Source organism: Pogona vitticeps, chromosome 2 (assembly GCF_051106095.1).
Source record: "Pogona vitticeps strain Pit_001003342236 chromosome 2, PviZW2.1, whole genome shotgun sequence".
NCBI lineage: Eukaryota > Metazoa > Chordata > Lepidosauria > Squamata > Agamidae > Pogona > Pogona vitticeps.
The window spans coordinates 239,385,148-239,457,236 of NC_135784.1; positions in this window are offsets into that span (position 1 = coordinate 239,385,148).

The following is a 72,089-nucleotide window of genomic DNA, read 5'->3' on the forward strand; positions in this document are numbered from 1 at the left end:
AACTTGCAAGGAGGTTATCCGTAAATGAAGATTAATATTAAATAGATATGAGATTATTTTTAAAGGCATCAGTGACTTACAAAAGTTCAAATGTATAATGATGAAAAAAAAAATCCATTTCTAGACCTTAAATATAGGTGGTGGTGGCATTTTTGGGGCAGTTCTAAGTGCTGCCTTTCAAAGGATCTCTCGTGACCATGGGGTTAATGTTCTTCTGAAGAAATGTGCTGTCTTACAGTCTGGGCCAAGTAATGTGATATGTTTTGATTCTGGGGCAGCAGGACATTTCCTTGCTTAGGTAGTCAGACCTGGTCCTTCCCACTACAAAGGCACATGATGGGCTTTGAAAAAAAATGTTAGTCCCTATAACTTATGGGGTCTTATAGGAATGAAAAATACTCATTCCACAGCCATTTCCTCTGTTGCTACCTTTACCTCCTTCCATGAGCTGAGAGACTCATGTCTGCAGCAGGGAACCTTTTGTACTTGGCTATGTAGGGACATGTGATGTCAAAGCTGGATTGTTCAGGTTGGAAATAATAGGAAAGGCACCCCATGTTGGGAATTAGTCCTCCACTCTCAGTGAAGAAGAGGGGACAGGCGGGCATCCTTTCCTCTGCTCTTCTCCTTCATGTGTTCCTTGCACACAGAGGAAGGATGCTTCAACAGGACTAAGTGATTTTCACATGTTCCCTTCTCACACAATTCAAGAAGAAGAAATAGGACCACCAAGGTAGCCCTGTCCTGGTAATGCCAGTCAACTATACCCCTGGAACCTCCTAGTTAAGTGTTAGCATATAAGGAGTTTTATATATGTTGAATTGTGGGAGTTTAGATTTCCTCTGTTCCAGGGCAAAGGGCAAGCCTATGGATATTGCTGGACTGCAACTTGTTTATTTTATTTATTCATTTATTTCATTTATACCCCGCCCACCTGGCCTATACGACCACTCTAGGCGGCTTACAACATAACATAAAACATTAAAACCAAGAATACTACATAAAACATGCAATAGGAAATTGCAATACAAAATGAAGAGGAAATAAATAAAAAGAGTGAGAGAATAAAATCAAGTAGTGATAGGAGGGAAAGCTTGAATGTACATCCATGTTTTTAATTGGCTTTTAAAAGCACCCAGCATAGGGGCCACGCGGATCTCCGGAGGGAGGTTGTTCCAGAGGCGAGGAGCCACCGCTGAGAAGGCCCGATTTCATGTCTTTTCCTTCCGGGCCTCTCTCGGCGTCAGGCTCCTCAGCCTCACCTCTTGACTCGCATGGGTGATCCGGGTAGAACTTGGTGGGAGTAGGCGTTCCACCAGATATTGAGGTCCTAAACCATTTAGGGCTTTATAAGTGAGCATTAAACTCACTTATAACTCTCATCAGGCCCTGATTATGACCAACTCTTTAGCCCCCCTCCCCACATCCATCATCTATGCAGTTTCCCATCTCCCTTCCATTCAAGAGTAAACTACTTTCAAACCCTTTGCCTTATAACAAGGATGATATGCAGCCACGTACTGTTCCTGGAAAAAAAAATCTGTTTCTCTCCCAGCTTGTGAGAGAGTTGCAACTAAGCTCAGGGGAAACAAGGACGCTGGGGGCCAGGGGAGGGCGGAAGGTTGTGGGCAAATGATGTCTTGGTCCCCATTCCTCAGAAAGTCCTGGGATTTCAATCCTGCAAGCTCTGGCTACACTGTTTTGCAGAAATTTTAACCATTTAATAATGACTATTTAATAATCTAGTTTGTTCTAACATCTGACCCAAAAGCCAGTTAAAATAACTGGGTTTTAAAAATCTATATAAAAAGTAAATTATAATAGAGATAAAAAAAAGTATCTTGAGAAGTTGCTCTGGAAATATGGGGCCATTCACAGATCAGCGCCTCACCTTTTTTGAGGTGAGACATACAGACCAACTTCAATGCCATCAATTCCATTCCACCCCCTGAAATGTATTGAACTTTTAAAAGTCCTTTGCAATATGGGAAGTTTATTATGGGAAGTTTCTGCTCAAAGAAGAAGGAAACCATTCCAAACTTTCATTGGCTATCTCTTGCCTCATTTCAAAAGTTATTTGAATCTTAACCACTGACTATAATCTAGAATATAGTTACACACCCAAACCCATAGAAATCAGGGCCCTTTCTCTGCATTCTTCTGAGCCTGGGTGACTACTGAATGTTAATTTGTTGTTATGTGCCACCAAGTTACCTCTAACTAATGGTGACTCTATGAATGAGCACTCTCCAACATGTCCTGTCCTCAAGTGCCCTTCACAGCTCTTCTAGCCTGTACAGTAGCTTCTTTTGGGGAGCCAGTCCATCTTGTGCTTGGTCTTCCTCTTTTTCCTGCTGCCTTCTGCCTTTCCCCGCATTATCGTCTTTTCCAGAAAATCCTGTATTCTCACGATGTGACTGAATGTGAATAAACACTCAAATTTTCCTCTTTTCCCCATATCACTGAAAACTTTCTTCATGGATTTTCAAAACTGCGTTCACATGCTCAACACATTACACCAAGGACTGAACATGAGGGAAGAAAAATTGCATTGAACTGCCTTTTTTTTTTTCTTCAGTCCAAAAGAAACTGCATTTGATTCACTTGGACTGGAATGTGGATTTGGCCCATTTCTTTCCAGTCAAACTTCACGATCCAGTCCCAACTATATAGATATGAGACCATGTCTTATTAATTTCAGTGCAACGTAGTCCCAAGGAACTGTGGTTAGGAGTAGACTGTAGCATTAATTTTTCACAGACAGACAGAGAGACAGAATTTCTTTCCCAGTGGATTTGTGGCAAAGCACTTACTGTCCAGCATTGCACCACCTGCATAAACAATTTTCCCTCAACAGCTTGCCCTTCCAGATCTTTCCCAGGCTTCACAGGGGAGAACAATGTCATTGTTTCCTTTCCAAAACAATAGAAGCTACTGTGTAACCAGGAAATAAAATTCAAGGTGATAGCTAAAGTGAGGATGGCTACAATATCTGAGGAAGATTTTTTTCTTTCAATAAAAACAAGTCTGCATGGATGTACATGAAATATTGACCATGTGTGTGTTTAGTCGTTTAGTCGTGTCCGACTCTTCGTGACCCCATGGACCAGAGCACGCCAGGCCCTCCTGTCTTCTACTGCCTCCCGGAGTTGTGTCAGGTTCATGTTGGTTGCTTCGCAGACACTGTCCAGCCATCTCATCCTTGGTCGTCCCCTTCTCCTCTTGCCATCACACCTTCCTAACATCAAGGTTTTTTCCAAGGACTCTTTTCTTCTCATGAGATGGCCAAAGTACTGGAGCCTCAGCTTCAGGATCTGTCCTTCAAGTGAGCATTCAGGGTTGATTTCCTTTAGAACTGATAGGTTTGTTCTCCTTGCAGTCCAGGGGATTCTCAAGAGCCTCCTCCAGCACCACAATTCAAAGGCATCAATTCTTTGGCGGTCAGCTTTCTTTATGGTCCAGCTCTCACTTCCATACATCACGACAGGAAAAACCATAGCTTTGACTATTCGGACTTTTGTTGGCAAGGTGATGTCTCTGCTTTTCAAGATGCTGTCAAGATTTGTCATCGCTTTCCTCCCAAGAAGAAGGCGCCTTTTAATTTCAGGGCTGCTGTCTCCATCTGCAGTGATCATGGAGCCCAGGAAGATAAAATTTGACACTGCCTCCATATCTTCCCCTTCTATTTCCCAGGAGGTGATGGGACCAGTGGCCATGATCTTAGTTTTTTTGATGTTGAGTTTCAGACCGTTTTTTGCACTCTCCTCTTTCACTCTCATTACAAGGTTCTTTAATTCCTCCTCACTTTCTGCCATCAGAGTGGAAAACAATATTGACCATAGACTAACAGAAACATTACAACCAACATTTCTAATCATTACAAAGAGAAAGACAGTAAATAAACAATCCTTGTACAATAAGGCTGAAACAATAGCTAAAACTCCCCATCTGACTTTGGCTCATCTTTATTTTCTACTTTAAACAGAGGTGACAAAAGCTGCAGTATCCAGAGTTGTTGGGCCTTAGTTTAGTCCCCCTCCCCGCCCAATCTAAAAAAACGTTTAAACTTTTTATCTGCACTATATACCATTTTTTCTCACTCATTGCTCCACCATTAGAAGCTGCCAATTATTACACCAAAGAACAGAAAAAGAACAGAAAAAGCACAGAAACTGCAATTAATACATTTACTTCCAAGTTCTAGTGCTTTTTTTTTAAAAAAAAAATCCCCCATACCTGAAAAATCACAAAATAGCTTTAAAAAAAAAAGTCTAATCAGATTTACTTTTCAATGGAATACATTTATACATTTTAAAGTAGGATCTGGAAAAAAGTGTTGTTGTACTCCTCTGTACATTCTCCACAGAACACAAAATATGATTAATCAAAGGCAAGTATGTTGAACCTCTATTGATTGGAATGGGAGATATTAAAATTTAATTAGCAGTTCCATCTAAAACAATGGAACTCCAAGGTACGCTCTGGATCACACCTGGTGGCTTTAGTGAAATCAAGACTTATTTACAACACTTATCAAAACCTTAGAACTTCAGAGCTGGAAGGGACCCTATGGGTCATCAGGTCCAGCCCCTGTCAAGGAGGCACAGTGGGGAATTGAACTCCTAACCTGTGGCTCATACCTAAACCACTGAGCTATCCAGCAGTTTGCTTTTCATTACACGATATAAAACTGGTCATTCAGTTTACTGTGGACGAAAACAAAATCATAGTCTAAATTTTTAGTAAATTCCGATTTAGATAAGATGAAAAAGAAATCTATGGCATTCATTTTGGCTAATGAGTTTTCTCATGAGTTAATAATTAACGGAAGTGATCATTTATTTATTTACTTGTTTCATTTTCATGTCATCTTACTCCCAGCGAGAAGAGCTCACAAATTATTAAACGAAAACAAATTAAAGCACAATAAGTTATTCCATTAAGAAAAAAAACCTAAGCATGCCGTAGTATGAAAACAATTAAAGTAGTTGAAAAACCTTAACATATGTTCCAACACACACATAAAAACAATATTAATAATGTGCACCATCCCAAAAATCAAAAACTCCTTGTTGCGCATTTCAGTGGTAAAAAGCCTGTCTATAAAGGAAGGCTGTCCTCTGTCTCTTTGAAGGACAAGAAGGATGGAATGAACCAAGCGCCTGAGAGGACCACTCTATAACCTGGGAGCCATTGAGTGAGGAGACTCTTTCTCATGTTCTTACTAGCAGTACCTGAAGGCACTGGAATTGGGAGAAAGGCATTCTTTGAACACCTAGAAGAGGAGCCAGGGAGACTCATTTAGGGAGATAACGTGGCTGGACTCAAGCCATAATCAGCAATTTGAACTGGGCTTGGAAGCGGACCAACAATCCAATCATAACATTAGGAAGAACAAACACAACAAGAAAATTAATCATAAATCAATCCTATTTATTAGTAAACAATATCTGAGACTTACATTTAAAAAAACTCACATTAGTAATTAATATATATATTATGACACAACATCCTTAATAATCTAGTTGAAACCAAATTATACCTAGACAGCAGTTTTCATGAAATTATTAATCATAAACATTAATAAATCTGTCAGCCTTTTATTCTCAGTAACTCAAGGCAGTAACTGATGACATGATTTATAATGAACAGGAACCAAATAATAAATATGCCCGGAGTCTTGGACATGTGCAATAGAAATTTTACTTTTTGCTTTGCATGACACACTAATTTCCAATCACATAATTTTGTCTTGCTTTTGACTTGTGTGGTCACTTATATCGGTGCTTTAGCGACAGTGCTCGGCATGTCCAGATACATCACTGATGATGCACAGAGTGGGGCCTGGTGTGGGAGTGAACCTATGTAAGCCCTTTGACTCCCTTTAGGTCACACTGGTGAGGAGGACAACTACAGAGCAGTTCGTAATTTCCTTTTTTTAAAAAGAAAAATAGTCCTCCCACCTTAGCGCTGTAGCTCTATAGTGCTAAATGATACAGCACAAATTCAAATATGTACCATGTCAGGACAGGTCAGTTCAATGCTTGTTAAACATTAAAAAGAAAGAACCTGAATGCCTAACAAAGGGTTCAGTAAGCAGCTGGTGATCATGACAGAAAAGAGGGAGGGAGAAGTGAGGTTGGGTGAAGCATGGGCACATGAAATACATCTATCTGAGGATAATTAAACATTTCATTGTGAACAGTGCCAACAATTTAAATGCCAGGATGCAGTACACAGAGGTTTGCGTCAGCCTAGGACAACTTTCGTGTGGTCACATCCTGAGACGTATAGTATCATGGAAGTTGGAAGGGGCCTATAAGGACATCGAGTCCAACTCCCTGCTCAGTGCAGGAATATAAATCAAAGAATATCTGCCAGATGGTTATCTAAATTTCTCTTGAAATGCCTCCAGCATTGCAACACTCACCACTAGAGATGGGAATATTCATATTTGTAAATGAATATGAATATCCCCATCCCAGCTGTAACAAATGCAGGTCTGACTCTCAGAACTGGCCCATCCATGCACACACCACCACGCCACCAGTGTCCAGCTCTTCCTGCCAATTGTGGCAGTAGCCCCTGCATCTCCCTGCTCGGCTGGCCACTCCAGGCAGGCAGCAGGAGGCGGAGTCTGCCACATGACTGCTGAGTGACCAGCTGAGCAGGGAGACAGAGGAGTTATGACTGCGGGACACTCTCATTGCTGGGACACATGAGTAGATGGGTCGGTTCTGGGGGCCAGACCCACATGAAGAGCAGCAGGGATGGGGAAATTTGTATTTGTTTAAGAATATCCCCATCACTACTCACCACCTTCCATTCCCATAATGCTCTAACAGTTAGGAAGTTTTCCTGATAGTCAACCCAAATCTGGTTCCCTGTAACTTGAGCCCATTGTTGCATGCCCTGCACTCTGGGATGATTGAAAACACATCCTGCCACTCCTCTGTATGACAGCCTTTCAAGTATTTGAAAAGTGCTATCGTATCTCCTCCCCTGTCTTCTTTTCTCAAGGTTAACATGTCCAGTTATTTCAGTCTTTCCTCATAGGGCTTGGCTTCCACTCCCTAATCATCCTTGTTGCCTTCCTCTGAACTTGTTCTAATTTGCTAGCATCCTTCCTGAAGAGCAGTGTCCAGAACTGGGCGTCGTACTCAAGATGAGGCCTAACCAGTACCAAATAGAAGGGAACTGGAACCTCATGGGATTTGTAGACTATACCTCTGTTAATGCCTAAAATAGCATTTGCCTTTTTTGTAGCCACATCACATCCTTGGCTGCTGACTTTTCCATCTAGACGTTCAAACTGGAAAAAAAATGGGTTGGCTCACTTACACCCCCACAAATCAGCACTTGTTTTACTGGAACTCACACAGGTTCCTGGTCTTGGCAAACTCCCAATTCCTGCTGCAGTTCCCCACCTACCCACCCAAACACACCCTATTTCATACCCTAAGTCAGTGTTTCCCAACCTTGGGCCTCCAGATGTTGTTGGACTACACCTCCCAGAAGCCTTCACCACCACTTCTGCTGGCCAGGATTTCTGGGAATTGAAGTCCAACAACATCTGGAGGCCCAAGGTTGGGGGACACTGCCCTAAGTAATAAGACTTTGCTTCTGCCATGTGTCTTGCCTCAGCTGCAAACTCCTGTCACCCACCCCCCTCTACTTAAGCATGAGAAATGATGGACTTACTAATGGAGAAACCATGATGGAGAAAGCCTCTGACAAAGAACGTGGGTACAGCTGGCAAGGAAGCATGGCATGAAGTCACTCCATTTCCTGATCCTTTTGCACCCTGTATTAGTTTCAGGCTGCATTCAGTTGCACAACAGTACTGCTACAGGATCAGTAATAGGAATGTTGTATCAGAGTTAAGCATCCAATGTTTTTGTTTTGTTTGTTCTGTTCTTTTAAAAAGAATTGGCAAGAGGATGAGCCAGACACTAATACTGGCACAGAGCTTAGATTCCCCCGATAAGAACCAATATATCAATTGCCTCTTGCACCATTTTTTTTTAAAAAAAGGAAGAATGGGATGGGCTCCCTGGCTCCCGCATATATTGCAGAAGAAAAGTGTATCGCTTTCTCAAGCATGTAAGATGCCATGAGCAAAAGCTCCAGACAGATGATACAGTGTTGGCTCAATTCCAGTCTCAGTCTGAAGAATGGATTCTGTATCAGATTCTATTGCTAAGGTCAGGATTCTTTGATGTTTTTATAGACTTAAGATGGAGCTGAACAACGCTTGTGGGCTGAGATCTAGAATTAAATTCTGCTTGACTGGCAAATTTGAGCAGTAACCAAAAAATGCGCTAAACGCTTACCTAAACAAATATTCCTACTAGCTGTTATTCTTTAATTGTGAGCTGTATCCAAACCTGTCTTCACCACCTCCTTCATAAATCCTAGTTGAACTGCTCTTCATGTCTCCATGTCCCCTGTTCTCTTCAACTTGCACACTACAGCCTTTGCTTGCCAGTACAGGTTGAATATCTTTTCTTCACTAGCACCTCTGCTAGCTGTGTTGGACTTTAGCTAGGCAAGCATTATTTCAGCCTGAGTGACATTTGTAACACTGCTTTTATGTTTGTTTGTTTGTTTGTTTGTTTGTTTGTTTGTTACTATGATTGCAGCTTGGTCATGGTGCTATGCATACTTACTTTTGAAACCAAACACAGCATTTCTGTCTACGTGCACTTGGAATCCTGTTGCTTAGTACAGTAAGCAAAAACTAGAGTGGGTCCAATGAACAAATGGAACTTATGGTGGAGTTGACCTACCAAATTCCCACTAACTCAGTAGGCCTGCTGGAGTTGCAACTTACTAGCAACAGGAATTCATCCAATGTGGTCTACCATGCCTTCCACATCTCAGTGCTGTGACTGATTGTGCCATAACATCCACTGTTTCCAATATTTGTGCCTGACTGGTATCCTTTGGCCTGTGGTTGGTACTATTGATATTATTCCTGCCCAAGACCACCTGGTATTCAGAGGTGATTGATTTCCTCAGGATTCCACGGATTTTGTCAAATTCTTCTGTCCAAAACTCTTAACTTTTCCAAGTGTTGAGTTCATTTATTGCTCCCCAATGCTTGGCATGGATGAGGTATGTGGTGATGCTACTTGCCAAAGAAAGTCCACATACCAGCTGTTTGTAGGCAATGCTGGTAGAATTAATAATAAAATTAATATAATCAATGGGTAGTTAATCAAACCAATGTAAGACATCTGCATCTCCTAGATGAAGATGGAATATGGATGATTTCACTGATATTATATGCTAGCAGAGAAGCAGGTGGCTAAAATAAAAACACATTGTTTGTTTGTTTGTTTGTTTGTTTGTTTGTTTGTTTGTTTGTTTGTTTGTTTGATTGATTGATTGATTGATTGATTGATTGATTGATTGATTGATTTCTATCCTGCCCGTTTGGACCAAGGGTCTGCTCTGGGTGGTTTACAAATTTTAAAACAATAAAACCAAACCCATATATTTTGTTTTTATTATTACTCCAAACATACATTGGCGTAGCAAGTTATACAGTCTAGTTATGGCATAGAATGGTGATCAGAAATTCAGTCCAGACATATAGGCCAGAATCCTCTTGGATCCATGCAGTGTAAGCAGACTAGTGCACAAGCAAACCTGCCTACTCTGCTATTCTTCCATTGTGCTCTTCTGTGTCCTCAGGTGAAGGAAACAGCTGCTCACTCAGTCATCAACAGACAGGCATCTAAGGGGGGGGGGGAACACTGCATGGCTGACCTTATGTGCAAAATTCTTGTCATAAACAATTACCATCATGACACAATGCACAGCAAACAACAAAGGATATTTGTGGTCTTCCTGCATGTCTTAAATGCAGATGCACATATATAACATGGTATGCGATTTAATGTAAAAATACATACATGCATGAAAACCATGCAACGTAATACAGATGACTTTAAAAAAGAAATTGCAACAATAACTCTGATGAATACTACAAACCTTGGTGATGTGTAGATCTTTTCAAAGGGCCACACTCTGGCTCAAATGTACTGCTGTTTCTGTTTTCTCTTTGCAGACATGCCAGCGTCTCTGGGGAAGCACTTCTTTCCAGACCTTAGGCTATCTATTTAGTGGCTTGCAGCACAGAGTTTAGAAAAGTTCCTGTTTAGACTATAGTTAACAGGTTCCTGGATCCTCTAAACATAGTTACAGCACTTTCAATCCTATAAAAATAAGACTTTGTAACTCTGGGTCTATGCAGTACTTTCTGGGCTTCTATTGTCCATCATTTACTCATGGCCAAGTCATGTGGGGGATGTTCCATGGGGCTCTGAAGACTCTCTGATTCTAGTGGCTCTAAGTTGACATCACAAAATTCAGTATGACATCTTCCTCCATCCTTCCAGTCACTACCTAGATGATACCTGGCATAAACACCCTATATGGAAGCAATGAATTAGAAGAAAATAAGCTGAGCTTTCACAGGGTTTGGTCAAATAAATTTCCCAAACTTCCTCATCCCTTGTTTAGAACTATTTAGAACTATTAATAATGTGTGGAATGTTATGTTTTGAAGGATGTTTCATCATATGCCAAGGCAGCTGCTAGTGTAGTAGCAATCTGTAGCAAATTAGGTGGCAGTTAAAGTGAGATTTTCCACAATCAAGAACAAAGCAGGACCAGTTAGTATGAGGACAGCTTGTTCTTGTTGCTAATGTGCTTAAAAACTTGCTGTGCATAATTCGAAACAGCTCCTGTGCAAGGATGCTGACTTTGGTTTCTGTGGTTGAGCACTAAATCAAAACCAAATGGAAGGGGCTGAAGAAGATGATGACAAATTAGATACTGACATCTTCTGCTCTGCCTACAGAAATCCTTCTCCCCCCCCTCCTTTTTACCATTGATTTAAAAGTTAATTTCCTACAATATTAAAGTCCTTAATGGAAGACAGATGACTGAAATCTGGAATGTCCAGCCAGCTAGTTGCTGAAGGAAAACACAGAAAAGCTACACAGCACATCCAATACAAATTATTTAAAGGTGTCTCAAACCTCTATGGAAAAAGTTGCTCAATATCTCCTTAATGGCTGGTTGATCTAAGTAGCAAGCAGAGTATCCCTCCCTCCATGTCCATGAAATGGAAGAGGGGAGAATAACACTGAATATGGGAATGGCTTTGCCTTTTTGAGCTTCACACTTGCCTTAGTCAGCAAACCAAGAGAAGAAAATAAAATAACCAACTCCAGATATATAGCTTTCTACATATCCTCTCTGTTGATCCAGCATGTGTACAGGTGCGGTCCTTAAAGTTCAAAGGGTGCAAACACATGCACACACACACACACACACACACACACAGAGAGAGAGAGAGAGAGAGAGAGAGAGGCAGCCTACAGTTGCAGTGCTTTTCTCAGTTCATTTCTGTTTTCCATACAGAAGTAAAATGGTTACCTTTTAGTTATCTTTTTAAAAAAATCTGAATGCTACAAGGCAATGTTCTAAAAATATATACTGTACCTCCCATTCACCTTACCACCACCTCAGTTTCCACAAAATGAGCCAACTCTTCAATCGTACCATATTCCTCTTCCACCATTTAATGAGTTCATATTTCTGCAACTATGAGAGAAACTAAACAGTTATTTAATGCCTCACAAGGAGTGAAATTGTCCTTCGCTAAATCACGATAATTCCGTAACTTAGTCATGCCTTGAGTGTATCTACATTATGTTCACAACAGTTTGATACCACTTTGCAATGGCTCCATCTTTGGTTATAGCTTGGAATTTAGCAGCTTGATTGAGATGCAGTGAACATATTAATGCAATATTTACAAGTTAAGTTTCTTGCAAGAGTTTCAAGCTGTGTTTCACCTTTAAACCTTGAGGCCCAGATGACTAAATCCAATGTAATCCCAACTTGAGTTTTGCAATGAACAAGATTTATTAGTCACAAGTAATATAAATTTCATTCATTTCAGTGAATCTACTCCAGTCAGGGTCAACACCGCCTACACTTAGAGTGTCTAGCAAGAATCCATCAGGTCATTTCTATATATGAACTTTAAAAATATATATGATTATGCAGAAATGTGCATTATCAGAAAATCAATAGTTGAATTGTGAGTTCACCAATGCTGCCTTATTTATATGAACTCAATTTTTACAGTTCTATATTCCTCTTCAAGGACCCAAGTTTTAAAGTTAATGTGTGTGTGTGTGTGTGTGTGTGTGTGTGTGTGTGTGTGTGTGTGTGTGTGTGTGTGTGTGTGTGTGCGCGCGCACGCGCGCGCAGAAAGACATTCTAGTGAATCTGATATGCTCACAACCATGGAAAGCCTCATTAGCAGTTTGGCACTTTGTGTTCACTGGCATGTATATGCAATATTGATAAATTACAAGGGAGTTCATATGCCTGGCTACCAAATTAACCTCACTTTTGCGTCTACAATTCATTTACTGATGCTTCTGCACTTGGGGGGGGGGGGTTGGAACATTTTATTAGTTTTTCAAGTTCACCTCCTTCTGATAAATTTCACTTCTTTGGAATGCTTAACACCAGTCAAAAGAGGAACATTCATTCCAAGCATTACCAATTTGGTGCTTACGTAGTTATATTTGCCTAAGACAGAGAGCTTCTTCATGTTCAGACCAGCTGGATAACATGCTGCCTTAGGATCAGCAGGATTCAAAGCATGTGAAATAATAATATTGAATTGAATGTCTTTATAACTTTCCCAGCAATGTGGAGGTTGGGAGGGAAGCAAATGGTGATGGATTATGTGCCCCCCCTCCTGATAACTCCGCATGTTTACAATAACAGACACATGAATAGAGCATTGGTGGGATACAGTTAGGATGACCACGATCCTGTTTTACAGCAAATAGTTCTCTCTTTGATGTCATCTTCAGTTTAAGGTCTGTGCAATAGGGAGGTACCATTCAGATTTTTTGGACTCCAACTCCCAGAATCCTCAAAGATTTTTCCAGGCCGAATTATGGTATTTTGAGTCCATAGACCCACAGCTACAGATACCCACATTTCACTCATCTGAGGAAGATGCTAGTTCTGAGGCTCCATGGTCTAGCTCTGGACCTCCTTCCTGTCAGTAATGTTCAAAAACAGAAGCTGCTGTGATGCTGTGGAGTAGTCTTGCTGACCTTTAGGCTCTATAGAGGTCTTTCCTAAAGAACCAGCACTCCCAAAAAATCACCACAGCAACTCCTTTTTCAAAAAAGACATTCCTAACAGGAAAAGAGGCTGGAGCTAGGCCATGGAGCCTCATAACTAGGCTCTTCTCTCAGTGAACAAAACTTAGGTGTCTGTAGGCAGCGGTCTGGAATTCCCAGAATTCTGCCTGGGGTATTCTTGGTTAATTATGGGAGTTGGAGTCCCAAAAATTCCAAATGGCATATTCTTGCTCTGAAGACCTACAGAGAAAGGTACTTTATAGTCTGTAACAAGTACACAGGTCATCACTTCATATGCTAGACAGTTTTCTATCTAAAGTGTAACATTTATTTCTAAACGTGTATCTATATCCAAATTAGCACATGCAGATTGATGTATGTATAAAACCTCTATGCTCTTCTCTTCAGTAATGCATTATTGGCCACCCTATATACCCTATTTCCCCGAAAATAAGCCCTAACCTGAAAATAAGCCACAGTATGATTTTTCAGGATGCTCGTAATATAAGCCCTACCCCAAAAATAAGCCCTACTTAAGTGAAACCCCACCCTTCACCATTGTGCAGCAACCAGAAGAAGATGACATTATTGTACTTGAATAAATGTAGATTGTTGTACATTAAAAAAAATAAAAACATCTCCTGAAAATAAGCCCTAATGCGTTTTTTGGAGCAAAAATTAATATAAGACCCTGTCTTATTTTCAGAGAAACATAGTAGAACCAAATTTTGCATTGGTATGTGTAAAATAATCTTCTGGTATTCTTATGTTTTTTACCATAATAGCTGGGGATGATAGGAGCTGTAGCCCAATGCATTTTGAATGTATTATATTTAGAAAACTATAAGTCTTCTCAAAAAGGAAAAATGTAATGGAATAATGAAGACTAGAGATGGGTACAAACCTGAAAAATGTTGGTGTATGATGGTTCGTTGTTAGCCATGAACCACAAACCATCATGAATCAACCAGAAAACCAAATTACAAACTGCTTTGTTTTTCAGTTCATGCCTGGTGGGTGGGCGAACTTACTTCTTCTGTCGTGCCACTGTCATGGCTATCATCATACTGTTGCTCCCATGTTGATAGGCTGGCGCATGCATAAAGATAACCGGCCTGGCTTCCCTTCCAGAAGCCAGTTTGCTGTCTCTAAAGATGGTGGCAGTAGAAAAGGAAGAGGTGGCAGGATCAGGTAGAGGGCCAGGCCATCCATCTGTTTTGCTGAAATGAAGCACTGGATAGAAAAAAGTTCAGCTCTTCATTTCATTTCAACGAAACGGAATTCATGAACCGAACCACAAACCAGCTCAGTTTGTGTGTTACTTTATACAGTGGGGTTTCTACTTAAGAACGTCTCTACTTAAGAACAATCCAACTTAAGAACAGCTCCATTTGCTAAATTTTGCTTCTACTTGAGAACAGAAATCCAAGATAAGAACAGGAAAAAAAAACCTTTCCTGCTCCTTTTTTAACCTTAGGTCATGTTAGGTTAAAAAAAATTCTCCCCCTAGTGGTAGAGTACGTATTAACCAGCTTTGCATTAGTTCCTATGGGAATTAATGCTTCAATGTACGAACGCACCTCTACATAACAAAAAAACAGCCAGAACGGATTAATTGGTTTTCAGTCCATTCCTATGGGAAATTTTGCTTCAACTTAAGAACGTTTCAACTTAAGAACACCATTCCAAAACGGATTAAGTTCTTAAGTAGAGGTTCCACTGTATTCACAAAGGCTTTCACGGCCAGGATCTAATGGTTGTTGTGGGTTTTTTGGGCTCTTTGGCCGTGTTCTGAAGGTTGTTCTTCCTGATGTTTCGCCAGTCTCTGTGGCCGGCATCTTCAGAGGACAGCAACCTGTACTCTCAGAGAAGATGCCGGCCACAGAGACTGGCGAAACGTCAGGAAGAACAACCTTCAGAACACGGCCAAAGAGCCCGAAAAACCCAGAACAACCATTGTGCCTTACTGTTTGTTTGATTGTTCCATTGTTCAGTTTGTGCCCATTTCCAATGAAAATGTTCTGGGGAGCTTAAAAGGCTTCAAATAATTTGATATATTTAATATAATTTTCATATAGAATTATTATTTTAGTGTCTAATAGCAAGCATGTAAATACCAAACATCACCATAATCACCAGCCTCTTAGAACTGCAGTGCTGGAAAGGACCCTATGGATCATCAAGTCTAGCTCCTGTCAAGGAAGCATAGTGGGGATTCAAACTTCCAACCTATATAGTACGATTAGTAAGTATAATGGTTCGTAGTGAAATATTTGTAACTACTTGGGCACTGAATAGCTGAGGTAATATTGGCAAAGTCAATGCTTCTCTTTAACCATATAAGACATCTCCAGATGGCTTTAAAGCGTTATGTTTTTTCTTTTTCTCTTTACATAAGGATATTCAGAAGTCTAGACAGACATCGAGATATAACAGAAAATGTGACCTCACTGAAGCATTGCTGAATGTAAACTTTAAATGTTGGTAGAAGAAATGTGCTTTTGGTTCTTGTTGGCAGCATGTTACAGCTTCAATAAAGCACAATAATAAGAACAGTGTTTCTCAGCACAGAGAACTTTCTTCCTTTTGAGATGCCGTCTTTCAGGAAGGGAAAAACTTTTGAAGTCTCTGTGCAGTGGACTCTTTCTTGGAGAGAAAGTACCTTCAAACACTGGCATTTAAAACGTAAGACATGGGGCAAAAAGCAGTCTCTATGTACTGCTACCCTCCACTGTTCAATGCGTTTCCCAAAGTCACCCTGCCTGGCTTTGAAAAAAAAAGGGGTCATTGCTAATGGTCAAGTAAGCGGAGGGATAGATTTGAAACCATTTGACTTCAAAGTGCCCTTATGTTCACCTTTCCCACTCCCTGCAGTGCACTTGGATGATTCTTAAGGATTTCTGTCAAACATAAAAACATAGGAAGAGTCCTGCTGAAGCATACAGAAGAGCCATCTAGTCCAGCATACAGCCAGAGAAGAGCAAACATCTTCTTCCTTCTGATATATTGATTCAAAACAGACTTGCTCTTTTTCAGTTTTTTCAGAGAACTTTGGGGTCGAGGAAAATACTGTGTAGCTGTTCTGTCTGACATCTTGGCAGTGTCTCACCCAATCCAAATGCTTCCTGCCAGACCCAAAATGGCCACCATTGCATTGTTTAAAAAAAAAAGACTAAAATTTGAAAATGGAGGACATTTATACCGCAAAAGAGAATATGTTTTTCATTAGACTTGCATGTGCAAATTTGAGCTAATAAAGTGGGAAAAGCTATCTAGAAAGCAGATGACGGAGTGTAGATTATTGTTGTTATGTGTCATCAAATTGGCCCCAATCAGAATCTGCTTACAGTCTTGCTTTGGCAGAGAGAATACAGCTTCTCCACTTCCTGCTCCCAATTATACAGTCTATTTGTTTTCTGTATTGACCACCTGGTGATGTAAACATGTACAGTCATCTGTTCAGTTACTTGAAATTTGTTATAAATATTTGTTATAAAATGATTGTTGGCTTCACAGATCTCTGAGTTATTCTCCTGCTTAATTTCTCATGACTAGACCAAACTTTCAAACAACATTTAATTCTACTTTGCTTCCCACTTTTGCATTTCGGGCACCTATGCTTCATAAGCATGCTTTGTTTCGGTGTGTGGTCAATTTCTTCCTGAATGCTTTCATAAAAGCTTTCAATTTTATCTTCTTTGGCATCTGTAGTTGAAGCACGAACATGAACTATGGCTATATTTATAGGTTTTCAAAAAAAGTTTGATTGATATTATTTTGTCAGTCTTTGCATTCTTGCCCTTAACTACTTGTGCTACATCTTGCCTCAGTGTTAGAACCACTCAGTTTTGTCTGATATTGTCATTTCAAGAGGAAAACACTTACTGTAAATATCCTATTCTAGTCCACTTTAGTTCACTGACAATGTTTAGTTCACTATACTATTTAAACATTCTGTTTCTTGTCTTACTGTTTCTGGGGGTGGATTGGTCAATATACAGTTTGTAAACCTAGACATTATTTTTAATTTGCCCTCTTCCTTCCTTCCTTCCTTCCTTCCTTCCTTCCTTCCTTCCTTCCTTCCTTCCTTCCTTCCTTCCTTCCTTCCTTCCCTGTTACAAAAAACCCCAGTCAGATAAAATAAATAAAAAGATATATCTGTTTCCTTTTTTAGTGATAGGAAAAAGCAAGCAACAAAAAGTAAAGAAAAATAGCAACCTTTTATGCACAGAAAAAGAGATAAAGAAAATATTTTAAATGTAAAGATAAATGTCAATCAGTCTTTTTTCAATTAATTAAAACTTTACAAGGTTCTATGGAATGTTACTAGTACTGCTAATCCTCTACTATTTTTTTTTCATGATAAAGGGTTTTGAACCTCTGAAGATCATTAAATCCCAACAAGCAAGATTGAAAACCCAATGAAAAGTTGAATGGCCTATTGAGGACAACTACAGGAAGCTCAGTAGTGCTGAGACTGCTCTCAACCAGGCTAGAAAAAGGGAGAAGATATGCTTTACTTCTTGACTTGCACTGGTCAGCCTATGTGACTCCAACAACAACTTCACTGACTTCCTTCCATCCCTTGTTTCCAAATTACTGCTCTAATGTCTGTCTTAAACCCTGCAATCTTTTTTTTTCTTGTTCACTGCATTGCCAAAATACTACTTTCATCCTACATTGTTTCAGCTCCACTACTAATGCTATACCTTATTTTCTTTCTGTCTTTGCTAATCCTTTTGCATTATACCATGAGAGAGGGAGGCAACATCCAAGGCATCATCAGAGGCATCATCAGAGTAGACCATTGGTCTAGATGGGTGGGGTATAAATCTAATAAAATAAAATAAATCATGTATACCAAGAAACCAACCCCAAGGATCCAGCTGCTTCTGCTGGAAGGAATGAAAGGAAAAAAGGAGATTGTAACAAGGAACATAGAAAAGACTCAACTTGAATTCATTCATTCATTCATTCATTCATTCATTCATTCATTCATTCATTCATTCATTCATTCATTCATTCATCCTCTCTTTTATTCTAGCACTTATGAACACATCCACACTTTCCAAACAATGGTGGCAAGTTGCTAACATCACAGACCCTGCAACATCATAATTCCCAGTCATGACCAGCTAGATATGGGCAAGAGGTCCACCTGGAATGCCTGAAGGTAAAATCCCAAACCCTATATGACTTCTAAGATTAGGAAACACAAGTGGGACCAACAACAAAATATTCTGAATATTAGGTGTTCCTTTTCACAGTTCGCAAGATCCAGCCTTATGTTCTCTCACAGTACTCTGGACTAAATGCACTTTTAGTCCCAACTAGAGTAGTTGGTCCTGGTGAAGTGAAAGGGACTTGTAGAAGTGTGGTAATTTCCTATCTCATTCATTTAAGTGAGTCTACTGTCATTGTTATTTAGTCGTTTAGTCATGTCCGACTCTTTGTGACCCCATGGACCAGAGCACACCAGACCCTCCTATCTTCCACTGCCTCCCGGGGTTGTGTCAAATTCATGTTGGTCTACTCTACTGTAGTTACAACTAAAACTGGATTTAGCCTTGTTTTCCATTCTCTTTCCCTCCTCTCCATAGAAAGCATTTAATTACCATTATATTCCATCCTTATTGGTCAGTTTGGGATGGTTACCACTAGGGATCTTGGCAAGCCTTTGGATCTGAATCTGAGTCCTTGGATCTGAAGTTTGAGTCCCCGTGTATGGTTACACCAAAGGGTTTTTTGTTTGGCTTGGTTTGATCTCATCTGATTTTTAGTACTTCTGCAAACCTTAAAGTTTTCCCAAGTAATGTGATAGTTTTCTTTGTTTCTCAGTGGTCTCATTTCGTCTACTTCCTGTTCAGCAACTAAACTGGCAGTTAGAACAATACTTCCCAAGGATGACTGGCTATATTTCAAAGGCTAGTGTAGCACTAGGAACACTACATTCTCCTAACAGAAGTGATTCCTTCCTGAGTCTGGCAAGGAGGATCTTAAGAATTATGTCAGTTTCATGAAAAGGTGAGCTAGGTATTGAAAATTCAGTTCTTGGATAGCAGCTCCCTGTGCCAGAGTGAACACGTTTCAAATATTATTGTGGGGAATTTCAAAAGCCGTTAGTGATATGTTATAAATGTTATCTGTTAAAAGGGAAAACATAAGTACATCTCACAGGGTATGTGCAATGCACTTGACTTGCCTGAAGAAACTTTTAATTACTTGGTCTCTGTTATCAATAAGTGTAGAACTGTAATATTTTCAAAGAAATAAGAAGAATGGAAAACTATGTATTGAAGGGAAATGCTTCATGGTGACAGTGGCAAAATTCACACCACTGTTTAGTGATTTTCCACTTCTTATTAATGCTGTGTTCCAAAAACCGCAAGTGTGATTGTCATACAATCTCAGTCACACCAAAGATTTTCTATAAAGAGGTTTTTCATTTGGGATACATTGGAAAGCACAGTGACATCAGTCACTCTGCATCTGAAGAAAAGATGTGAGGGGGAAAAATTAATTGGTCTTATCCACCACACAATGAAAAATCCAGAGTTGCACCTCTAACAGCTCTAAGCATGACGTTCAAATAGGTATTCAATTTGGGGGTGGAAGGATTGATCCACACTGCTTTCAATTTGTAGGTGCAAATTATAGAGATCAAAAGAAATGTGGTTAACTGGATTCGCCAAGTGAGTGGGGACTTACTGGGGTCCTAAATAAGGCCAAGACAGTTTGAACAAAATCTTTAGAGCAGAAGGCCATCAGCTTCTCTTCGAGCTTTCATACACCTTTCAAGCACTGAATAAGCACAATTTGCTGGTTCCCACCTGCGGAGATAAATGCCCTTACCCTAGGACAGAAGCAAAATATTGCCAAAAACCCACAAGGAAGGAAGAACCTTTTGAACCTTCAAGTGGATCTAGCAGGGCATCTACAGCACATCTTACTTTCCAGGCAGGCCTTTCAATCAGCGCACCTTTGATCAACCCCTCAATTCATGGTTTTATTTATTGAAGGCACAATATGACTAAGAGGCATAGAAGATTTCAGCTCAAAATGAAGTTGTTTGAAATGAAGAGCCTAAGAGACAGCGGGCTTCTTTCTACTGAATATTGTTACACAGTAAATTAAACTTGTGAGCCTCTGAGATTGGTTTCGTGCTGATGTTCCTGCCGTATGGAAAATCACATGCTTTCAATTTTTTTTCTCTCTCTCTTGCTTCTAACAGATGACAGTAATAAGAACTAAAATCACTCAAGTCAGCATATGAAAGGAAATTGTCTTCTTTTTTCATTTTTAAATAATAAAAAAGCATCTCTTCAAACCATCTGCTGAGGTACAATAATGTTTTGTAACAGAATGTGTGTGTGTGTGTGCACGCGCGCGTGCGCGCACGTGAGCATGTGCACGCATGTAACCATTTCAAAAGTGATATTATGTGCCAGTCCTTTCTGTAAGTCAAAGAATTATTGCGGCTCTCTGTCTGGTACAAAGCAGAGGGTCACATAATGGGGTGTTTGTGTGGGGGTATTAATTTAACTATCCAAATGCAACTGATGTGGAGTTCATTAAACGCCTATGCAAAATAGGAAGATGAAGGAGTTTTAAAAGATGAGGGAACAAGATACAGCTCTGTCACAAAAATAATGAACCTTGAGACATTCTGTAAAAGAATAATTACTTTGTGATTTACTGCTGCTTAATAACTTACTATCATAATTAGATGTTTTTTGATATCCCACTTATTACTTTATTCCCTATTTAATCTGAGCTTCATACTCATTCCCCCAGCAATTAGCACAGTCTCCATCAATGGGTGGAGGAGGCTGGCACAATGGGCTTGAAGTGACTGCAAGTAATTATTCCCCTGGACTCAGTTAAGCCACACCCTCACCCGCAGGGTGTACTTATCCAGAAGTGGAAACATATTTTTGTCCCTTGGTCAGGCGACTCCACTTAACAGGGCCTTTCTGGTCTTTTTTACCTGTACTGTGTGAGTTCCTTCTCTTACACTTATCATCTCTCTGGTTCAACACTGCTAGACATCAGTGTAGTCTTTGGCCCCCCAGAGAAGTTGGAGTTCAATTCCCAGAAGCCCCAGACATCATGGCAAATAGTAAGGGATTTGGGGATTTAACGTTCAAAATATCTGGTAAGCCAAAGCTTGACATGTAGCATTTGTGGGAGAGGGGGGTCACACCTATTCAGATAGTGCGGTATGTATATCTGATCTGATCTATTTGTTTCATTTTCATCATTTTTATGTTCAGATACATTTTCTTTGGTCGAAGTTGTGATATTTAAAAAGCAAACTGGGATGAGTTTATGAAGAGAATGTGTCCCAATAAACATGGATGGGCATATTCATTTGGGTATGGGTGAGGAACTCCTCACTATATCTTTCCGACCAGTAAAGCCTGAAGGACCACCTCCTTCCATATGAACCTACCCAGCAGTTAAGATCTAGCCAGGGGGCCTTTTTGAAAGAGCCATCCTTCAAGGAGGTAAGAGGGACGGCTTGTATGAAACACCATCCCAATTGAGATTTGTCCGGTGCCAATGCTGATGACATTTCGGCGCCTGGTCAAAACCTTCCTGTTCCAGAAGGCTTTTAATTGAAATAATATCAACTGTGGGTCCTGATGGCAATTTTTAGAATATATATTTTAATTGTATTTTAATTGTTTTATCTTTTTGGTTGTATTTTAATTGTTGTAAGGTGCCCAGAGACCTTAGGGTAGTGGGCAGCATGTAAGTAAGTAAGTAAGTAAGTAAGTAAGTAAGTAAGTAAGTAAGTAAGTAAGTAAGTAAGTAAGTAAGTAAAGAAAGAAAGAAAGAAAGAAAGAAAGAAAGAAAGAAAGAAAGAAAGAAAGAAAGAAAGAAAGAAAGAAAGAAAGAAAGAAAGAAAGCTCTCTGAAGATGTTTGGTACCAAAAGAGTGGTAATTTTAATTACCAGGAAATATGTTCACCCTACCTTTGCTGTCTTTCCATAAACAGGCAAAGACCTTTCTTGGCAGGCAAGCTTTCCCACAGGGACTGGCTACTTGAGTGTGATTTTTAAACGGGTTGTTGTACCTTACTGCTTTGAATGTGGTTTTGGTGTTGCTTTTGTTTGCCGTTTTGTAGTGTGGTTTTTGTTTGATCCTTTTTAGTATTTGTTTACTACTGCATTTAGCTTTTACTATTGTCTTCTAATGATGTAAGCTGCCTTGGGTCCTTCCTGAGGAGGAAGGAAGGGTAAAAATATTTTAAATAAATAGGAGAAATATGTGCCTCTTTTAAATATCTTGATATTTAATACACCAAAAATAAAGAACATACAGTATCTGAATAGTTTATGTCCTTCCTTTGCAGAAGTTATCAAGCATGATTATTTTAGTTCCTGATGGCCTATAAATGAAGCACTTTCATTTCTTTGTTAACTATTAGCATAATTGTTGCTGTCATGCTGGCATCCAAGACTTAAGGCCCTTCCACACACTGCACAAAAGTAACGAGGCATAATTTAGTGGACTTTAGAGATGGGGATATTCATAAATGAATATGATTATCCCTATCCCAGGTGCAACTAATGTGGGTCCAGCCCTCAGAACTGGTCCGTCTACTCATGCGCCACCACACCGCCAGCCTCCTGCTCTTCTCGCCAACTGCAAAAGTAGTTCTGCTGTTTCCCTGCTCTTCTAGCCATTCAGCAACCATGCAGGGAGACTTGTCCCCCTTCCCTCTGCCTGGAGTAGCCAGCCAAGCCAGGAGATGGCAGAGCTACTTCTGTGATTGGGGGAAAGAACAGGAGGCTGGTGATGCAGCAGTGCATGAGTGGACAGGCTGGTTCCAAGGGCCAGGCCCATATTAGGTGCACCTGGGATGGGGATACTCATATTAGTTTATGTATACAAATATCCCCATCTCTAGTGGACATTTTAGTATGCAATTACTGCTGAAATGAATATTAGGAGGGAGGGAAAATTGCCATATGAATGTTGAGATCCATCTAATTCTGAATTTAAGTAACATTTCATGTCAGGTCTTCATTCATACATAAAGCATGACTTAAGAGGAAGCTGCAACTAGAGTAGACCCACAGAATTAGTGGGAACTTGGTGAGTGAGTTCCTCAGCAACATCCAGTGATTCAATGGGCCTACTCTAGTTGTGACTGATTACTGGATTTCAGCCATGGAAAGATAGCTATAGTAGCAGGCACACTGGAATGTGTTCTCATCTTTCTAACTGCTCCATGACTAAAACTGTTCCTCGAGTTTCTCTCTGCTCCACAAACGTGTATTCTCAGTAATAGGGCATTTTTTATTGAACTTGGCGTAACGTTGTGGAGGTGTCAAAAGTACAGCAGAAGTCGGTATGCAAAAACCATCAAGGCCAGGAGTTCTTTGAACACCCTGCTGTGTACTGGAGTGTAGGGCTAGCATAACCACAAAACCACACTGTAGTTACAGCAATTGCTGTGATAATCTTTTGAGAGGTGGAATGAATGTGGTGCTATTTTCCTCTCCACTCCAAGGTTCCTCTCCATGTTAATGGGTCGATTTTGCTTAGTTTGGCTGCTGTGGTTCTTAAGACTCATGCTGGCAAAGTCAATTTCAGTCGGCAAGACATTCAATCCCTACGTCTCCTCTCTCCCCTGGTTTTGGAAACACTGCCATCATTCAGTATTCATTCATAGTTTTTCACATGGGGGGGGGGGGAAGGCTCACCTTTAAATAATATCATGTTATTGCACAATTAATGTTTTATGCTGCAGCACTGCAGTAATAATATGATGAAAGGACTTTCAACAAACCACTAGTTCTGAACTGAGAAAGAATTCAAAGAGTGAAAAGTTAAGCTGTATCAAATATGCTTAACACTAGACTTCATTGATAGTCGGCTAAATACTCTGTGTTCTTTCAAATGCCTGCTAATTGTGCCTGAATATTTATGAAGCATTTAAAACTGAATTAAAGAGTCACTCATTAAATAGCTGTTATCCCTCTGATGTTCATATTAATAAAAAAAAATAGCAAAGGCCACAATCTTGGTGCTTTTTGGAAGTTTGCAATGAAGTTTCTTCATCTGATAGCCCTTCTCACTATTTAGCCAGAACACTTTTTATATCTGACATCTAGGCAGTCAAATTGGCTGCCATTTTCCACACTCCACTCTACAGCATCTGCAGCATTTTGAACCAGCTGATGCTTCCAGCTACTCTTCAAAGCGGAACATGTTACAGTAATCCAAGTGGGGCATAATTATGGCAAGTTTCCCAGCAGCCAGATCACGCATCTGAAGGAACAGGCACTACTGGTGCATCAATGTCAACTGTGCAAATGGACTTCTGGGCACCAATAGGCATCTAAGCTCAAGGGAGTAGCCAAGCTACAAACATGAGTTCTCAGGGGAACTGTGTCCCCATCCAGCACAATGTGAACCCATATTCTTTGGTCTGTCTTTTGACGGACCAAGATGATCTCTGTCTTGTTCTGATTGACCTTCAGTTTATTTTCGCTTATCTGCTTGATCACTGGTATTAGACACTGGTTTGGAACCAAAACAATTTCTTTGGAGTTAGATGAAAATGGCAAATAGAGTTCTATAACAGTAGCACTGAAACGCCTAAACTCAGGACAACCTCTCATACTGGTTTCCTGTATATATTAGAAGGCATGGAGGACTGAAATGAATCCTGTGGGCTCCTACAGACCAAACGACAAGGCGTTGGACTGAAGCCATCAGATACTACCTTCTGAGCTTGCCCTTCCATGAAGAACCAGAGGTGGCACAATAGATTGCTTCAAAGACCCACCCCAAGAAGGATACCACAGTTAATGGTATCAAAAGCCAACAAGAGCTCCAGCATAAATAATATGACAAACTTCCCTTGTCCATTTTCCTGGCATAGATTAATATGACCAAAACTATCTGCACCCTAAACCAGGCCTGAAACCATACTGAAATGAATCTAGAGAAACTCTCGTTCAGCAGCTCTTGGAATTAAAAACCCGCCACACACTCTAGTACTTTGCTCAGAAAACAGAATGCTAAGAGATTCCTATTAATTATCCCATACACACAGGTTAAGGGACCTGCTTTATGCAGGCTAAAGACATTTTCTGTTATAAAGAGGTGTTCACCATCACCCTCAGCCACTCAACTAGTCCTGACCCCTCCCCTGCCACTTTTCAACTTGGAGCAGGTAAAGATTAGCTAGGCATGGGAAGTAGCTAAGTGACAATTGCAACAACCTGGCCATGCCCAATAGGCTGGAGATGATGGGAACTGTAGTCTAGGACATCTAGAGAACACTACTGTATATTAATAAAGGTTGGTTTACAATGTAACAACCTGGCTATATGTTGGGTGGTGATCTGTTTGGAGCCCATAAGCAATATAAGTGAAAGTTGAACCCCATTGCTGCCTGCAGATGCAGAAAAAAATAGGACACATATCAACAGAGGACACATAAGAGCTTTGCAATTAAATCAGCCTCTTTTTTAAGGCACTTGTCTTTTATTACTAGAACACTTAAGCTTTCCTTTCATGGATTAATTTTTTCCTCTGGTTTTAGTGGAGCCAAATTAATTATTTTACTGCTTATCATCTATCTACACCTCAAGGTCAGTGTATGTCTGTCAGCATTCAGCTGGGTAAATGATCCTTTATTCATAAGACTGCAACCCTGCTGAAGTCTTTTCTTAGGATGTCTAGTCTATTAATCCAGTTGCTAATTGACTCTTTAATGATGCAGTGAGAAAGCAAAGAAAATCTAAGTTCTGAAAGGGCAGGGTGAAAAGCACTGGGGCTAAGCCATCGCTTTTCTGCACAATACAGAAATAGATTTCTATAAAAAGAAAATCAAGAGGCACAAAGGGGCTGGGAAGCTCCTGAAGAGTACACATTCCTAGTGGGAGTGAGCTCTCAGGACCAGTTTTCCCCTCAGTTTTCTTAGAATTTAGGGAAATGTTCTGTGTTTACAGAGTTCAATGTGATACGGTCAAATGCTAACAGTGATTGACATCCAGACTTCCCAAACCACTTTGGAATTAGAGAAGTAATTCAGAGATGTACATTCCAATTCACTGTATACAAGGCGAGGGGGGAGAGAGAGAGTATATGCAAAAACAGGAACATTGCCAAAGAGTAAAACATGTTGTACAACCCAGACCTCAACCCAAATCTTACTCCCAACACCAAAGAGTAATGGGAAATGCAATTTCCCCCCTTTCTGGAGAAGCATCTCATAAAAAACGTGCAGCACACCAATACAGTTCACTTCATATATTTGATGCTAATGTGGCCCCAGACATATTTAAAAGATGGGATTTAAATGACAGTGTTTCCAGAAGGTACTTCGATCTTTCACCCCACTATAGCTGACAGCGTGACCCTGGCCAATTGATAGGTCCCTTGTCCCTCCAGGGCTCCTAGGCTTCAGCCTAGTCAGCCTTATGAATAATACAGCCCAGGGCTGAAACAGGCTAAATAGGGTTGTTTACAGCAGGGAAGAGGCCCAGTATGCCATTTGGTGCAATCCTTGCACCCACATGGCATACGGATGTCAAGTGACCCTATTTGACCTGCCTGTCTTAAGAAAGGAAGGAACCCTCCTTGCCCCCTCTGGTCTCTTTTTCTTTTTGAGAGAAGGTTTTCCTTATTGGTTGTTGTGGGTTTTTTGGGCCTCTTTGGCTGTGTTCTGTAGGTTATTTTTCCTAACGTTTTGCCAGTCTCTGTGGCCAGCATCTTCAGAGGACAGCACTCTGTGCTCTGGTGTAGTTGGCTTGGGAGTGCCAACTACACCAGAGCACAGAGTGCTGTCCTCTGAAGATGCCTGCCACAGAGACTGGTGAAACGTTAGGAAGAACAACCTACAGAACATGGCCAAAGAGCCCAAAAAACCCACAACAACCATTAGATCCTGGCCGTGAAAGCCTTTGCAAATACATTTTCCTTATTAATATTATTATTATTTTCTAGAAGTTACAGTGCATCAGTGTTGCCCTGACAGGCTTAAAATACACTTTGGTTTCTCCCTCTCCCCTCCACAGAGAAGTGGAAGAAATTTTTAATTTCCTAATATCATTAAATGGCTGAGCTTAACAATATTGGGGAAATGAAACTGGATGGGAAATTTAAAGGGGCAAATTCCACTTCGGTTTGACTTCAGCAATCACGTGTGCTGAAAACATACCAAAATGGAACAATCCTACCTGAACCCAAAAAAAGAGTAGACCTTGACAGGGAGCCAGACGAATGCAGGTAGTAAGGCATTGGGGACAGGCTGATTCATGCTGGCACCTATACCATCTGGTCACTAACTAAGGGAGCAAAGTGGCCCAGACCAAACAGCAGAACAAATGCTCATATCCCCCTAGTCTGTTCGACCGAAACCAACCAAGATTCCTCCGGTGTCTTGTAAACTAAAACAATGTGTTGTAGCATATGCTTCCAATGGACTCAATCCACTTGCTCAGAGGCATGAAACCCTCTCTGAAACTAGTTGGAATATGTGCATATGGTTGAGGGTGGTATTGTATGTTCTTCAGTGGTAACAGTCCTTGTTGGAGGGCCAGTCCCAAATGGTACAGCTCACTGGGATCTCCATTATGGGGTCCTTCAGGGATTGTCCAGTTCCCCCCTGCTTTTTATTATCTATAATAATGCTTGGATAAGTTATCCGGAGATTTGGAGTTCATTGTCATCAATATGTGGATGATACACAGATTTGTCTTTCCTTTTCTTCATCTGCAGATGATGCTGTACAGGTCCTTGGGCACTGTCTAGCATCAATAATGGTCTGGACAAGGGCCAATAAACTGAAACAGAATTCAGATAGGAGAGAGATTCTACTGTTGGAAATATAGTTGAACCACTTGAGGGATATTTATTTGGTCTTGATGGGGTTATACTTCCCTTGAGGGATCAGGTACTCTCAGACCCAGCTCTCTCTATGGAGGCACAAATATCTGCTCTGGCCAAGAGTGCCCTTTATCAGCTTCAACTGATTGCCCAACTGTGCCCCTACCTAGATAAAAAAAAGGTCTAACCACAGTGGTTCATACATTAGTAATCTCTAAAATAGACTACTGCAACACTTTCTATGTAGGGCTGCTCTTGAAGTCAGTACAGAAATTTCATCAGGTCCAAAATGTTGCAGCTAGATTGATCATATGTGCCAGAAGATTTGAACACATATCTCCAGTCTTGGCATGCCTTCATTTGCTCTCAGTTAGTTTTCATGCCCAATTCAAGGTGCTGGCTATGACTTATAAAGCCCTTAACAGTTTAAGACCTTGGTACTTGTCGAAAAGTCTCTCACACAAAATTGTACCCATCCCACCTGCTCCTCACGGTCCTTAGTGTTAAAAATTATGAAATCTAAGGAAACCACAAGCCATGCTTTTTTGGCAGTGACTCCTTCCTTCTGGAATAAGCTTCCTACAGAGGTTCATCAGGCAGCAGCAATAGGATTTCTGTTGTAATTTATTGCACTTATTGTATATTGTAATTTTGTATTGTCTGGTTGTAATGATGACTTGAGGTGTTATGAAACATGCACTAAAGGCATGGTATAGAAGTTGATCCACTGTGTCCGCTGCGGTCACAGGTAACATCAAGGGAATGTATGACAGTATCAAGCAGGCTCTAGGTCCAATACAGAAGAAATCTGCTCCCTTGAAGTCTACTACAGGCGTGATCATCCAGGACCGAGCACAGCAAATGGAATGCTGGGTGCAGCACTACTCTGAGCTATATTCTAAAGAGAATGTAGTAACAGAAGAGGCACTAAATAACATTGAGTGCCTGCCTCTCTTGGAAGAGCTGGACAGTGAACCAACTTTAGCAGAAATAAAAGCGGCCTTGGATTCCCTTGCCTCTGGCAAGGCACCTGGAAAGGACAACATCCCCGTTGAAGTTTTGAAGTGCTGCAAAGAGATCATCACCACTGAGCTGTATGAAGTGTTTTGTCTTTGCTGGAGAGAAGGTGGAGTACCACAGGACATGAAGGACGCAAACATCGTCACATTGTATAAGAACAAAGGCGACAGGGGCGACTGCAATAACTACCGTGGTATCTCCCTTCTCAGCGTTGTAGGGAAGCTGTTGGCCCGTGTTGTGCTGAAGAGACTCCAGGTGCTTGCAGACAGAGTCTATCCAGAATCACAGTGTGGTTTTCGAGCTAATAGATCCACCACCGACATGGTATTTTCCCTCAGACAGTTGCAGGAGAAATGCAGGGAACAACAACAGCCACTCTTTGTGGCCTTCATAGATCTCACAAAGGCCTTTGACTTGGTTAGCAGGGACGGACTTTTTAAAATACTTCCCAAGATTGGATGTCCACCTCAACTCCTTAATATCATCAGGTCCTTTCATGAGGAAATGAAGGGCACTGTAGTTTTTGATGGCTCAACATCAGATCCCTTTGACATCCGAAGCGGAGTAAAACAAGGCTGTGTCCTTGCGCCGACCCTATTTGGGATCTTCTTTGCTGTCATGCTGAAGCAGGCCTTTAGAACTGCAACAGAAGGTGTCTATCTCCGGACTAGATCAGATGGAAAGCTCTTTAATCTCATTAGATTAAGAGCGAAGACCAAAGTCCAACTGAAATGCATGCGGGACTTCCTCTTTGCTGATGATGCAGCCATTGTTGCCCACTCTGCTGAAGACCTCCAACAACTCATAAATCATTTTAGCAAGGCCTGCCAAGACTTTGGACTAACTATCAGCCTGAAGAAAACACAAGTCATGTGCCAGGGCGTGGACTCACCTCCTTCTATTACTATCTCCATGCAAGAACTGGAGGTTGTTCATGAATTTGTGTACCTTGGCTCAACAATCTCTGACACTCTCTCCCTAGATGTCGAGCTGGATAAACGCATTGGGAAAGCAGCTACCATGTTCTCTAGACTCACAAAGAGAGTATGGCTTAATAAGAAGTTGACGGCATACAACAAAATCCAGGTCTATAGAGCCTGTGTCCTGAGCACACTCCTATACTGCAGCGAGTCCTGGACCCTTTGTGCACGGCAGGAGAGGAAGCTGAACACCTTCCATATGCGTTGTCTCCGACGCATTTTTGGTATCACCTGGCAGGACAAAGTTCCAAATAGAATAGTCCTAGAATGAGCTGGAATTTTCAGCATGTATACAATATTGAAACAGCGCCGTCTACGTTGGCTTGGGTACGTCATGAGAATGGCTGATGGTTGGATTCCAAAAGATCTCCTGTATGGAGAATTAGTGCAGGGAAGCTGCCCCCGAGGGAGACCACAGCTGCATTACAAGGACATCTGCAAGAGGGATCTGAAGAACTTAGAAATGGACCTCAACAGATGGGAAACCTTGACGACTGAGCATTCAGCCTGGAGGCAGGCGGTGCATCATGGCCTCTCCCAATTTGAAGAGACACTTGTACAGCAGACCGAGGCAAAGAGGCAGTCCCGAAACAAGCAAAACCAGGGAGCTGGACAGGGGACAGATTGGATTTGTCTTCAGTGTGGAAGGGATTGTCACTCTCGAAATGGCCTTCTCAGCCACACAAGACACTGTTCCAAGACCTCCATACAGAGCACGATACCATAGTCTCTCGAGACTGAAAGATGCCTACATGAGAAGTTGATATAATAAATAAATGATAAAATAAATAATCTATTATGCCAAATGGAAACAAAATGTAGATAATACAGGTGATGATTATCTTAACAGTAGCTATTAACAAAACAATAATTGGGTAGCAACATAGACATCCTTGGTGATCAGCTGATTAACTCATGTTGCATGTTGCAATAGCACACGTTCCTATTCTAGCCCCCAGATATAAAGCTAAACTTCTTGATTTTTTCACATTTGTCTGTTTCACGCTGAAAACTGTCTTTGATTATCTCTTCACTAACCAAATGGGGGGATTCCATAATCTTAGTAGAATACCTTCAACTCCCTGAAGTATATGGTTTTTTTGATCAAGTAGTTTAAGTAACTGTGTCCTTATCTGAGGCATGTCTTTATAATCATGAAATAATGTGCTTCTTCTGTCTCAAAACATGCTTAACTCAGGACAAGAAAATGTTGTGTCATAGTCTTCCAGATGTCTTTGGATTTTGTCAAACTTGTGTCCTTTTTTATTTCCCAGTTCCCCACTTTTAAAATTTGCATGTCAAGCAGCCTGCATGGGCCAGAATGTGAACTTGGTTTTAAAATATCTCTGTTCTGCTTTCATGCCTACATTAATGGCATTCAGAAGCAACACATTTCTCAATAAAAGGAAGTCTTGATTATGGTCACTTGGGTGGGAGGGGGCTTTTAATATGACTTAAAACCTGGGTGTGCTGTTCTCATGCCATATTATGTGACAAAGAGATTCTTTGTACAGTTACCCATTCATTTGCTAGAATTGTGACTCGCTATGAGGATTTAGTTATAAATGATGCTGAAGAGTCTATGGAAGGATTTTTTAAAAAAACAAACCCCATTCCTTCTCCACCACCCACAGATTTCAGCATTCATTGTTAAACAGAAGAAAGGGAAAGGAAGCCAACAGAAACCAATTATGTGCCTGAGACAGATCAAACTGGAACTTCCTTTCACTCTGGCTCTCCAGGTTTTGCCGCCCGTTATTGGTTCCTAGATTTTCTTCTGAGATGCCATTAAAACAACAACACTGTTCTTAAAACTCCTTATTAAAAATAGTGTTAAGTTAAATTGCCAGCGGTTATTGGATAATGCCAAAAAAGGTTTTGAACAATGATCTGAATTACATCGATCTTGACTAACTAATAATTTCTATCATTAAAATAGCCCTCGTTTGAATTTATGTTATTGTTTATGACTTTCTTGCTCTGGTGGCTGATCATAGAGAGATCAGGAGTTGTGGAAAAGAAACTGAGGCCTTTCGTATGGGATTTCCAGGAATACAAAACACATATTGCACAATACAAAATTGATATGGTGATTAGAGTATCCTTCGCTGCAAATATATTACAAGACAGCTCAGCTGCTCTGATATTCTACTTTACAAAAAAGAAGAGAAAGCAAGACTTAGATGGTGGAGCAAAAAAATAGTTTAAATAGCTTTGACGGTTTTGGTGGAAATATAACAGATTAATAAATGCGATAGGCCTGAAACTGATAGCAAATCAAATTTGGTCATGAAAACTTGGTCATGAAAATTACCTTGTTTCAATACTCAGGCATGACAAAATTGGTGGTTTAATCAATAGATTTTGGGCCTGGGAACCGATGGATTGCCCCAGACATAAGGATTTAATTACAAATGCAGACATAGAAACAGCTCAGGAATCAGTCCTTCCCAAGTCAGCTTTTTATTCTGCAGAAAATGAAAATAATATAGAAATTTGGCTATATCTCAGGAATTATTGTGAAATATTTGTATGCACATATACAATTTATGGTTTTGGTATATGGGATTTGTTCTTGGTTAAAATTATCTGAACTATTTCATCCTCGGCTATCTCATTGCCCCCATCATCAGCGTCATCCAATATCATTCTTCTCATCCCACTCCACTGTCTGAGTGCTTCCATCTCTTTCACAGAATGCTTTGAATGGTAAGGTGCTTATACAGTTAAAACAGCCACAGACACACCACAAATATTTGATTATTGGAAAGCAAAGAGTGGTGCAAGAGCTCAAAAACTGAAATATGTCTCATTAACAAGAGGTTTTGAAAGTGTTGCGGTTGAACTCTGGCACAGACCCCTGGTACTCCAATATTGAAGTGTTTTGGAAGTCATCAACCAGGCCTTTTAAGATCAGAAACACATGATATAACCACAAGCTGCACTTTAAGAAATCTGAAACTGTAGCATGAAGAGGGGCCTAATTTAATCCATGTGTTTCCATGCGTTTGATGTTAATAGACCCATTCTTGCTGTGTGGGAATGCAATATGCCCTTTAATAAAATGCTAGCCATGCCTTACTAAATCATTTATCCTTGGAGACTAATTCTGTTCATATCTATGTTTGATAATTCATGGATTCCATAAGGTCCTTCTTGCCTCTCTTATACGTACATCCTTTATAAAGAGAGAATCAATGTCCGTCTTTCAATACATTCTTCCCTTCAGGGGCAATTGTAAAAGTAATGTCTATTAGCAGATTCTCAGATATACTCCAACAATTTCTATTTTAGATATGTGTTGATATGATGTACCTATTGTTATGAGGCCACTCGAGGAAGTCTTCCCTACTATCCATTTTATGGGTAATGCAAAAAATGGTGTCTTGCTTTTATGAACTGTTTTCAAACTGGATATTATCATTGTTGTTCATTACTTTGAAGTCTTCTGATATAAATGGTTTATAAACATTTGCAATGAATATGTTGGATCATGCACATCAACTATTGTAAAAAATGTCATGGGCCAGGGTATAGCTTTATATTTCTGCTGTACTACAAGCTTTCTCGCTGTACAACTGCTCAAGTAAGCAGCCTCGTAAAACTCTGTTTATAAACTCTGCTTAATTAGCTTACTTGGTTTATGTTCTTATTTTTTTCCTACTCCAGCTCTCTCACTGTGTCACTCCCTCACTCTCTCATGTCTTTGCCCCTTGAGAATTGTATGGCTCAGGAACACAGCAGATAATTAGATTACCAGCTCAGGTATTTGAGCTTTTCAGCAGCTTTCACAAACCTGATCCTGTAACACTTTTAGCAGCCCTGATGCAGACAGTTAGCCTCTCCACAGCCTCCTTCACCCACTCATTTTCTTTAGATTAGCTTCCTCTGCACAATTTATGACTTGCCCAATGTAAATACAGTCCATCAGCCTAGTGTTGTGGCTCACCACACATAGTACTCTCAGTCTTATTTTGTTGTCCATGGTAGATAAGCAGTATTACCAAGAGAAATGGCAGACAGTGGTCAAAATATTTTCCCAGAATTTAAAAATAACTAGTTACAAGTATCTAACCGTATGTGTGTTATGTGCTGTCATGTTATATCTGACTTACATTGAACCTAATAGGGTTTTCAAGGTAAGTGAGATACGAGTTGTTTAACCAGTGCCATTCTTCACCAGTGAGTTTCCATGGCCAAGTGAGTACTTGAACCCAGGTCTCCTAAGTCCTAGTCAGTCACTCTACCTACTACACCACTCTGGGTACAATTACTTGGATTACTTACTTGGAATAAATGTGTTTTCTCAAAACAAAGGTACAACTATATTATATTAGAAATGTAACATAGGAAGAGTTAACTTCTATCCTATAACAGTTTAACTGGAACTTTTAATTATGTTTAGAAGCACACGGTTTTGGGATCACCAAACTGTGGTGATGGAGGAGGAGGATCACATGTTCCAAGTGCTGGCTCAGGCTGTGCCCCCATGCTGGTGCCTCATGCCCTTTGTAGACATGAAGGAACAACAAGATGAATGGGAAGAGAATATGCAGTGTACCAAATGCCAGATACATTTTTTAAAAAAAACTAACTAAAATATACTCCGCCCCTTTAACCATTTAAACTGCAATTTTAATAGCAACTAATTATTTTGGGCAGCTTGGAAACTATCATGTTAATTAATTAATTTGTTAAAATAACTTCCAAAGCTACTATATTTTATAATGTAGAGCAGAAAGGGAAGCCCTGAAGATAGTGATCAGTGCATCCAAATAAACTGCTCCAGGCAATTGTTTCTCTAGTTATGTTGATTCAGCACCTCTAAAATGTTCACTTTCCTTTTAAAGAGATAGAAACATATGTATGTTACATGTCCATATGTAATTAAAGAAAGAAAAAGTGTTCGTGTTCAAATAGATGTTCAGAGAAAGATAATCAGTGAAATAGTCAAGAACAATTCAACTGGAACACTGACACCATTATCCAGAATACATCCAATGAAGACCTGTAAGGGGCACAGGTGGCTCTGCGGGTTAAACCACTGAGCCACTGGGCTGTTGATCAAAATATCAGCAGTTTGAATCTGCACGATGGGGTGAGCTCCCGTCGCTTGTTCCAGCTCCTTCCAACCTAGCAGTTTGAAAGCTTGCAAACACACGTAGATGAATAGGTACCACCTTGGTGGGAAGGTAATGGTGTTCTATGCCTAGTCATGCTAGCCATGTGACCACAGTGTCTACGGGCAAGCGCTGTTTGACTTACAAACAGGGATGAGCACCAGCTCTTAGAGTTGGACACAACTGGACTTAATTGTCAAGGAGAACCTTTACCTACCTATTGTGTAGTCTGCACATCAAGTACAGAATTTGGAAAAATGTTTAATTTGGCTCACAAATCCTAGAATCCCCCAGTTAGTGACTGAGAATGGTAGTTCAAAAAGGAAACTTTCCAAAGCCAGAATCCATAGGTTTCCTTCTTATCCACTAATCATGCACTCCTCTTTCTTTTGGGGGGGCATATCCATAGCAGGTTACAAGTAACAGCTTTAAGATCCATGGCAGTGAATTTAATAAGCATTAGGATTTGTAACAGAGTAAAAGTGCTTGGGATCAGAATTTTAACCTCTTACAAAAGCCTTATGACATCTATGGGCCTTTAGCCATACATCTGTGTCACCAGATACTCAATAAGCTCATTGATTTTGCAGCCTGTGTTGTCTCAAAAAGAGACATTTTGCCAGCAGTCTAGGGAATTTTATTTAAAAAGTACAGAATCTATGAGGGGACATTGTGTTTTAAAACAATGCAAAATTTCTGCCTTCATGTCTGCAGAGTATTTTTTTTTAATTTTTTAGTAAAAGTGAATACCTTACCATACCTTATGGCCTGAAAGCCCTACTTAGTTTTCTGAGTTTTCCAAGTTGTGGGTGCTTCCCAGAAATCTTTCTTTATGAAAATAAATTGTTCTGTCTGCTGCCATAACATTAAAAGCACTGCTGGAGATGTAGTTTAAACAATCCATGCACTTTCAACATACATTTTAAATATAGTAGGAAGTTTGTTTGCTTCTCCCAAAAGAACTTCAAAAGAGTAAGAATGAGAAACACAAAACTTTCCATGGATATTATGTTTTCCCCAGTGTAAATAGCTGAGTTGGTTATATCTTGAATTATGTTTCCCCAAAGCCCTAGTTGGGCCCACTGATATTTAGCTTTTAGTGGCACCTTCTCATAGGCATTTTGTGGACTGTTCAACATAAAATCCTTTCCTGGTGTGAACTATGTGGTTAATTGATTACACCAGACTTCCATCAACTGTCTTTTGTTCCAGCACACATTTATATGCATTATAATGAATATTTAAGCATAATTACACTATGATTCATAAAAATCTTACAAACAATAGATGCTAAAATATGATGTTTTTACCAAGAGTGCTCTCTAAGGTTTGTGGCTGTACAAGTGTACACAACTCTGCCTCTTCCATGCACCCACAGTGATTGTTTTCAGCTCCTCTGGTTCTGGTTGAGACTAGAGATGGGAATGACTCACCATTTTGGCGAGTCGTCCTGCTTCATGAGTGGTCAAAAGTTGATGACTCATGAAGCATGAAGTTGCTCCAATAAAGCAATGAATAACGAAGTTATTCGTCAATATGTAGGGGTGGTTGTTATTTCTTTTTAAAAATACCACCCTAGCCCCTCCAACACCCCTTCCTATTACAAAAAGAAAAAACAAACCCACCATTCTGCCTACCAGCCGCCAATCAGCTGATCGGCGACCAATAGACAACCACACCCCATAGCCAGCCAGCCCAACAGCCTACCCCCACACCCCCTTCCTCTCCCTACTTTAGCCCCCAGCCCAGCCCCACTGACATCCCCTTACCTTAATAGCTGCTGCCGAGGCCTCCTTCTGGTCTCCCAGCCACAGCATGTGAAAAAGGAGACTGGCTGCCCTTTGCAAAGATGGTGGCTGCGGCTTCATTTAGGATAGGGAGCTGCAGCTGCCATCTTCACGAAGGGAAGCCTGGAATCCCTTAAGGCAGCCAGTAGGCAGAATGGTGTGGGAGTTTTTTTAATTGGAAGGGGGGTTGGTGGGGTTGGGGGAGAGTAAGGTAGGGAAAGAAAGGGGGTGGGTACACTGTGGGGTTGGGTGACTGGGGGTGGCGGCTGCCTATCTGCCACCAATCAGCTGATCCGTGGCTGGTAGGCAGAATGGTGTTTTTTTGTGGGGTTTTTTGTAGCACCAAGGATGAATAAAAATGGGAAAATATTTGTCCCTTCATATTGGTTGGGGGTCTCTGGAACCTATGAATATGAAGGGACAAATATTTAACAAATCAGCTATTTTCGTTGAAAAAGCCGACCCCTTTTTATATTCATCCCCATCTCTAGTTGAGACAGAATACCACATGGGGAGCAGAGTTACGTGTGTGGGAGTGGAGTTGCACATGCAAGGGGTGGAGCGCCACCCAGCGGGGCTGAAAATTAGAGGGAATATTGTATTTATCTATACTAATTGAATGATTTTAATTATAAACTCTCTGTCCCCAGACTTCTGCATAGGGAGTTCTACTTCCACATGTGTGAAACTGTATACTGGAGGATAAGTGAGTCCTGAAGTGGAGGGAGGCCACCATTTTAAAAATGTGCAGCCGATGAAGAAGAGGGATACAAGCACCCATGTGCTGGGGGTGTAGAACTGATAGGTTTTTAATGCAGGAGATGCCAGGCACATTCTGTGGTGTGAAACATTTCCACAGAAATAGTAGAATCTGACTTGCTTATTTGATGTGATTAATAAAGATGGTTCTGTTAGTCTGTTTCAGTGGTAACAAAAAACAAAACAGAAGCAGAAATAATGTGACATCTGCAAGATTAACACATTTTTTTGTAGTTTTAGAAGAGGTGTGTTAGTCTGTGCAAGTGTATCAGGCAAAATCCAAAGAAGCAGAACAAAAAAACCCTGGTAATTATGTAATACCTATACTGTTATCTATTGTTGTTTTCTTCACAACTACTAGCTCCATCTTTCATCACAAGGCTGAAAGGTAAAAACCGGTAATATTCCTTATATTAACACATATGGTTTCTGTAGTAGTCTTCACCACCACTCCCCATCCCTTCTTCCCCCTCTTTTTTGCTCTTGCAGTTATCTCTTTTCTGTTTCCTGTAGGAATATTTACAATAAAACTTAATGCCAAACATAGGCCATAAATTACTGCATGTGAGATGTAACCACACACCCAGAAATCTTAGAGCCAATGAATGTTTTATTTGTGAATCTGGTATTTCATCCAATATTTCATTTTTTCCAGATACCTGACGAAGTGGACTTGTTCAGGAAAGTTCACATTAAAATACTGCATTATAGTTAATCTTTAAGGTGCCACTTGTTTTTGTCTTATTTTGTTTTGATTTTGCCTGATAAATTTATTTTTATGCAAGGTTTTGTGGACACGTTATGTCTACAGAAATGGATTGCAATCTACAAAAGCCCATATGGAAACAAATTCATTAGTCTCAAGAAGTGCAATAATGCTTCTGTTTTTATTTTGCTTCCATTGTTAGTAATATAAGTTTGGCTGCTCATAATTGGGAAAGTATTCCTTATTTCTCTAAAATATATATCTATTTCTAAGGGTTTTTTTTCCTCCCTGCTTCATCTAATGTTATTCAAGGAGAATGTGTTTCAGTGCATATGCACATCTTTCATAATAATGAGTTCTGGTTGCATTTTTCCAGTTCATGTTAATTCATTAAAAGATAGCAAATGTCTATTAATTATTACTTTTATTGCTTATCTGCTATCCTTGTTTTCTGCCCAAGTGCAAATAGTGTTTCATTCATGCTTGTATCCCCCAGTGACTGATATACTGCCACATTGTGTTGCATCTTGTAGGTAATATACATACCCATTGTGACTAGTCACCACTGAAAATCTTATCCTCCATGAATGTATCTGAATGCCTGTTACAGCCATCTAAATATGTTGCCCTCATTACAACTTCTCAGTTTAAAAAATGCTTCCAGGTGCTCATTCACACATCTGTGTACGCATGAAGAAAAGTTAAACCAAGTTCCTAATGCCATTAAAACAACACTTTACATGAGCAAAATAGTCAGATCACTTAGGGAAGAGAAGTTACACCAAAACTAGCACCGAATCCTACAGTTTGGGAGAACGCCATTAATATCACTAAATGCCTCTGGTTAGTATTCCAAACTACTGGTTTTCCAAAAATCCATATGGCAGAATGCCTTCATAAACAGTAAGCAAATAAGGTCTGTTTGCTCTATTTTACCAACTCATGTGCTGAATGAGATTAGGGGCTACACACCTGATTTGGACAAAGCCCCAGTTCAGAACTGAATCAGCCTGATTTGAACCTCTTTGTCTCAAGTTTGAATTGAAGAGAAATGTCAGGATTTAGTTCTGGGGAATATTTACAAATCAGTTTGGAGCCAGATCTCAGAGAGAAGGAAGTGGGCCGCAATGCTGCTCCAACCTGTTTGTCTGTTTTGTTTATTTGCTTGCTTAAGCAAAGATTAAATATACCTAGTACACAATCCTCTGAAGCCAGCAATCTGAAATTTGGCAGATTTAACCGCCTCTTTAGGTTCTCCAGTGTCTCCAAATTTCATTTGTAACAGCTGAAGACCAAAACAAAGTACAGCCATGTTGGTTTTCCAATGCTAGTCAATGTACTAAGTAGATAAATTTACAAATAATGTTGACTCCAGGGCACATATTAAACTGGATGGGTAAAAACTGTTCTAACCCAAATCAACATACATCTTGAAACTCTAAATTGGCTTCCAGGCTGAATTAAGGGACCTGGCCACAGCCCTGATAAGAATCCATTATTAATGTAAAACTGATCAACTGTATTGAGAGTTGAGATTTCTAACCAGGAGTCTCCCACCTCATTTGCAGTTCCAGGGAACACTGATGTTGACATAGCTATGATGGAAAAAACGGTATTAAAAAAAAACAAGCCAAAACATTAAAAGGATGAAATACACAGATAGTCACACTCTAGGGTCTTTACTATGTAAATCTTCTGGTGTGTCTTCTCTAATTAGTCCAAGAGAATATCTCTGAACCTTGAGGTTTACTAAGGCTCCTCCAAATACTTTTTTAGACATTTCTAAAACCTGTTGCAAGATTTCTGCTAGTAGCTAGACAAAGGGTGGGCAAAGTATAGCCTTCTAGATGTTATCAGAGGAGAACTCCCACCATTCCTCACCATTGGCTATTCCTGCTAAAGTTAATGGGAGCTGCCATCCAACACTATTGGGGGAAGGTTGCACTTTGTCCACCCCTTCCTACACTATTGATTAAGGAGGTTTTGATTGCTGTTACATATATAGGGCTATATTTCCCCCCTTTCAGTTCAGTAGGAATCAATATACTTTTAATATATACCATAAAAATGCAGCAACATTTGGCCTTCAATGAGTTTGTCCTGATGAACTGGAAGGCAAATCTTCCTTTTTGGCATATATTGAAAGAAAGTATGCTCTTGGTGAATACAATAAAAGTAGACTTTGCTACATGTTTCTTCTTCCTCTCCTCCTAAAGCAGTAATATGTATTTGCTGTGAATGCCTGAAGATACACAGTCACAGCATGTTCTACAGGAAGCCTCCCATTCATAAGATAGTTAACAGGCCACTAGAAGTAACCTCTATGTGAGATGCTTTCCCAGTCACAGCCAACACAGTTACTGGGTACCTAGAGAGCTTCCATGTTGGCATGAATACTTCCAGGAACATATTTATGCTATCGTGAAAGTCTCTATAGAGATATTAAAACACCATGAGGCCATCACTAGATCAACTTGCTATCATTTCAGTACCGTTATCATAAGCAAGTCCTGAACTAACGGAAAAGTAATTCAACCATCTGTATTATATTGTGTAACATCACACTACCTACCATTCTGAGAGTGGGTCTAAGCTATAGACCTCACGACTAAATGTTGGATTTCTCTGTTTCTTTCCCTGCCCCCTGCTTTTTCATCACTTACTGCAGCCTGAGAAAGACCTCTGGATAGCTAAAATGGTTGCACAGTTTTGCAAAATTTCAGTTGATCCTAATAAACGTTCTGTCAAATTACAGACATTGTTTCTATTTTTTCCCTCTGAAATCAGCTTGCCAATGTGTGAGCATGTGTGTTCATGTTGAAATATTTCTGTACTTATCCAGGAATCCTAAGTGATGAAGGGCCAAATTATGTTTTTTTCATACGCACATACTGTGTATTTTGTCCTTGACACAATTACTCAGCTTATGTGTATGTGTTTATACATAACAGCCTTGGATGCTATTTTTTGGGCTACAGGTAGAAAACCTAATATTAGCCCTATCTAAAGCAGACACATTAAAATAAAGGGAATTTAGCTCACAATTAACTTAAGCTCCACTCATTTCGGTATGTTTACTCTACTAACTGGGTTTTGCTCGGTATTTCATGCATTATGTCCATAAATAAACCTGATTTCCTACTAGGACTCAAGTAAAGAGGTGTGTGCTTGCTACTGCCTCTACCATTTACACTTAATTTATGGAGCCTTAAAAGAATATCTGAGGTAGGGAAGGATGTTATAAATAACTGATCAAGTACACTAACAAATATAACTTAACATTCACTCAAGTATTGCAGTTTCAAACAGCCAAGATGTACATAAATCCTTTTAAAGTGGAGCTTGTAATTGAGATGCCAACAGATTCTTAGGTACACCATTGAGTGCCCAGCATTCCAGTACTTGAGTACAATACCACATTGAGAATAGGCTCTTGTGTACTTCCAAGTCCTCTTGCATGTTTGTGCTTCATATTCAGCTGCAGGAACAACAGCAGAACGAGATATGGGATCAATGGGAGAAAAGTAAAGACAAAATGATTTTTTTAAAAAAGACGGAGTAACTGTAGAGCCTCTCAAATGATAGACTATGAACCCTTTGATAGTAACATGGGTGAAAGGGATTGAAAATGCATCAAGTGACTGAAGTTCTGGATCAAAGAAAGTAAAATATAATGTAGTTTTGAATACAAAATATTTATGTAGAGGAATAGATTACATAAAATGAACTCTATACAAGGAGAACATTGCAACTCCAGCTTTACTGACCATACAAGTACACCTTGATTTATGTTGGGAATTCAATGTACTGTGAGGGACGTGGTGGCGCTGTGGGCTAAACCGCAGAAGCCTGTGCTGCAGGGTCAGAAGACCAGCAGTCGTAAGTTCGAATCCACGCGACGGAATGAGCGCCTGTCGCCTGTCCCAGCTCCCACCAACCTAGCGGTTTGAAAGCATGCAAATGCGAGTAGATAAATAGGTACCACCTCGGTGGGAAGGTAAACAGCGTTCCGTGTCTAAATCACACTGGCCATGTGACCACGGAAAGATTGTCTTCGGACAAACGCTGGCTCTATGGCTTGAAGAGCGGGATGAGCACCGCCCCCTAGAGTCGGACACGACTGGATAAAAATTGTCAAGGGGAACCTTTACCTTTACCTTTTTCAATGTATTGTACATTACATTTTGCTTTTTTAAAAAAATTCTGTTACTGAACACATTTTCAAACCCTTTCCCCCATGTTATTAACAAAGGATTAATACTTAACATAAATATTGGAATTATTGCCGGTGTGGTGTAGTGCAGTGGTCCCCAACCTTGGGCCTCCAGATGTTCTTGGACTTCAACTCCCAGAAATCCTGGCCAGCAGAGGTGGTGGTGAAGACTTCTGGGAGTTGTAGTCCAAGAACATCTGGAGGCCCAAGGTTGGGGACCACTGGTGTAGTGGACAGAGTAACAGAATAGAAATCAGGAGACTGGGTTCAAATCCCTGCTTGGCCATGACAATTCATGTTGAGGGAGTAGAACTGGTACACCACTTCTTAAATATCTCACTTACTTTGAAAGTCTTATTGGAGTCACTGCAAGTCAGTTATGATTTGAAGGCACATAACACACACATAAATTCATTATGAGAATGAAAACATATCAAATGGCCCACTTTTAGCAAACCTATATAGAAGTACTTTCTTCTCCAACTAATATCATCAATGACTAATCAAGTATTGTTCACTGCTTTTGGGCAAAGTTCACTGAACTGAATCAGGCCCTTTTTGGCCCATGCTTCCCAAGCTGAAGTGGATTCCATTTCAAAGCTTGCAGAACCAAAGTTGGGACACAGATAAAGCTTTGCAAAGGCTACAGAAAGGAGGGAGAAGCAAAAGGAGAGGAAAAAACCCTGTAGGGATGTGCACCAACCTCCAAATTAGATTCAGATCCTAGTTCTGTGCTTCAGTTGAGACACCAGCCCACTTCAACTATGGACATGTAAGGAATTCTTTTCTCAGTCTCAGATTCACCAGACTTGTCTCAATCCCCACTTTCTAGACCAGCTCCACAGATCAATTTGCCCTTCATGGTTCTCATACTAATCAACAACTTTGGGCATATCCAGAAAAAAAATGTGTATCTTAATTTTTCATGCAAAACATACTACTTAATTTGCTTGAAAATGTCAACAGAGAGAATGTGCTGAAGAAATCTCTGGTGAGCAAATCTCAGAGGTGAGGGACCAAAGGCTGGATCTCAAATCACAAAACCAAGCAAAAATGCTTCAGGCAGTTATTCACATTTGGATGTCAACCTTGACCAGGATAATTAATGTTTAGTAAAAATGGATCCCAGAAGCAAAAACACTATAATTGGAGATTGGTCCAAGGGAGCAACTAGGCAGGAGGCAGTCCTGGGCTGGCATAAATTTTTGTGCATCCCTGCTCGGAATTTTGTACTGACTGAATTCATTTTTGTCATCCACAAAATTAAACAGGAAATGTTTAATTACCCCAGGATGGGCTGTTGCAGATGCCCACCTAGTAGAATGTCTAATTAGGTATATCACACTGTCTTCTGCCATTATTTCTGCCCTGCCAGACCCCATTATTTATTCAGTTTTCAAACTGACCTTGCTTTCAATTGACTGTTGTGGCTACTAGCAGAAGCTGATTTTCACTTCCACAGATCTCCCTGTATATGGGCGTGGATGTGTGTTTCTGTCTTCCAGAAAGAAGCAAAACATACTACTTAATTTTCTGTTTCTCTTTTTCTATTCCAGAGCAGACCAAAACATTTCAGCCAAGCAAGCTCTTAAAAAACAACACACACACAGACATGCTCACCAGCCAGAACTGTGGCTTAAGAGTTGTTCCAAAAGAAACACTCCAGAGTTGTGAGAAAGCAGCTTAGCTTTGAATGCTGGGCTGAATGCCTGGGTGTGGGGGGAGGCAATGAAATGTACTAGAGGCACTCACAAGGCAGTTGGTACATTGGACAGAGGGACTCAAACCCCCCTCCCCCTGCTTCCCATCTCCAACATGTGTCTTGCCTCTCTGGGCTTCAGACAGCTCTCCCTCCCACGGATATTTGAAAGGGCTGCTGAACAAAGCTGAAGCCACCAGAGAAACTTCAGAAGAAAGATAAGGCAAGGTCTCCTCAAGTTATGAGCGCTCATTGGCAATTACAGCTCTGCTCCTCCCCATATTCTTCTGCAAAGTAAGATAAGCCCCAATCAGTCTCTGCTCTGAAGTGACAAGACACAACCATAGTGAATTACTGCTGCATCATCTACCTGAGGTAAACTAGCAATAGGCAGCTAGCATTCATCCCTACAACATACTTCATTTCTGCATTAAAATAATAAATAGACATAGAATTCCCAACCTTGTCCCTGCCTGTGGATGTTCAGGTCCCCAAGCCTATGTGCATGATCCCCATATAATCTGATTTTTAGAATGCAGTGGGTCTGGCCTGCATTCTATTGGTTATTTTTCTATATATTTCTGGTTGTCATCTCAGTTGCTAAGGTTCACTAACATCATGGTATACCTGCCTGGGTACTCAGTCCAGCACCAATGTTGCTCGGAGGGTCGGGGAGGGGGAGTTGCTACAGTCTATAGGAGTTCCATCTCTTTGACCAGGCTTTGAGAGGAGGTCTTGAGGGCCTGTATTGTGTGTTGGGCTTACGAGACAGATTGGGGATTCTGTTGGTGTACTGCCTGCCCACCCTGCTGCGTACCAACAGTCTCCCTGCCTGAGTTGACGGAGGTAGTCTTGGACCCGGTGTTGAGGACTCCCAAACTGTTGGTGCTGGGGGACCTTAACATCCATTCTGAGGCTGCCTTGACTGGGGCAGCTCAGGACTTCATGGCCTCCATGACAACCATGGGGCTGTCTCAATGTGTCATCGGCCCGACACATGAGAAGGGCCATACCTTGGACCTGGTTTTCTCAATGGGACTAGAAGATGGTGGTTTGGATGTGCAGGGGGTTGTGACCCCATTGTCATGGTCAGACCACTTCCTGGTCAAGTTTAGTTTATTAGCTTCTTCTCCCCCTGCAAGGGTGGGGGATCTTTTAAGATGATCCGCCCTCGGAGACTAATGGATTCGGATGGTTTCCTGAACGCTCTGGGGGATTATCCATCTGATATGGTCGGCACTCTTGTCGAAGCTCAGGTCACCCTATGGAATAGGGAGATGACTCGGGCAGTTGACACAATTGTTCCTAAGTGCCCTCTTCCTGCACGCAAAGTCAGATGAACAACAACGCATAATATATTACACTGTGTCATGATTTATTTTACAAAAATAAAGCCAAAATAGGGAAGCCATGTGTGAGAAACTAAATACACCCTTACTGCTTCCATAGGAATTCAGAACCTAAATAGCAGCCAGTTGCTGCTAACGAAATGCCCTTGAGTAATTAATTCATCAGCAGAAAGTATGACCACCTCTATAAAAGCCAATCTGCTGGTCTAAAGCATTCAGGTGCATATTAACACAATGCCAAGAAGGAAACATATCAGCAATAATCGTAGAGAAGCAATTGTTGCTGCCCTTCAGTTTGGGAAGGTTTATAAGGCCATTTACAAACAATTTAAAGTCCATAATTTTACAGTAAGGAAGATTATTCAGAAGTGGAAAACATTCAAGACCATTGCCAATCTTCCCAGGAGTGGATGTCCAACAAATTCACCCCATGCTCAGACCATGCTCAGAGAAATTGCAAATAAATAAATAAATAAATAAATAAATAAATAAATAAATAAATAAATAAATAAATAAATAAATAAATAAATAAAGCTCAACAACCAAGAGTTACATCTCAGATTCTACAAGCCTCAGTTAGCATGTTAAATGTTAAAGTTCATGACAGTACAGTTATAAAAAGACTGAAGAAGTATGGTTTGTTTGGAGCGACTGCTGGGAGAAAGCCTCTTCTCTCTAAAAATAACATGGCAGCATGGCCATGGAACAATGTCCTTTGGACAGACAAGACCAAAGTGGAGATGTTTGGCCATAATACACAGCATCACACTTGGTGAGAAACAAAACACAGCCTTATCAGTACAAACACCTCATACCAACTGTCAAGCATGATGGTGGAGAGATGATGGCTTGGGCTTGTTTTGCAGCCACAGGACCTGGCCACCTTGCAGCTATTGAGTCAACCATGAACTCCTCTATATACCAAAATATTCTAGAGTCAAACGTGAGGCCATCTGTACAACAGCTAAAGCTTGAAGAGATTTGCAGACATCTCACAGGGAAGTCTCGATCATCAGACACTACCACTAGGATCTTTTGCCTAGGCAGACATTGCCTCCAGATGCAGCGTTTGCAGCAAGTCGTTGACTGTTCCTAGTTGAAACCGGCAGGTATTTGGGAGATGAGTTCTTTCCACTTTGGTAAATCCTGTTCAGGATGTTCTCCTCCACTAAAAAGAAAATGAACATTGGGCTTACCATGCTACATTCATTTCCTGTATCAACATCCTGTCCTATCCTTTTTTGGATTTAAGCTGTGGTCCATTTTTATCTAAGGGAAGTTTCTTTCTTTCTGGGTTCTTAATTCCCAGTCTGTCTCTAAATTTATATGGTACCTGAACATGAAAATTTTTCTTCAGGTTTGCCTCATTCTCTTGGGTAAGCCTTGGGGAGCTTTGATTGGTTATTCTGTTTCTGGCTATCAGAAGCAAGCAGGAAGGACAACCTACTTAAACTTAAAATTCAAGAGCAGCTGTAACATTAGTATTTTTTTCTGGACAATATTCTAACAGCTATGCCCTTAGGCTTGGCCACTGAAGAAGACCAGTAGCAAGAGCTTGCAAATTCAGACAAATTGATGGAGATGAACTATGTGTCTGGAGTGTCATAGTAAAGGAAGAAAGTCTGTACGTGAGGAGGAAGGCTATGTGTTTGAGTGTATGCATGTGAATTACAGGGACGTGGTGGCGCTATGGGCTAAACCGCAGAAGCCTGTGCTGCAGGGTCAGAAGACCAAGCAGTCATAAGATCGAATCCATGCAACGGAGTGAGTGCCCGTCGCTTGTCCCAGCTCCCGCCAACCTAGTGGTTCGAAAGCATGTAAATGCGAGTAGATAAATAGGGACCACCTCGGTGGGAAGGTAACAGTGTTCCGTGTCTAAGTCGCACTGACCATGTGACCACAGAAGATTGTCTTCGGACAAAACACTGGCTCTATGGCTTGGAAACGGGGATGAGCACCGCCCCCTAGAGTCGAACACGACTGGACAAAAATTGTCAAGGGGAACCTTTACCTTTACCTTTATGTGAATTACATATGTGAGCATCTGTCTGTGAGGAAGAGAAAGATGCATGTCTACATGAAGCCACACAAAAATGCACTTGTGTAGGATGGCTGTGAGTCTATGTGACAGCCCCACATATTGCCAACCCTGGTACTACTCACTACTAGTGTCTGAAAGGATTTCTCATCCACACTTGCATATGGAAACCTCAAACTAAGTTCAAGTTAGTCCTAACTTGAGTACACCCACTGAATCATCTCATTGATTCAATGGGTCTACTCTAGTTGGAAGCTTGTTGCTTCCGACTCAGCTGACTAGGTATCCGTGCAGGAGCCTTGCAGGTTCATGCAGCATTACTCAACAGGATGGAGCCAGCTGCATATTTCATGCAGAACCCAGCATCCAGAGGACAGTTTGGTTTAACCCAGACCCTTTTCTATATTCTGTTCCATCTCCAAGTTTTTCTTTATACCCTCAGAAGGGAAATCCTGCAGAGAGCTATGTATTTCACTCCGACCTCTGCTTTTTCCATTCAGTGCCAAAATATCTTAAGAGAACAAGATGTCAAATCACTTAAAGAGCATTGTAACAAGGGTCTACCTTAGAGTGCACTTCTCTGAGTTCCTGCCCCCTCCCATCTTTTTTAAGGAAGAAGGAAAATCATCAGAAATTGCTCCCTATTTAAAATTGTACCTAATTGTAAAATTCATTTCAACATTTTATGAGCAAGTAGGTTATCTGGGCTTTGTTCTATATGCTTGCTTTAACATTCACTTCTATATTGGAATATTTTCTTTCTTTCATTTCAGTCCAATTTCCATGACTCAAAACCTTATGTTCAACTAGAATATGTAATAGAGGCAATTATGTCATTGAGAATGAAGCTCAGCTCTCAGGTTAAGGTTTCACACCTGGGTGTCATTATTCTTTTCTATATCAATTCATTATTTAAGGATTTATTATTTGAAAGCTCTCACTGTGCTCTGGCAATTAGAATCACCGAAATTCTGTCTGCATTAAGTATATTTATTTTGCTTTCCTAGCTTTTTTTCGCCCCGGAATAATTAATGCCGTTCTAATGTAGCACTTACTGGCCATTTCTAAACTGTCAATACCATCCACTTTCCATATAGAGCATCATTTTTAAAAAGAACATTATTAAGTGCATACATGGGGCTTCCAGGTACATACGCAAAGGGTGCAATAGACCTTAATTAAAATCCATGAGATTTATGCCATTGTTCTCAATGGGATGCAGATTGCATTGGGAAAATGCTGCATAGGAGCAAGGTAGTAAAATAAAAATATTAAAGGATTTGGCTTTATAGTCGAGTGGCAGAAAAATGTATTTTTTTTCCTCCTCACTAATATTCCCAGCCCTTTTCACAATAAACAACATATACTCGGTAAACGAATATGTTTTCATTATGCATACAGCACTGGAAACAAAATTCCACAGTTTTAAATAAGGAACCAATTTCCTTCCCCAATTTTTGCCTCTCGCTATGAACACTTCTACTTTCCCTAAACTGCTTCTGTGCACACTTAAGCAGGGGAGAGAGGTTAATTGAAAGATAATGGTCAGCAACCAAGAGACTAACTAACAATTCCAAGAATACAGACAAAGACTATATCTGGGGGTCAAATCACATGTTAAGGGACATGCATATTTCCTGCTATTACAGTTTTTCCTCTGCAGGAACCCAGTTCCTTCATAACACAATCAGACTTAGAAGCAAAGCTGGTTTTACCTCACACTGACCAATCAGAAAACAAAAGCAAACTAATCTGCAAAACAAGTAAGGGGTGTGCTCTTTTGTGTTGTTGGAGTTCAGTTTCCAGAATTCTTTAAAAATTCCCGGAATTGCAGTCTGTAAACCCAAATATGAACACCTGTAGACTACACACACACACAGAGAGAGAGAGAGGGAGAGAGAGAGAGAGAGAGAGAGAAGGTTTGCATTATCCACCTGTACCATTGACTCTTCTGGTCTTTGATTTCTGTAGCTTACTTTTTTTAAAAGAAGCTGCCACAATGCTTCCTCAGAGTTGTTGTTCTTTGGGAAGGACCCTCTATAGCAGCTTTTCTCAACCTTTTTTTTAATGCCACAGCCATAAACACAATATGAAAGAAATACAGGCTGAATCAAGATTGTATACTCGTAAGGTGGTGTCTGAAGAATTATTTTCAGTCTGTGGCCCCCTTACTATGTGTCAGCCCCCCCCAGGGGGCCAAATAGCCCCATTTGTGAATTGCTGCTCTATATGGGCAGCAAAACTACAATTTTCAGGATGCACAGTAGCAGGTTTAAAATAATAATAATAACAAAACAAAACAAAATAAAACAAAAACAGAAAGAAAAGGCCAGATAAGTTGAATGTTCAGGTAAATAATTCAATGAATCTTTGAGGTGGGTGGGGAAGTAGACCTACAGATTTGGGTTCATAGTCTGCAATCTCTGGAATTCTTATACAATTCCAGGAATTGCAGCCCAAAAACATGGAAGAGCATACATCTAGTAGTGAGGCAAGCTGATGTTCTGACAATCGAATGTCCTTTATCACATCAGACAGCTCCACGTCTACTGGCACATGAATTGTGCTGTCTAGTCTTGGCCAAAATAGTGTGGCACATGGGGCAAATGTCAGGTTCAACAAGCATTTTAAAAAATTCTCTATGGTCTGATATAACGCATCATGCAAGGCAGACGCAACCTCCTTTTTCGTTACCTCAGAATCCTTCCAGGCCCCAACACTCAACATAGTGTCATTCATTATAAAGGGGGGAAATGAGTATTAATTATCCATAATTAACTCTCTTGCTGAATTGAAAGGACTGTTATACCCCAGGTTAGAATATGGCCACAGAAACATTAAATGTTACAATTTACAAACCAAAGGTACATCTCAATATTATGTCTACCCTGCATCAATTAACTATCTTCTGAAATAGTTATCTTCCTCAGCTTTTTTATTTTTCCCTTGTTCCTGTGCTCTAAGATGTGTTCTTTTCTTCCCTTTCTTTTCCCAAGTCAACCTTTTGCCTTTGGTGTGAAGGTCTTCAAGAAATACCTCATATTTTTGGGATGGGGAGTGCTCTTGCCATGGGGCTCTTTGAACACCTGCTTACAAACTGTAAGTGAAATGGCTAAATAAGAAGTCATGTTCAAGTGCAAAACTATGTGCTTATTTACAGAAATGTGTAAGAGTTGTTACCTTGATTTTCTGAAGTATTTAAATCAAGCTAATTGCTCTTAAGTACCTAGCTTACTTTCACTTTTTGCAAATAAACATGGTTCAAGAAATAATTAATAACATGCAAGCAGCTTTCTTTAATTTTCAAAACAAGAGCTGTTCACCCCGGGGTTTTTTAAAAAGAAAAAAATGGGTGTGTGGGATTGAGCTAGTTGCAGTGGTTACTTATTTCAGATAATTACTCTAAATTAACAAAGTTATCTGTAGTTCTTTTCTCTGAATGGAATGTGTTTTCTCAGATCTCAATGAACCAACAACCACAGACTGAATGCACAATGGGTAAGCGGAGATAGAGTGGCCTAGATCCTGTTGTTTAAATTTATGCCTGTGCAAGCTGTTGATGCCTTTTATCACCCATCAAAAGATTCCTATTCTTCGATCACCACCACCCAGATTCTGAGGCTCCCTCAGGATCCCTTTTGCGAAAGACTTTGAGAACCTCAGGCCACGGGTGAGGGTGGTGGAAGTCTTTACTGCCCTCAAATTGCCACTTTCAGCCCCAATCCTGGCAACTGGACTAATGGTGGCAATTTGAGGGCATCAATCCCAAATCTCCCCAGGAAATTCAAAAGGGATCCCGTGGAAGCTTCAGAACCAGGTGTGGAGTGGAATAGAAAACTTTTAATGAGTAATAAAAGCCCACAGCTGATGATGTCATCCACATGCAGATCTGTATTTACATAATTGGATTGGAGCCAATGTATTGCTGAGAGTAGCTGTCTTGGGGGCAGCTGAAAGGAGCGCTGCCTGTTGGCTATTACTGATTTTTAAAAACCATTTCTGGCATTTTCTTTGTTAGGTTGCAAATAACTTGGGTGATCTTGGGTCCTCTGCTGCTTCATTGGAGGTAAGAAGCTAATAAAACTAAAACTAATAATATTCAGTTCCTTGGCTCAGGCAGCAAATATTTGGGGTTGTATGCATAAAATTTGGGGGAGTATAAAATATCTCACATTTGCAGAGTAAACAGTTGCTCTTGTGAGATTTTATAAGTGATATAGTTAATTAAATTAATGACAAGGGTGCCTTGGTACACTCCGGAAATCTGGCCTTTTGACCACTTGTGACTTATGACTGAGCAGGAGGAGAGATTCCCAACTTTGAGGAAAGGGCATCTCCACTGATCAGCCCACAAGCTGCCCAAGTCTGTCACACACATGCACACATTTCTTAAGAAACATATAAAGTAAGTACAATGATTTGTGAAAGCTTTCATTCAGAAACTGCTTACCTCTGAGATTAATTGCATTCCCCACCCCCAAAAAAACCTCAGTTTGACTTACACAGAATAACACACAAGACAACAAATAATGATTCATCTGGAATTATTTCTTGTCTTTTATCCTCTGTTGTCTAACAATGAGAAAGAAGAGAAACAAATATGAGGAGAATAAATAATATCTGAATTCAGCAAATCTTTATTAGTATGTCAGTTATATTTTGCAGGGTTGTTTGGTTCCCTCCCCCCCCCCAGGTTTACATTAAAGCTCCTCTAGGTTTACTTTTCTGGCTGATCACTAAATGGTAGATGAGATTAGAACATCTTGAAAAAGATGTTAGTTCTTTTAACTTAAGCAGTAAACATGAAAGGGAGGGAGAGAAGGTACATGTGTTTTAAGGAGGAAAAACACAGACTCCAAGCTATTAATAAAACATTGGACAGCAGCTATAAATAATTGACACTTGTCATCTAGCTGTTTCATGGTTATTCATAGGTTGAGCATTGGTCTTTTATATTGGTGCTATCTAATCTTGTTACCTCACTTGCACTTCTCAACTCAAACATTAATATGTCAGCCTCTGATATGCGATATAACCTGACTTCTCAGAGATATCACACACCACTGAACTGTACCCGTCAAGAGCAATGTAATTGTCATTGGCAGACAGAAATATTACCGCCAGACAGAATGGTGTAAATAATGAAAAGGCAAATCTTTAAGATGGCACAAAGAAATCACCATAATTAGGGAGAGATCTTTTCAATCACACCCACTATACATCATCCCTGAATTAGAATAGCAATATACTAAAAGGAAAAGCTCCATTCATCACAACACCACCTGCACTGTTTTGATTACATATCATACAGCTACAGAGCAGGTGTGTGGGTCACGGGGGGGGGGGGGGGGAGAATGGTAGATTACATGTAAGCATTTTAGTTTTCTGCTTTAAAAGCTAGTCTTAAACACCTGTAGAGGTGGGTGGCACAGCAATCCAGCTGAGAAAATATAATACAGTCATGTATACCCAGACTAAGCACACCTAATTACCATCTCCTAATGATGTACAGACAATCTAATGGCACAATTAACCAGCATGAGGCTTTCACAAAAAGGAGTCCTGGAAAGTGGTGATGAAATAAAAATGCTTGGAGATGAAACCTACAATAAATTTGTGATCAAAAATTATTGTGCCCCGACTGACAACACAAGCTTACAAAATAGCAACAGCCTTTAATAATAGGGAAATTAAAGTCTCAAATGTAACATATGCTGTACGCTCAAAGCACCCAATATATCATTGGTAATGGGTTAAAATCCTTGTATAACTAGCATTTGAGAGAAAAGCAATATTTTCCTAAATCCAAATTCTAATCTAAGGAACTTGGTTCAATGCAAGTTGTCAATCTGACTTACATATAGACAAAGGATGCAGAAGAGGAAAAAATGCAAATAATTTCTTTTAAGGCAATAGTAAAAGATCAAACAGGAGGAGGAGGAGGAGGAAGAGAAAGAATGAGGGAAAGGTCACTACTAGCAGGGGTGGTTCATGTTCTTTCTCTTTGGTTGCTCAATCCTTTAATTATGACTGAGGAAGAACTGCCATTTTAAATTATTATTTCCAGAGATTTATAGCTTTACTTTCAAACTTGCCTCTTTGGTGTGTGTGTGTGGGGGGGGGGGGGAGAAGTAAAATAAAATTCCTCATTTACTTTCTCAGACAAAGGTGATTTATTGAACATCTCCCTTAAAGGGACTCGTTTGGAGAATCTTCAGAGGAGATACTATACTTATGAAAAAAATAGATATTATTCACTTAACCTGTCTCATTTTCCTCAGATAAAAATGTTGCAGATCTCATTGAAAGGAAAAATGCTTGTCTGAGAAAGGAATCTAATGTGAGAAGGGGAAGAGTGAACTTACTGATTTAAGTTAGGTTATTTCTGCCACCAAGAATTTACAAGAGGTGTGAAACCAGAGGCAGGTGGAAGACAACACTGCTTAGAGCATGATCAGATGGCTGCAAAGCTGTACACCTGATCTCACCAGGAGCAATTGCCTTAAAGCATCACTTAAAGCTTCCACCCATCCCCCAAAATGTAAAACCTTATAGTTAGACCAAGAAAGTCCAGGTTGAGCATGGATCAGGGTGGGTTGGAATGTATTTCTTTGTGTCTCATGTGATCAGTGGGAATAGATTGCATTGGGTTTCTCCACAAGCAGTCTATTTTCCCATGTGATCATATCCTCTGTCTGTGAATTATTTAAGTCTATCAGATGGGCATTTTACCTAAACTGAAAAATTATGCTTGGCCAGCCTGAAATTCTGATTTCTGCCTCAGTCAGAGGCACTACAGCTGTCTACACCTAAAATGTAGGTTCCAGCTGTAGCAAAGAATTCCACATCTTGCATTCATCATATAAGAAGAAATCTAGAATGCAATGTAGTTGATGCTGCATTCATTCCAGAACCACTTTCCTGCATCTTTCATCAAACTCTTTACTATGCTGTGAAGAAGCCTCAGCAGGCAGCCACTTCCTTTGTTTGTTTAACCCAAATCTCCCTGGTCTTGGCTCAACTCTTTAATAGCTCAACCACACTGCTTTTATCAGGGTTTGCCACTACACTGGAAAGTACCTGAACCAACTGTGCCTTGTCTATTTGACTTCTAAGTAAGCTGTAGAGAAGTCAGGAAAGATTAGGTGTAGATTACACATGGAAAATTAAGGTGAAATGTCACTATCTGAAGGGCCATTGCATTTCTCAAGATGGTCTCATGTATCCGAGGGTCCGATTGGGGCATGCACACTCATACCATGCCTAGTATTATACATTATCTCAAATAAACAATTGAAATGAACAAGAATTATGGTAAGGCCGACTCTCTCTTGAGATTTATTGGTTGATGTCAACATTTTCAGAATTTTTTCGCTGGCTTCTTTAAATTAATAAATATTGGCTTGTTTTTGTTTTGTTTCATTTTTAAGGGTACAGGTGGCTGCAAGGGTGAGTGGGATTTGGAAACTTTCCATTAACTTCCTGAAGTTAACTTATCCAAGGCACACAGTTTACCACATAACATACCCAAAAGATTTCAATTAAAATATATACTTTACAAAACCATTTCCCACTCTATGCAAAGCTATTCACACACACAAAAATTCTATTTGCTTACAGTATAATACAATAAAACCAATTCCTGCACTGTTTCAAGGAAGCTGTCTTTTAAAACTGCAAAACATTCTTTACCCTGGCACACTACATTTGTCTACATTTCAGACATAACTAACAGGAGAAAGCAAGTACTTAGCAGACATTTTTATGGAGAAATGGTAATTGTGACAGTGTTACATGGGGGTCATTGGATGGTGTGTGTTTTTAAATGCCACTGGCTCTTTCTGAAGAATTTATTATATTGTTACCAGTTGCAGTACAGAATTCTCCACATGACTTTAAAACTTACAATACACCATGTTTCTTCAGTCCTCCTTAACTTATGGTTTATATAAAATATTCTTTTTCACGCAAACATCTTTATATATTTTTGTAGCAGTCAGGAAATTGAAATGTTATGCAGTCTCAGTACATATCTCTATGCCTAATCTATCAGAGCTGTTTTTGCCCCGTTCTTCTCATACTGTGACTGTACCATCAGAAAGATATCAGTCATACATCTTATAATGTAGAAACTCTGTGTGGGTCTGAAAGACCTGTTTTTAGTTTACAGTGGCCAGTCATGATCAGCTGATCCACTTGGTGGATGGCATATTTGTATTAATAAGCAGCAGTGAAAAGGTTTACCAAAGAGCCTGCTCCTAGTCATTCCCTATATCAGCACTTCAGCCTTAATCTGCTGAAGCCATTTTCCTGTATTGTGGCTGCTAACTCACTACAGAATGGTCAGGCAGAGTAGGGTCATAACTAGTTAAGGGTACCCCATGGCTCAGATTAATCCAGAAGGAAGAATGGCAGTAATAGACTGGAGTCTATACTAATTAAGCAAGATCCATTCTTAATTTATTTAAATCTCTATTTTGAACCTCTCAACTCCTACTCAATCCACCTGCAAAGGCTGCTCAGGGCACTTACATACATATGTAAGATGTTCATTATATCTTAAATTCATGAAGCTAAGTAATGTGCTCTAGTGTGTCTGATATTTGGTTACATTTTACTCACACTCATTTCCAGTAAAGGCAAAAGTCTGCAAATTAGATAAGGGCTAATAATTCAGAATGTAAAACTAAATCCCTGATACCAACTGAAGCAATTGATTTAATTTTGTTTCTTTTCTCAGAAATAGAACATAAGAACAACCATGTTCAATCAAATGAAAGGCATACCTAGTCCAACACCTTGTTTTCACATAGCCAACAAGTAGGAAGCCAACAAGCAGTAGCTCCTTCCTACTCTTCACCTCTATAGTGCATGGTCTCTATACTGCAAGCCATGATTAGATATTTTGTAGTTTAACTACAGTGGACCCTCAATTTACAGACGGCTCAACTTACAGATTTTTCGAGTTACAGACTTCTCTGGCCACAAAATTTAGGTTCAACTTGCAGCCGGAGAATCGACCTACAGACCAGAAAAAACCCAAAACGGAACAAAAACGGCCGGTTACGGGATTAATCGGTTTTCAATGCATTGTAGGTCAATGGAGACTCGACCTACAGACTTTTCGACCTGCAGCCACCGTTCCAATACAGATTAATTCCGTAAGTAGAGGGTCCACTGTATGTGTTTATTAACTAGTTCTTCCTCCCTGCCCTTGATTTCCTACCATTCACATTTATTGATTGACCCTAGCTTTTAATGTCATTAGATAGGGACAAACACTTCTCCTTACCTATTCCCTCCAGATTGTGTATAATTAAATACACTTCCATCCAGCACTGAAAGCATGTGGCCTTAAGCACTTGGTGACACCACATTGCTGTTCCACAACAAAAGGCTTGGCTTTATTCCTTGTTTCTTTCTAATCTTAATACTGTATAACTGGGGTATGATCAAATGCCACTTTGGTCCACTTTCGGAAAGTCCTGGGTCATTTTTTCTCTCCTGCTGAACACATGATGTATGGGCAAATGTGCACCATCTTGTCCCTTATCCATGCTTAATCATACGTTTTGGGGTCCCTGTCAAGAGGTCTTGCTTTTTTTGGGGGGGGCTTGTGTTTTTTTTACGGGTGCAGATAAGATCACTCCATTTTGGTTTGGTTCTGTCATGCGTGATCACCGGGACCAAACCAAAGTAGATAGCCAGCAGGCACTTTGCTTAAGCTGCTTCAGGATCTAACCAATTATTAAGAAACTTAAAGCTTCCTCCCACTCCCTTGAACAGGGAGAGAGAGAAGAGGATGTGAAGTTTGTCAGATTTTAAATCATTCATAACCCAGAGCTAAACTGATAGATTTGCAAGCCAATTCAGCATTATCCCACAAATTAAAAAAATAATTTTTAAAAGTAGCAACTTGCTCTGGTTCCACCCCCCACAAAGGGAGAAACAGCAGTAGATGTTTCTGTGGTTTTTGTTGCTGCTGCTGCTGTTTTGTTTTCTTTCTCTTTAAAGGAAGGAAAAGGCTAACTAGGATTGCTTGCGTTGCTGTGTGTTTTCCTGCCCCAAACCAACTGATCCTTGCATGTGGATGCATAGATCACACCAAATTACATTCTCAAAGTGACCCTGTTTAGCCCAATTCAGCTCAATCAAATCTGACTATCCAGTCACACTCGTATTATATCAAAAGTAACCATAAATGATTCTCGAAGGCCTTCACGGCTGGGATCCGATGGTTGTTGTAGGTTTTTCGGGCTGTTTGGCCATGTTGTGAAGGTTTTTCTTCCTAACATTTTGCCAGTCTCCGAGGCTGCCATCTTCAGAAGACAGGAGTTGGAACTCTATGTTCTATTGTTGTATAGTTTAGTATTTGTAGCTGTGGGCTCAGCTTTTTGTCCTTTTCAGGAGACTGGATGATAGTGATCAGGGTGTTTTTTTGTTATGGGTGTACTGTTGTGATAAAGGGGGGAGATTATCTGTCACTGTGATTGATGCGTGTCATTAGCTAGTCTTTTGTGTGCAGTGATCACCTTGTGGCTGGGTAGAGTTCATTGACCTTTTATAGGCTGTATTTTTCCGTGCTGGGAGACAGGCTTTGTCGAGTTTTACTTTCTTCTTTTTTGTTGAAGCTCTGTTGGTGTTTGTGGATTTCACTGGCTTCCCTGTGTGGTCTAACATAATGATTGCTGGTGTTGTCCAGTACTTCTGTGTTTTGAAATAGGATTTCATGCCCAGCTTGTTTCAGGGCATGTTCAGCTACTGCCAATTTTTCTGGTTGTTTTAGTCTGCAGTGTCTCTCATGTTCTTTGATTCTGGCGTGGATGCTGTGTTTTGTGGTCCCAATATATACCTAGGGACGTGGTGGCGCTGTGGGCTAAACCGCAGAAGCCTGTGCTGCAGGGTCAGAAGACCAAGCAGTCGTAAGATCGAATCCACGCGACGGAATGAGCACCCGTCGCCTGTCCCAGCTCCCACCAACCTAGCGGTTCGAAAGCATGCAAATGCGAGTAGATAAATAGGTACCATCTCGGTGGGAAGGTAAACAGCGTTCCATGTCTAAATCACACTGGCCATGTGACCACGGAAAGATTGTCTTCGGACAAAACGCTGGCTCTATGGCTTGAAGAGCGGGATGAGCGCCGCCCCCTAAAGTCAGACATGACTGGACAAAAATTGTCAAGGGGAACCTTTACCTAATATATACCTGGCCACAACTGCAAGGTATCGGGTATACTCCTGTGGCCAGGTCCTCCCATATAAAAGTGTGGAAAGTAGCAAACTCATGGAAAATACAGTAGGACAAGACATGGAGACAAATAAATAATTAATCACGATATTCACAGAAAATCACTGATTCATTGAATATTCATTGCTTCATATTCATCAGTTCAGGTGACCCAGACAAATATGAAGGGATGAATATTTACCTGTTTTTAATTTGTGTCTCAACCTTGACGAACCATGAACCAAGATGAAGTGCCAGGTCAGCTGGTGGTGATAGATAAGGGATAGGGAGGGATGAGGGGCAGGCAATGGAGGCAGGGGAAGGTGAAAGCCACTTGGGTCTTTCTCTTACCCCCCCTTCTTCCCCATGGGCATTGGAGCTCTGTGCCTCTGCCCAGGGAGCCCAGATCCTGCCCCAGAGCTTTGGCTCAAAGTGAAAACTAAAGTATCCATTTTTTATGAAATGGGGTGCGATTTCACTTTATACACAGACTGAAAAGACACGCAACATTTATCTAAGCCCCTCCTCTGACTGTGGAGAAGAAATTAATACAGAAGAACTGTAATATAAGTAATTATAAATTAGAAAATATTTAGCCATTAATAGATTCATTTGATAGCTGTAACTATAAGGTGAATGAAGGGCCCATTCAGATGGGTATATAAATTGCGATTTGGATCACTTTTGGTATAGTTTGTTTCAAATCAAGTCCACACGTGATTTGACTGAAGAATACTCAATCTCACCCCTTCTCAGAGCTGTCCTGCTCTTTTCAGGCACAGTGCTAGACCTTCCAGTGTCTTGGAGCAATACAGTTCACTTCTAATTATCCCATTGTGTAGCCCACATGGATGCTCAGTCTCACCAAAATTGAGCTGTGGGCTGTGTTATCTCAGGTGACAATGCTGTGATATATTTGGTGGGTTGTTGCAATGAAAAGGATGATGGAGAACCCACTCCTGTGTTTTCATCTACTCTTCCATTTAAATTTTTTAAATATATATATTTCCTATTGATGCAGTGCTATTATAGATAAACGAAATACATTGGTGGTATTATAGAGTGTATTTTCCTCCTTTTTTGCCACAGGACATCAGTTTATTGGCCACAGCCAATTCTACACACACATGCAAACACACACAGGCACACACTTAGCTAACAATAATTACTTCTCTTTCCTTCCTTGCCTCTTTTTTTCTGTTGATTCCCCTACCCCACAAAGCCAAGATGGATCATTGAAGGAGGAAAGAAGGAAAATGAATGAATCTGTGAACAAATTAGAAATTTATGATCTTTCTTTCAAGAAAACAATTAGAAAAAGCACTCTCCCCAAATGTTATTTTATTTTAAGTCAAAGCAGATTGGAAGAAAAAAAACACCTTTCCTTCCTTTAAAATAAGAATAATAGATGAGATGCATTGGTGGTATTATGTGTACCATGCTAGGTATATGCATTGCTGTTTTGTTATGTCAGTTACTTTATTTAACAAAATAAAAGTTGCCACAGTTCACTGAATGAAAGCCATTGGAAAAGATGATGGGAAGGGGGGTGTCATTAATTCTGTCAAGTCTTGAATTCTATCTCTTTGTTTTTTCATTCCCCATCTTGAACATGCCATATTATTGATTTAATTGTTTAATGATTATGAAGTTTTATTATATTTTATGATTTTTTAATATTTGTAAGCAGCCCCGAGTAGACGCTGTCTAGGGGGTCGGGGTAAAAATCTAATAAATAAATGAATGAAAGGAGGACCAATTTGGATGATCCAAAGACCTGTGTGGACCCTCTCATGAGAGACCAAAAAAAAAAATCAATTACTGTGAACAGAGGGATCACTCATGTGAGAGATAAGTAAGAACATTTTAAGTGTGAACCAGACTGATCCAATTTCCCCCATCCGGACATGCTCTAAATACTTAACTTTCTGCCAATAATTAAATTGCAATTTTATGTATTTTTTCTTTTGTTTTACTATGTTTGTCTGTTGATTACTAAAGATGTACTCTGAGTTTGTATGAGTTGCTTTCTCTCTCTTTCTCCCCCCCCCCCTCACACTTTTGGCACAGCCCTGACCACTACAGGCTCTTATGCTTCCCACACCACTAACCACCATTAACTGCCCCACGTAAAAGGCAATTTCCAATGCAATGTGGCCAAATCTATAATCTTGACTTGGTGTCATGCAGTTCATAAAAATTTAAGGCAAAGTTTCATGACACATGTATTCTTTCACACTCCCATAATATTGCAATTTTTAAAAATGTAAAACTATTCAGAGAGAAAGAACAGTTTGCACAAATGCTACACAGATGACATGCAAATACATGCAAATAATATTTAGGGGATGCTGGATCTGACAGCCCAAGTTGCAAAATAGAGCTTGTCATAGCCTGTGCATAAGTAACAAGAACAGAGCATATTTTAAACAGCATTATCTCTAGAATATTTCCTTGAAGGATATGATTGTATCACATTACCAATTGTCACAGTTATTACCATAGCAAGGGCTGCTTTTCATACTGCTTTTGAAAGAGATGTGGTGTGTTTTCTCCAAGTCTGTCTTTGAGAGAAAAAATATACTGTAGGCTATTTCCAAAGCTGCCTCTTAGATTTTTACCTTGAAATTCCCAGAAAGAAACATGTGCAGGTCAGAGTCTAAGGGAACATATATATATTTTTTGAAGCACAACATGCATCTTATTCTAAGCTGCTTCAAAAATCCCAGCATAGTGTTGTCAAGAGATGTTGCTGTGTCAGACCTTTCCATCTGCACTAGACAGATGGAAACAGAGAGACTGAAAATGAGCAGTAATGAAAGCACATTAAACAGATCACGCAGGTGAGGCAAAAGATTGTGTCTGTGTGACAGAACCCCTTGACACAGAGCTGCAAAGTAGTTACGCCACCCACTAAAGAAAGTTGTGGGGGTGCATTCTGCTAAAAAGGATCCCAGATGTATTAAGATATATAGAGACAGCTGGCTGTAATTACCTAGGAAATCCTTAATTGGGAATTTTGATTCTCTTTCTTCCTGTGTTAAGCTCCAGTGGAATTCCTACTGTTCTCTGTTGCCATATCACAGCGATGAGGGATATGAAAATAAAGGTAGCTCCTATATTAATGCATGTCATCCAAGACTTTGGGAGCAAGGCATAACAAGCATCAGGAATAAACAATGATGTCTCATTCTGCTATGATGAGATCCATTCGCATCAGCATGCCCAGGGACAATTTCTCAATTAGGTGTTAAGGCTTAGAATAAACTCACTTCTGGGTGGGCTAAAAATGCCTACTGATATGACATTCCATACTTGTTGTTATTTAGTTGTGTCTGACTTTTCATGATCCCATGGACCAGAGCACGCCAGGCCCTCCTGTCTTCCACTGCCTCCCGGAGTTGGGTCAAATTCATACCAGTTGCTTCGATGACACTGTCCAACCATCTCGTCCTCTGTCATCCCCTTCTCCTCTTGCCTTCACACTTTCCCAACATCAGGGTCTTTTCCAGGGAGTCTTTTCTTCTCATGAGATGGCCAAAGTACTGGAGCCTCAGCTTCAGGGTCTGTCCTTCCAGTGAGCACTCAGGGTTGATTTCCTGCAAAATGGATAGGTTTGTTCTCCTTGCAGTCCAGGGGACTCTCAAGAGTCTCCTCCAGCATCACAGTTCAAAAGCATCAATTCTTTGGTGGTCAGCCTTCTTTCTGGTCCAGCTCTCACTTCCATACATCACTACTAGAAAAAGCCATAGCTTTGACTATTTGGACTTTTGTTGGCAAGGTGATGTCTCTGCTTTTTAAGATGCTGTCAAGGTTTGTCATCGCTTTCCTTCCAAGAAGCAGGCGTCTTTTAATTTTGTGGCTGCTGTCACCATTTGCAGTGATAATGGAGCCCAAGAAGGTAAAATCTGTCACTGCCTCCATATCTTCCCCTTCTATTTGCCAGGAAGTGATGGGACCAGCGGCCATGATCTTAGGTTTTAGAAATCCCAAGCATGGAACATGGGAGCCTCAACACCCCAACGTTGTGCTTCTTCCTTTTCATCTGCTTAGTGTAATTTGTAAACTGAGCCTAAAAATTGAATATTTCCATTCCACAGATGCTGGTGGAAGGAGGATCATAGGCTTCCTCAAGGTAGGTAGGTTAATATTCTTTCTAAAATGATGTTTTCCCCACAGTTTTTCTAGGCTGTTAAAGCTACCCAGTCAGCAACTGATAATCTAAGAGCGTTGCTCCATTCTAGGAGAAGTGAAGAGTCTTCTGAAAACACCTGGGATTATATCAAGCAGAAGCCACTGCATTTTGAAGTGTGTTTGAAGGGAGAAAGAAAGGGAGAGATTAGGTCTCGTTCCCCCTTCCCTTCTTTAAGTTGCTTCTCCCCTTTTGACCTCCATCTTTTCCAGAGAACACAGGTCTTGTTAACTTTTTTATACTGTATGAAACCTCTTCCGTCCCTCCAAAGCAAAACCAAGAGAGGAAAACATGATTTGACCTCAGAGTTGATTCAGGGGCTATGTTTCAAGCATCACCACTGGCTTGGTCCTTTAGCTTCCAACACAGGTCTGAATACTTTCTCCCTTTGATAGCCTCTTTACTTTTGTCTTCACAGAACAAAAGGAACACAACTGAAAGCTTTCCCTTATCGATACACTGGTTACTAACCTGTCAGTCTTCAAAGGGAAATAAGTCTTTCTTTTTCCCTTTTTCTTCTGCTGAGGAGGATGAATAAAAATGCCCCATGGGCCGGAGAGAGATTTTGAGGGAAGAATTGTGTTATTTCCGTGCCAAACTAAAAAAAAAAAAAGCATGTTCTCTAAAGGGGGGATAACAGGATGTAGCATGGCTTTAAACCAACAATTATTTGGCGACTTACTGGGCAAATTGGGTCAAAGCAACTTGTTGCAGAAAGCTTCACTAAATGTCATCTTTGTCATTAAAAACAAAACAAAACCCAACTCCTATGTGAGGGAGATCAGGTAAGATGAATCCAGCACGAGCAAGCAAACCACAGCAACCTACTTTGTGTGTTTGACTTTCTGTTTGTGAGATATATAGTCAGCATTTCTAATGAATCTGCTGGAAGCGGCTGGAATATTATGATTTATAGCGCCTTCCCACTCTCTATCATAGCATTTTATTAGATGGATGGGAAGCCAGTCGTAATGAGGTTAGGAATGAGAAAACATCCATCAAGCTCAGCTACGTCTTCTCTGGAAAGGCAACACGCTATCTTGTATGTCACAGGCAGTGATCTGGGTCACGATGATATAAAATGCGTGATTAAAACCAAGCATTTGACACTAGATAATAGGCATCCAGTTAAAAAATAGCTCCAGTGTTCCTGACTTTTAATTAAGCCCTACTCGTAAATATGCACCATGGTAAATATACAACAGAATAGGGCTTGTTTATATTCCCCCACATAACAATTACCTCCAGAACGGACCCTTTATTTCACAACGCAATGTTATTAGGCAGGAGAGGGTCGAAAATACAAACATTAAGTCAGTGATGTCAAGCAAGCACACAGAATAATACCTTGCTCTTGCTCCCACTTCTGAGGCCTATCTCTGCCATTATCCATCTAAAATAAAATATCCTGAATCATCTTCAACCATCCTTCACTGTGCCTTGGATTGCACCAGTACTAAGGGGGGCAACCCCAGGTATCTTGAAGGCAGAACAGCAGAGGGCCATAAATATATTTGTGCATCGGGGTGCTGGTGCTGTTTTTCCTCATTAAGAGGGGGACTCCATTTGGTATCATTGAAAGTAGTTAATCTGCAGTCTCAGTCTGCAATATTATTGATTTCAATAGCAAATGTTCTGAGACTGGGCCAGTAGACTTCTGTTTCTATTGTCACAAAATAGTGATTAAGACGGAATGAGGAAAGAAGAGTTGCCAGACTAACTTAATTTGCTTGATTTCCACAACAGCATATACTTTATTACTACCTTTAAATGAATACAAATTGAGAACAAGCCATCAAAGTAAATACCTCTGTTCCTCTTAAATCTGTCCCAAGAAAATTAATGAAGGCATAGTAGCTTTTAGTAGCTTTTTGTGATAAATGTGAGATGTAGTATTATCATTTTCAATAGTTTTAAATAATGTCTAAAATATCTGAATAGTATAGTTTTAAATTTTAATAAGGCTGTTTTAACTAGTTGATTTCAGATCTTTGTGCACTGCCTTGGGTTTTCACAAAGAGAGAAACACAGGGGGGAAAAAATCAAATAAAAGCAAATAAACAAGGATTGCCAACTGGAAGCTCGACAGAACACTGCTTAAATCTCACTTCATTCATGAATTTAGACGCTATTGCTTCTCAGTATAAATTCTAAGAGATATGTAATGTTGCAGATTGGAAGGCAACTTCTGCATCAAGAGGAATAAAAAAGGACAAAATAAGGTATTGTTTTGCATGAAATAATTACAACAAAATTTGCATATACTAATTTATGTGTAGATGTACAAATTATGAAAGAAATATTTGCTGTAACAAAAATAGAAATGCAATACATTTCAATTACTAACTTAATGAGAAAACATTAAGTTGGTAATCAGATGACTTGTGTGCCTGTGAGCATCAGTCTGATCTCAGTGGGTCCATAAAACCCAGGGCCCTGAAACTTCCTGAAATCATCTCAAGCTATAGAATGACTAAGGAGAAACCAAATCTCAGATTACTTGCTTTTTGATACATTGGTGTGTCACACGAGGAATTTTCTCCCTGGCTGTAAAAGTACTCAACATACCTCTGTGTTCATCCAGTCCTTCCTTCACCCTTGACCCCTTTGCCCAGCTGTTTCCTGCTATTTGTATAATTTGTGAGCAAATTGAAAGTCAAGTATTTCTGAGAAAGTCATTCACTCCAAGGACACCACCTCAGGTTCCAAATGGATGCTAGGCACCAGAGGTAGACAAGAAGTGTCTTTCTGCACCTTATTTCTCCCCCTGCCCCACCACCACCTTTGCTGCAAACAAGTTGTCCCTCCTATCTATTTACAACATTGATCAGAAAGATCTTTCCTTACATTAGGAATAAGTGTTTTGATTGTTATAGCTGCCTCTGTATATTGCTAATTTAAGCATCTAGCTTTCTTTTCTGTATTTATTTGTTTATTTATTTATTTTATATCCCGCCTATCTGGTCGGGCAAGGACCACTCTAGGTGGCTGTAGTTTAATTAGCTTTTTAAAAAATTATTATTATTTCCCTAGTAGAGAAAAAGGAGGGAAGAGTTGTTTGGGATATCTTCAGCACCCCGGTAAATACATTTATAGGAATGGTATTATAGTTGATTCAAGAAACTCGAGGGGGGCGAATACATCCACTAGCAAGCGTGCACTCGTGGTATTGCAAGGTACCAGTCACAAATCCTCCAGTGCAATTATTTTAAATACATATTTTAAATTATAGTAATAACTGTAACTGACAACCAGACCATTGAACAAGTTGCAGCACGGCTTGCTTATTATGCTTTCGACGGCTCAGGCAAGCAGCAAAAGCAGCCACTGGCCTGATGGATATGTTACAGTGGCTGAATACTCTGACCCAGTCTCATCAGTCATTTCCAGGGTAAACGAGGCAGTGTTTATCATGTCACCCTCACAGGGGTCATCAGTGTCACTCCCGACAGTCATGCAAAAGAAAGCATGCCTGTCTCTGAAACAGAAATAAGAAAGAAAGACAATGTCATGTTAGTCTTCTATGTTCTACAGATAATAAACATTTACGTATTTGCTTTAAATAAAAAATAAGCTTGATTCCAAAATACAAAGAAATGCTTTTAGGGACTTTTTACAGTGACAAGTAAGGACTTTAACCCGTATCTTATTCTTCTTTATTCTCATCTTTCTTATTCCCACTTAGAATAACAGTGAGTCGGTACTGTTACACTGGTTTGAATGTGCAGGAATCCAGTTGTTTGATGAAAGAACACAAGGTAGGGGGAAAATGTGTGTTTCCATATTGTCAAATGTTTTGTGTCATGTCTGAAAAAATGGTTTTGCTGGGAGAGAATGTCACAGAGTTCCCACCAGAATATATCTCATTTAGTAGCTGTATATAAAACAATGATGATGATGCCATCAAAGCTATGTGGTTAATAATTCTGCTATGTAGTTTTGTTTATTTTCTCATAATACGTCCCTGGGGTTGAGGTCTCATCATAAACTCAAATTTCTATATTGTAACATCGACACATAAGAATCACCAGCTCTTAAGAAAGAAAAGGTGTTTCATATTGACATGCTGTCAAATTGTCTATGTACTGCTGTCAAATCTAAATCTTCTGACTACCTAACTGTGTCTATAGCGGATGTGATTCCTTATGATTTAATTTGCTGAACTTTTTGGTGTATGTGTAGAACATAAAATAGACCTTTTATACACAAACATTAGACCACTTTGCCAGTCCCAGACAGTGGGACCCAGCGGGACTTTCACAAGTGTTGATTTAACAGGTAACAGTTGATTCAATGGATCTATTTTAGTTGAAGCCAGTACAGTGAGGTTTTGACTTGAGAACTTAATCTGTATTGGAAGGCGGTTCTCAAGTCAAAAAGTCTGTAAGTCAAGTCTCCATTGACCTACAGTGCATTGAAAACCGATTAATCCCGTAACAGGCCGTTTTTGTTCCATTTTGGTTTTATTCTGGCCTGTAAGTCAATTCTCAGGCTGCAAGTCAAACCTAAATTTTGCGGCCAGAGAAGTCTGTAAGTCAAGCCGTCTGTAAGTCAAGCCGTCTGTAAGTCAAGGGTCCACTGTAATTGGATAGAGACCAAAATATTGTTATCTGTTCCCCGTGTAAATTAAACTGAAAGTCATATAACAGTGTTTACCAAGGATGGGATGCTGTTCACCTTTCATTACCAAAAAGCATCAATGGGCAACTTCTAGATCTCCAGCTGTTCTTGGATTGCAACTCCCATTATCCTCACTCAGCATAACCAGTGGTGAGAAGTGAGTGGAGCTGTGGTCCCTCAATATCTGGAGTGCATTAAACTGCTAACTCCCTTCTTAAAGTCTCATGTCATGTCCCAAAACAATGGGCTGTTTAGAATTCTCATATTTAATGTAACTATATTTCCCGTATATAAACTGCATTCTGTTTATAGGGTGCTGCTGATAGAATATGGGTGGTCAACTCCTTGCAAAACCTGACCAATAGGCCATGCTCCCACTTGGACCGAGTCAACACACCACAGTAACAAATCTGTCAAGTTCTGATTTATGTCTCCCCAAATATACTCCTGTTGCTTTGAAGAATGCAACAGCTCTGGGCAGCTACATATCATATTGACAGCTAATTGAGGAAGTCTTTCATGACCTCAGATTTAGTAACTGAAACCAAAGCATGTAAGCATCTCCATAAAAATAAAGTTCACCATGTCCTAAATAGACCAAGTCCATCACAAGCAAAACAGGCAGCCATGTAGCAAGAGTTTTTTTTTTCCTCCAGGGGAGCAAACAACAAGCATTGGAAAGACAAGACGTTTGAGGGAGAGTTCAACATAAAAGAAGAGGCAAAGGGGAGTGCCAATGAATCTTGACAAGAAAAAAAGTACTGCTGTACTTGTATTGCTGTGTAGTATCAGTACAGAGATCCACAGAAGAGAATAGCTAGAAGTTCCCCAGAGCCTACCACTTTCTCATTATCTGGCATTTCAAATCTCAAAAACACACTCTAAGACATTCGGAGAAAAAAATAACAATTTATTTATTTAAAGTTGCTTAAAATTATGGACTTGTATATACAGTCGTGCCCCGCTTTACGATTGCCCCGCATTACGATGACGTTTCTGCGATTGCAAAACGATGATCTGACTGGGTTTGTTTCGCTTTGCGATGATTGATTCCCTGCTTCGGGAACCGATTCTTCGCAAAGCGACGATTTTCCTACAGTTGATCGGCAGTTTCAAAATGGCCACCAGGTAAATAAAATGGTTCCGTTTTCTGGGATGGATTCCTCGCAAGACAGCTACCGAAAATGGCCACCCTATGGAGGATCTTCGCTGGACGGTGGGTCTTTACCCCATTGGAATACATTAAATGGGTTTTAATGCGTTTCAATGGGGTTTTTTTGCATTACGACGTTTTCGTTCTACAGCGATTTCACTGGAACGAATTAATGTCATAATGTGAGGCACCACTGTACTGCTTCTTTTATTGAATGCATACTCAGCAACCAACTGAACAGATCAACAGCAGCAGCAACAACAACAACAACAACCCTGCCACAACCAATGAAAGAGAGGGATAGAACACACAGAACAGAGACAGGACTCTCTTTGAATTTCAAAAGCTGGAACGAATGACTATTTGGTGCTGGAAAGATAGACAACCCAGAAAAGCCCTTCTCAGTCACTCAAACTACAGACAGCATGTGAAGGTGTAAATAAAGCTCGAACACTAGTGGAAGGAAATGTATATAATGCAAGTTAATTTATCATTAATTTTCTACAGATTTGCAGAAGAACGGTTCATTTGAGGCTCAGTGCAGAAAGAACTTGAAATTCTTTCCAAAAGCCAGAATTATCATGTCTGCATTTCAGTGATGAAGCACTGAATACCTATGTTAGCAGTTTATGGCACTCCTCTGTGCAATATCAAAATTGACAATTATACTGATTGAAAACCTCAGCCTTTTGAAAAACAGCTTCCAGAGAAAGTGGACAGTGCAAAATGAGTCAGTACGGGTAACAGATAGAAGATGTATGAATGAATGATCTGGAATGATCCAAGTGATCTGGAATGGCTCGCTTTGCAAATCATAAAAATTCTAGGACCCTGGACAAACTAGAAGAGCATCCAAAATTTATAAATTACAGAATCAATCTACTTTAGCACCTGCCTCCATGAAAGCTGCTGTTGCACAGAAGGGGGTGCTTTGTTAGGTGTCACTAACACCCAATTCAGTGTCCCTTTAACAACAGCAGAAGGCAGGAAATAAGACGATATCATCCAGATCAGGTTTTCAATTGGTAAAATGCTTGGAATTTGAAAACTGAAAAATAATTTCATATCAGGAGGTAGACTTCTGATTTAGGGGAGGGTCTACCTTCATTGACTTTCTGCTCCTCTTCCTCTGTTTTTAAAAAGGACGCTTGAGGGATTTGTTTGGGCCACATTTCACAGCAGATTAACCTGATCTACATTCTCTACACGTAGGCTGGAATACATTTATTCCAAGTCTCGCTAGTTCTATGCTATAATTCTCTACTTAGTCAATCTACTAAAATATCTTCCCCCGCCCCACAAAAAGTGGTCTTCTTTTTATTACACTTACACTATTGACCTTGAGGTGGTGGACTTAGTTTTCTTTCTAACATTTTATCTTCCAAACAACCAGGGATGTTGGTAAGTCTTTGGACCGAAATCCCGAATCTGAGTCTTTGTTACCAAGACTCGAGTCAGGTTCCAAGTCTTTTGTATCAAGTTCCAAATCCCAGGCCTTGAGTCCAAGTCCCAAGTCTCAGCTGGTGGCTGGGAGGGGACATGTGCATGTGCCTGAAGCAGACCCTTGCCTTTGCACAAGCAGTGGGCCTGGCTCCTGTGCCTCTGCTGCCTAGCTGCTTCTGCCACCACCACCCCACAACCACCCCCTTGCCTACCTGCTCCTCCTGCTGCCTTCCCACTCCCCTGCCTTCCACCACTCCCACCTGCCTTCCCCCATGCCTACCAGAAGCCTGAGCATGCCCAGAGGTGTCCTGCTTCTGAGTACAGTGGCATGCAGTGGCAGCAAGATCAGGTAGGAGCCAACAGGACTTGACAATCGACTTAGAAAAAATGGTTCCAAGTCACAAGTGTGAGTCATTGAGGAAAAACTCAGTTGAGTCACTGGTGAGACTTAAGCGCAACTTGACAGCGAGTCTCGAGTCGCAAGTCCCCATCCCTGTAAACAACCCCATGAAGCAGATTGGTTTAAGAAGAAATAGTGACTAGCCCAAAGTCCACAAAAGTTGTGTGACATATTGAAATCCAACCATTAATTTTTTTGCATGGTCGTTTTTCAGGCAGAGCCTTCTTTATCAAACAAAGCCAGCTAAAACAGTTCTACCCTACTAGATATGGACTCTCCGCATTCTTGCCAGGTTACAAAATATATAGAAGGAGGAAAGCATTGCTGAATATAGACTCTCTGCAGAGATAATGACAGAGTGCCTGTCTATAAATTATCCTTGCTTTAATGCCGAAGCATTAACACCACCCAGAAGTCAGTCACTCTTTATTTTCAGCTTTTGCCATCATAATATAAGTAGATTACATTCACACCCAGAAAGCCCTGGCAAGCAAACTAGCTCGGTAAAATAAGGTCACAGACATGTTTTACTGCTATTTTAGATTGTATCTGAATACCGCTATGGGTTTTTGTTTTTTGTTTTGGCCAGCACCTGTTCTCATTCAAAGGCCTACATATTCATGTCTTCCAGCAGGAGCTGAGCTCAACACTAGTACTAAGTAAACACATCATTACTAGTAAAAGTTTGATGGCTGTTAGGTGGTACTGACCTTTAGGAAAGATATTAATGTATCTTTGTCAGCATTCCCACATCGTGCTTAATAGGTATTGTACAAAGATGTTGACAAAGCATGTACAACTCCAGCCATGTCACAGTAATATTCATACGGCAATAGAAATTAGTAATTTATTCCTCTGAAATGGTCATGTAATAAACTCCCAACATTATAAATCACTCACTTCAAAGGTCAAGGTGACCACAAGTAAGCCATTTTGCATTGCAACCCTCTCATTCGAAGGAAACTGTTCTACAATATGTTGCACAGCAAAGGTTGAAGCAGTTAAACCAGTTTCCTTGTGAAATCCAGGTCTCTTGCTGGAACAGGCAGCTTTTCCTGGTCATGTCTCCCAGAACTTAACAGCCAGCCAGCCTTTATTTTTGGTTTCTGCCATGATAAATAACAATAGATTGGAGGCACACATGGACACAGTAACTTTCCTACCAACACATAGTCATTTTTGCACATGTTCTCTGATAAGAACCTCTTTGAACTCAAATGATGACATGATTCTAGATATGTAGAGCTTGTAAGTCAGCATGTAAACAGCAGCCAAGAAATCAATGGGCAAAATGGGTGTCAAATCCTGCCACACTGACAGTGAGTTTCATATAGATCTTT